At 45.2% G+C, this 71936-nt stretch overlaps 1 protein-coding gene across 1 annotated transcript; it reads right to left on the reverse strand.

Moving 5' to 3' along the window:
* Positions 1-4009: 4009 nt before the first annotated feature.
* PTCHD1 (patched domain containing 1) lies at positions 4010-37334 on the reverse strand. The gene is made up of 3 exons (XM_086608922.1): positions 36906-37334; positions 23393-24053; positions 4010-5664 (listed from the first exon to the last, which is right to left on the reverse strand). The coding sequence occupies exons 1-3, from the start codon at positions 37332-37334 to the stop codon at positions 4010-4012; spliced, it is 2745 nt and encodes a 914-aa protein (XP_086465048.1).
* Positions 37335-71936: the final 34602 nt, after the last annotated feature.

The following is a 71936-nucleotide window of genomic DNA, read 5'->3' on the forward strand; positions in this document are numbered from 1 at the left end:
CTTCATTTTTGTTCCCTCCAATTAGAGTACTTTTAAACTGAAAATGAACTTGTGCTAAGACAATGTTAGGAATTATGTTACAAGAAAAGTGAACTGATCTTGATGGTCATATGTACTTAGGTTGGTTCTTTTTCCCCATGCTTACCCCATAGTAAAAATATACTGTACACCATACCTTACTGTATGGAAATTTTAATATTTGTAGAAGATATATGTGCTCAGTGAGCCACAGTCCTATATAGTCTTGTTAGCTTTAGTTAAAATTTTTGCTGTTGTCAGTGCCTGACAGCGTATAATACTCTGTTACTCAATGAATTTATACAAAAATTGGGTCATCTGTATTGCAGACAAAACCACAGTGATATCTGGGCTAAAAAGCCACTTAAGAGTATAACAAAAAACTGCTTAAGCCTAGGTAGTCTTCCAAAACGGAGGTTTACCAGCAAGGGTAGAACCTTATGCACAGTTAGCCCCTGGGAGTGCTTTGGACTGAGAACAGAGCACAGCATCTGCACCTATTGATCAATTGGCACAGTGAGGACCAATTGACTTTGGTGAAGATAACTGCTCCAGAGAAAAAAGTCAAAAGGGAGGAAGGCCAAAGTGGGTTAGCATAGTCGGAAACCTTGAGAACATGCTGTTTCTGGTTCATGTTGAGGTATTCAAGCTACCTGTAGAGAAGGACTATTTGGTGTATCTCTTGGACACATCAAGATTCAAGCAGAAATCTCACAGACCCAGATTGAGTACGCTTCAGACATTTTCATGGCTTTACCTCGTCAAGCCTGTAAGTGGGGAGTGGAGTGGTGGCTTGAGGTGAAACACAGTGAGAAATGTACCTAAGTCATTTTTGGCTCATTTCAGGTTTCTGAGGGGGTGGAGAGGCTTCAGAGACTGTCTCTTGGCTGGCCTGTCCTTCCCTGTGCAGAGAGGGGCATGGCTCCTCTTCAACTTCCCAGTCCTGGGCGGCCAGAGGAGTTACTACTTACTGGTGGGGTAACACTGCACTGGGGGGAACTGCTAGGGGAGGAACCTGCCCTTAAAGAGATTTTGAAGAATGAGCTGGATAAACACCCTTCAGAAACAATTTAAATGTTGTTGGCTCTGCCTTGAGGCTGCAGGACTTCTCACCCTGTCTTCTGTGGACATCGAAGCACAAACTGTGGCACTTTGCCATAGGAGTGCCTCCATATCCGTTTTCTGGCAGGTTTGGGGATAGAGGAACAATTTTATCACTGGTTTTATCACCTTCCTTGAAGATCTCTGAAGGCCTCACATGCTGAGATTTAATGAGAGATCTGTGAAACTACAAGCTCGTCTTTGGACATCTCTTTAAAGACGCTCCCATCTATGCATTTCAATTAGATGTGAAGAGGTTTATGGTAGCCATCCTTGCCTGTGGTGTTTGCAAGTGACGGCATCAGGGACAGCAGAGGTGTAAAGTCAGTGTTTGCCATGTATTCCTCTCTGTAGCGTACAAACAACCTCTTTCACACATCTCCCATTTCCAGGTGCCCCATAAGCCAGTAGATTGCTGCTGCCAAAAGCGATTCGTGATTCCTCTGTAACTCTCGACTAATTTGCTCATGCCCTCAGAAGTTCAAAAGCCACTGCAGCTGCCTGTTGAACAGCTGGGAGACAGGGTGATTGTTACTTAAATGACATCATGACTGCCACAGAAAATCTACAGTGAAAGTATGTTTAAGGAATGATTTTTGGCTGGAAAACATAGCCCCAAGCCTGAGTCTAAAGAAAACAGGGGAAACAGATCTGTCCCCTCACCTCCCATTCATTTGTCTGTCTTCAAGGTGTCCGCCCTATTTCTGCCAAGGCTGAAGTTGTTGTTACAGCTTCCCAGCTGCTACCGCAGCAAATGTTGTTTGTTCAAGCGAAGTGCCTGTACGTTCCTGGACATGACTTCCTTTTCTTCTGGTCAGAGAAGGGATTTAACCAGGGGAAAGTAAACGTTGCCAGCTGCGCTGCCGACTCATTTTGCTAGTCAGTATGTAGCATTTTGCTTCAGGGCAAAGTATCTACTGATCTTATTTTCTGCTAGAGAGGAAGCTTCAGAAGTATTTCTTTGCTTGAAAATTAATATTCACTAGGCAGCATTTGTGGGTTTTGCACAGGACATTTTGGGGGGGGGGGGTCACTGGGATTGGATGCTAAAAGAGAAGTTTCATGCAACGCAGCATACCCTGGGTTTGTGACCACAGACGTGCCAATCACCGTACGGGTAATGGAGGCAACCTCCCAAGGCACACTGCTCCCACGGCTCCAAGCCCCATGGCTCCTGCAATACCCCTTTGTCCTCCAGGTACTGGGATGGAGGTGGACACTGTGCCAACTGCTGAAAACTTTTAAAGTACTCTTACTTTCCGGACGAGCTGTGAAAAGGAGTCCGGTAGCAACACATTCACCTTGCATGACAAAAGCCATATATAGTCCATATATACATGAGACCACCCGACACACCAGCCAGCTTCCTGCAACTGGGTTTTTGCAAACAACGTGTAGTCATAACACTCTCAGAAAAACCTACAGAATTGGCTTACGTATCCCCACTGGGGTTCAATCGCATGATAAAACCTTACAGTAACGAGCCTGTCGCTCTTTAGGGTGGAGGGGGTGGAGGAGGAAAGAGATGCTTCTTTATCTGCATTACTCCACATCACAGATGCTGACAGAATTATTGATTTAGAACTCAGAGCTCCAAAAAGACTCAGTAATGTAATCTTTTTAAGTTTTTTTTTTTCTTTTTTTCTTCCCTCAGGTGTGATGTTTTCAATAGGCTCCTTAGACATGGGCTCTTTGGGGACGTTGTTAAAGTTGCTGCTGCTAAACCGCAGTCCCAACCTTTGGTTTGTTCCATACAACTCTCATGGTCTACTGTTTCTTGGAAGAGCCCATAGCTGCGAGGCCTATTGCTTTACAGGTACTCCAGGAAGACTGAGGGATTAAGTTATACATTACGTAAAACTACCCACTAATCTTCTTAGTGTGCATTACCAGTGAATGGCCTGAAACGGGCTCTCACTAAAAGAGCCCTAACATTCACTTTCTTGATGACAGTTTAGTATTCGAGGTTTGTGTCATGGATTCTGGTGCTGAAATATTCAGTACACCGTCTTCTGTCTGCTGCTAGGTCCACTCCCACGTGTTAGTAGAGTGCTTACAAAATTACAGTTGGTAAAGCAGATTACGTGTTTAACTAGTAGCAAGACATGTGTAAAATAGAATTATATATTTTCCAGAGTGACCGAGTCACTGGGATTTTTTTGTTCTTTTTTTGTTTTTATAAGAAAAAAACAGCTATAAAACTATGATTAAAAATGTTACAAGGGACGATTTACATTTTAAAATGATATTTTTAGAAAAAAAAAGTGATTTATAACATAAAAGTGTTTGGAAAGCGTTTGGTTGCTGTGTACTGCCTTCTCTCCCAGTACAGTTTGCTATCTGTTATACAGTCTTGCATAAATGTTTAGATTAGGGAAGAAAAGAAAAATTAAATGTGATGGCTAAGACCTATAAGAGCTGACTCACTGGCTTGAGTTATTGCTGTGCAGAAAGTTTGTAAAGCCTTTACATCCAGAGAACATTTAGTGCTACTTCAGCCTTGACAGTTGACCTTTCAATCTGATTGGGTTTAGCCACAATAATTGCAGCATCTGCAGCACAGGCGATGCAGACGGCTGCTTAGGAACCCAACTTCTCTCATTAGATCTTACTTCATGCGTCTCAAATTCAACCTCTCTTTGCATGTGTGTGCAAATTCGCCTGTAATACCTGTTACAGGAGATGAGCAAGGTACAATCCCCCAGCTCTTTTAAAAAATTTATTTTTAATTTCTCTCATCATGTTGAATATTCCTGAATTTAGATTAGAGAGGGGAGGAAAAAACCTCCAAACCCCTTCCTCTCCCCAGGTATTTAGTCAGTACTCATTCCTTTCTTTTTTTTTTTTCCCCTCAGTAAGACCTAGTGTAAAAAAGCAACAAACAAACAAGTTAGACTGTTGTAATTTGGTCAACCACTCGGGTGCTATCCATATCCACCATTTCAACACACTCTATTTCCTCACGGTTTTCAGGATTCTTCTTCTCTTTCCTCTTCTTCTTGGACGGTGGCAGGAAAGTCAGTATCACAGGTAAAATGGCAAAGCAGTGAAAGAAGGTGACTAATGCTATTAAAAACAAGCACCTGAACAGTGTACGGGTCAGATTTGAAGGCACAGCTGCAAGAGGAATCAGACCAACGATATAGCAGAGGTAGCTCTGCAAAATAGCTACCCCATGTACTTCCAGGGCATTTTTTACCCATTTAGTTCTTGTGAACTCTTTGCCCAGGACAAAGGTTGATAACAGTGGAGCACAGTTGTCAATTGTATAATTAATTCCGTAAATTAAGCACAACACAGAAATACAATCTAGTTCCACTTTCCACAAGGTCATAAAACCTATAACTCCAAACTCAACTGAGGCAACAGTTAGAGTGAGCCAGACATTGATCAGAGAGTCTGCCACCAGGAATGCAGAGAAGAAGAGCAGAAATAAAGCACTAATGCAGGAGTTTTGTAAGGGGGCTCCCACCGAAGAGGCGTAACGATCCATATACACAAACGATGGATTGAAAACAATGAATTTCACCTTGGAGGTGAGAGAGAGCTTCCGCAGGGTCTCCAGGAGGTCATAAAGTTCTTCCCTCTTGGTCTCCATTGTCTTGGCCACCAAGAACATCCTGGAGGCCACGACATCGACTTCGTTGTTGTATTTCTTGGAAAAGATGATATCCTCTGAAAAATGGGCAAACTGAGGGGCCTTCAGGAAGGAGTTCCTCAACATATCAGTGAAGTTTTTCTTGGGCAATCCAGTAGATATGTTGAGTTTCCTCAGGTAATTTAAGTAGCTTTCAAACCAAGATATCCTCACAAAGCCCTTGGTATACTCCAGCACGTCCTCCTGGACACTGGTGTTCCAGTACTCGATCGACTCGTAGATGTAGAACCCAATCACCGGGCTATAGTTACTGAAATACTTCTGCTGGGCAGTCGTATACTCAATGGTCCGTGTCGCGGTTGCTACGATGTTGCTCAGGTCTGACCCTTCACTGACCTGCAGGTAGCCCATTAAGGCAAAGGAAATATAAACAAGGTAAAAGAGAACTACAAAAGGCTTCACGTAAGTGTTTGTTATCCAGTCACAATAATAGCGTTTAAGGAACCACACCAAAAGATGACTCTCGTAAGTGTTCGTTTCCTCTGAATCTGCCGTGTCCTCGCTGAATTTGGCTGTCAGAAGAAACCTATACCATGCAGGCTTCTCTTGCAATACCTCTGGCTTTGGTACCTTTCTGCAGAAGATACTATGCTGGTAGTTGTTTTCGATGTAGCCAGTAAACACCAGGCTGGAACCATAAAAGGAGAGTACATAGAGGTAGTTGAAGAAAATTGCAATACAGGAATTGCAGCAGAAAATCCTGGCTGCTTCAATGTTAGTGAAGGGGCTGGCACCTATTCCAAAAGTGACCAGGTACATGGCAGTGGTGAGAGAAAACGAGAGCATGGAGTCTGCAAATACGGCTGCAGTCCTCTCTTTAACGTGTTGGTCTTCTCTAGTTTTTCTCCAGGAGGACAACATTTCAAAAGTCCCATACAACCCATGACCTACAACAGAGAACAAAGCAAGTGTTTAAAGTACTTGAATCAACACGTGGAAAAATGTAACGTGGACATGCTAAAAGGCTCAAAGGAGACAACAGCTTGTCCTTATCGATGCTTGAAGTAAACGTCCTGCAGAAGAGAGAAATTATTACGGCGGTCTAAGCCGCAGGAGCACATTTGCTACCTGACTAGCAAACCTTACTTCCAGAGCTTGAGGAGAGTTCTGCATCGCTGGCACAAGGCTGACGGGTTAAAGACAAAGGATTTCTTTCTGGTTGGCTGTTTCGTTTCATTATTTCGGAGTGCCTATGATGGAAGATGCTTTGAAATTAGTTTTTCCTGGTGATGGGATCTGACCTGTGGTGAAAACAAAGAAATATGACCTTGAAGTGCCTATGCTGGAAGCAGAGCATTGGTTGGCTGCTTTGTAGAACATCTGTAAAAAAATGAAACCTTCATATAAGGCGAACATTGTCAAGTAAATCAGTCATCGATTTCTCCGCTCCCTATACAAATTTTCCATCAGGAAAAAGAAATCCTAGAAATGAAACAAACGAAAAAAAGCATAAATAAATTTTAGAGAGGTGGAATAGTAGAACTGATATGGAACTACTTAAGGCATTGGCCTTCTTACTTTGACATGTTTAAGGGCTTGTAAAACCAAATACAGCTCTATTTTTCTTGGCACTTCCTACATTTTGTATGTATTTAATTAACTCTTAAAGTGGATATAGCATTCATGAAAGGAGATAAAGACCCGCAGACCTAAAATCCTGTGTTTAAGCCCCAAGTTCAGGTAAATCAGGAAAAGTGCATGGTTTTATCTTAATCCCTGGTTGGCCATCGTCCTCTTAACGATTTTGTTTTTGTGACTGATAACCAAGGCGCATTTGGAGGACACAGACCTCTGCTCTCTCATAGTGGACCTGAGCTGGGAACGCAGCCATCAACCACCTGTCTGATGAGAGCGGCTGAGATAAAAGTAGGTTGATGTTTTACACAGAGACGAACGTAAAAACAGAGTCTTTGTATCACACCTAAAATATAAGACTTTAATATTTTCTCATATTAATTCGTATTATGTTCATCTTTACTTAATAGACCCTTTCCATCTAATCCCACCCTCTTTGCTGCCTTTTGATTACTTCTCCTCCTTATTCTTTTGCTGTTTATGCTGTCACTCTGTCTACCTCTCTGGTATGCTCTTGCATTATCTCTAGAAATTCCCCAAAGCCAGTCCACCGTGTTTTGCTCTTACCCTTTCCCTCATAATGTTAGATAAAATGATCAGTGCTGAATTAGCTGCCGATGACACTGAAGTGCAATCACTGGATATTTGAAGCCGATGCTCCAGTCAGGCAGGTCAAGGTAATTCAGAGATCTTTGTTAGGATTTCAGGCTGGCTGCAGAGTAGCAAAACTGCTGTATCAGCTCTCTTGTATCCACTGGTAGATAACTGTAACTTTTGCCACAAGGGCTATGAATATCCGTCAAGAAACCCCCAAACAAACAAGGTATTCTGAAGAACCAGAAAACCAGAAAACCAGAAAATATATTAGGGGGGTGGAACTAGATGATCTTCAAGGTCCTTTTTAACCCAAACCATTCTATGATTCTATGATCTTGTTTATTCTTAAATGCCTCATGTAGGCTAAATACTTAATTAACTCGACAAAATAGCCCTTTTGTGATCAGTACCTTTGACTGTAGGGGCAGCTGTAGTTGATTCACTCCATGCTTCCTGCACGGAATATCTTATCTACGTTTTAATGGATGGCAGAGCTGATCACTCTGTTAATGCTGAAAAGAATAGGTATTTTATAAAGAATTTGTTTTATTTATTTTATAAATGGGGTATTTTATAAAGAATTTAAAATACAGACCTCATGAGATAACAGGACAGCTGGTGTACCTCCTTATCACTGTCACCTAGTATTTACAGTAACAAAGTCCATGCTCTCAAGTGTATCAGATATCTTACCTACATTGTTATTTGGAGCCACGGCATGCACCATGACTGTCCGATTCGTAGCAGTATGATGCTTCTGATTTTGGTGTGGCGTTTGGTATTCATCTTAATTTCCCCAAACAATGTTTTACAGCTGCTTTCAGAGGCCAGGTCAAGACTGTCAATTTGATAACTAGCACTGTGCCCCCTCTTAAAGCTAATGGGGAATACTGGAACTCCCCAGACGTAAAATCAAGCAAAAAGCACAATCAGTGACTGGCACCCTGTTGCTAATTATGCTTCAAATAGTTACGTTCTAAGCTCAGTAGGGAAAGCTATTAAGCTTGCTTTCAGAGTGTTCTTTGTAAAGACAGACTGACCTTTATTTAAATGTAACTGATCACTTGCCAAAAGGGAGTGAGAGGTTTAATCCATTTATGGCTCCCATAAGTCCTGCAGACAGGCTCGTCTGCAAATTTCACATGGCATCATATGCATTAGCTTTGAGTGAGCAAAACAGTATAAAATGAGGTCATTGAATATTACAAATTACTTCCATCGTGAGCTTTAGCTACAGTAAGTTTTTGTAAAAAAACATTTCAGCATTAATAAGATCTTGCCTAAAAATACTCAAACAGCTGCATTGATTTGGAAAGCCTTTGACTTTGCAATGAATAAAAGGATTTAGAGCTAATTAAATATGATGCTGAGCATGACTTCTTAACAGGTATAAGTTTTCAGATAATGTCCGGTAACCTGACTCCTGATACCACATTTTTTCTTTAAGTGGGAAAAATAAAAACACAATTTGCTCTTACTCAATCTTTGAGACTACCCTAAAATGGATTCTGATTTAGAGAACTGCTCAGGTAAATGTATGGAGAAGCGTCACTGCATGTGCTCCACAAAGCCAACAGGAAAACATTTAGTTTTCTATTTTAGGATAGGTTCCTTTTGTTATTTGCTACACAACTCTGTGCCAGGAATTGGTATTTTCCTTCAATTGAATGATTCACGATTCCTCTGTCCATTTGTTTAATAGCTACAAAATCCTCATCTACCTTTAGGAAGACAAGCCTAAATGACAAACTTGCACACTTTTCGCATCAGTGGCACTACTGACCTGATCCAGTATCCTCTGAGAAAATGATTAAGCCCAAGCTCATGCACAAATTAGGCATGGCAGTCCAAAGATTAGCCTTATTTAGCCAGAATGTGATTTACCTAACCTAATTTACTCCTCTAAATACTAACTACAAGCACAAGTTGGGTGACAATCTCCAATACTGTCCAACTCGCTGACATTTGTGTAAGTCTAACCCATAGAGATTCGGGCAGATAGCTCCATGGAAGCACTTTGTGAGAATTTCTTTCACTATTCTGTCATTTCAGATTTTCCATTTTTCCATCCATAACTGATTTGCACTGCTTACCTCTAGTTCTCTTGCTGGTGCTATGTCTTCCCTATATAATATTAATGAGAAGGCAAACTTTTCCTTGCAAATAAACCCTGTAATTGCTTTAACTGATTTTCCTTTTTTACTAGAGATTTAGCCACAAATCTGCAATGATTTAGAGCAATTTGTTCATTACTCACAGACGCTGAGTCAATAATAAATATGAACTCAAGCAGCTAATGGGCTACTGGAGATCTTTTCCTGTTGACATTTGCTATCACGACTCACTGGTTGTGCCCTACAGTCAAGCTGTACAATCATGAACTAAGGAGCGCATGGAAAGACAGGATTTTTTTAAGGAAAAGAGGTTCTGAATGGGCAAAGGGAAATGCTAGAGGAACAGGTGAAAGCTGTTGGAGAAAACGGGGATCAAAATATTTTTTTCCTTATTCTCTTTTTCTATTACTTTGCATTGCAGGAGATACTCTGACCACACGGCTTGGATGACTGAGAACCAAAATTCTGGTATTTGCCACCTAAGAAGATGAAGAAGATGGTCACTGTTACCTACTGTTTCTGAGGAGCTTAAATTTTTTAGGGGCTTAGGCGGGCTATCTTTAATTTTAGAAGCTAATAACAATACCAGCAGTAAAACCAATAAATTATGCCTAGCTTAAATACAGTGCTTTTATAAGTAGCCTAAAAATGCTATAAAAAGTTTCATTACCCTCCTTCAGGATCGAGTCTTGCAATTACACACGTTCTGCAAAACCAACGTAGAGCATGCACGAGAGAAAAAAAGCACTTGTCGGAAGTTGTGAAAACTAAGGCAAAATTTTCTGTTGCTTCCTATTATCGAATTATTTACCTCATTTAAAATGTTACTTATGTGCAGGCACTGCAACTGTTCTTTTTAGTACCATTTTAAAATCTCAAAAAGGAAACACGTCCTTTTCCCCGCTAAGTGGGTGTTCAAGCAAGAGGCCCTTACGAATGGACTTCGGCAGCCTGGGCTTAAACTTGGCTCTGCTCCTGCCTGGCAAATGGCGAGGCCGAAGCAGAGAGGGGTGAAGGGATCTAAACCAGCCCCAGAGCCTGTGGGAGGGCAGCCAAGTGACCTCCCAGGCACTGGAGTCACAGACCAGCTCTCATTTGCTTGGCTTAATTGCTTCCCTAAAACAAAGGCTGCTGCCCACTTTTATTGCTTAAAGATTAAGGGATCCGTTCAATTTTGCACTAGAATCATGCAAGGCTTTGATCTTTCCGGGATACGATGAGGTTTAGATACTTAAACGACTTCTTCAGTACGAGAAAGTTAGAGGAATGACTGAGAACAAGGTTTCAGTTCCTCTTCTTGCCGTTTTACACATCTATGAAAGCAGAGAAGAACAGCACACTGTGGTGCTCGTTTTTTTTTGTTCTTACTGTTTTGAAGCTTGTGTGCGCTTCGTATGTTTGATATTTGAGCACAATCTCTCCGAATGAAGTCTCACTTACAGGTTGCGAAGTTCCAGCCTCTGTGTGGAAGGTCACGTTTCAGGGGTAATCAATTTTATTCATCTCATTTTAATGCAGTGGCACACGAAACGCTAATAATGATTGATCTCCACCTTAGCGAGGCTGAATGCTGCAACAGTACGTATGTTGCCCATTAACTGCCAGAATTAATACTAATAAAGCACCAAACGGTCTTCCTAAGGGGGCAGGCTCCTCTGGCCGCAAAGCTGGGTTAAGGGGTGTTTTCCCCTTCTCAGGCACTGCTTCCTCTCCCCTACCAAAATTTGCTGCTCCCTCATTGCTACTAATTCACCTGTTTCTAGTCTAAATTGGACTAAAGGAATGGTTTGGATTAGAAACATCAGCAACATTTTTTTTTTTGAGGGTTACTTGTTAATCTGAAATATTTTACTGACACTGATGGCACAGAAGACTGGCTGAAATTGGGAACGAGTCATGGTAGGATGTATGGGAGCCTTGTAAACTGGGTAGGCAGAAATATGAAGCGGAAGCATGCTCTGACAGAGTTACTGAGGTTAAGTCTGGATTTTGATTTAAGGTTTTTGCTTGTATTGTGATGGCTGCATCCCTGTAACACTATCCATTCAGTGGGATGAATGCTGTCTCACTCAGGTTGATTTAAGCCTGAAATCATCCCACTGAATACGAGCACTTGTCTGCAAGAGAAATTTAGCGTGCTGTGAAAAAGTATGTGAATTTACAGAGGACTGGCTACGTTGCACCAGCTTTCTTTGTGGAAATCTGTGAAGGACAGCTTGATTCACATTCAAAGTGCAGTGAAATATCATCCGCAGAGACAAACACCAGATGAATTAATATGAAACACCCAGGATGTCATAAATTCATATCCCAGCTTGCTGCCAATGCAGGCAAGGTCTCAAGAACTGCACTAGTGCAAAATTAGTACATGGGAGATGAGAATCATACTGCAGGAATTGCCCTTTCCAAAACGGTACCTGAAATAACATATGATATAATGAAGGTGCAATGAAATTTCCTAGCTGACAGTATTAAAAATAACAATGTACACTGCTCAACTCTGGGATTGCTTTCCGAAGTAATGTCAACAAAGAGGCTGAGATAATTTCCCCCTGCTGACTTATTTTTTCCAGCCAGATCAGTGAGCTCATCAGCTCCCATCTTCTGCAAAGCCAAGTGAAACTGCTAATCCGGACTCCCTTTGTCACAGGAGTTGCAACCAACCAGTTGTTGACTAAATATGTGACGTGCCTCATGGGGCATCTCCCAGCAGGCACAATTTTAACTTGGAACATATAGCAGATTCAAAGCACTACTGAATATGCAGGCAGAGCATGAGCACTTGCATCCAGTTGAAGCAAACATCTGGCTTCATACCCTGTTCTCACTAAAATAATAAAATACCGCAGCTAACCAAGATCCTCCAGTATGCAGACAGAATCAGCACCAAGCCTAACTCATACGACAGTTCTCACAATTTAGTTCATCACAATTTAGTGGCACAGGTTGAGCCAAACAGTTAGATCATGGTTAGCATCCTGTTAGCTGTTAATTTGTTAGCTAACGAATTGTGGGTTACTCTAACGATGTCTACCTTTGTGGTCCATAAATGGTGCTGCAGTGCTACAGTTTTGCTGTGTGAAGGTCAGACCTCAAAGAGGGTGCACAGCGTCAGACATCCCACCACACAAGACTCGCCCATCCCAAACTTTTCTGCCGAGCAAAGAAAACGCACTGCAAATCCTACTTGCTTTTCCTATGCTTGCCTGAGTGTTTTGGGGCACCCAGTTCTCAATGTGGAGTAAAATCCTATAGGATACTAACATCCTATAAGGTAGTCATCTGATCAGCTGTGTTTCCAGGCAGCAGTGCTTGTCTCGGGAGAACTGTGGTGCGGGCACTGAGGGCTGCAGATGGTTCAGCAGGCCTTAAACGCGTCCTCATTTGCAAAGTGAGTGAAGTCCCAGCCACCCAAGTACAGTCTGACTTCATTTCACACCTCCAAGCACAGGTTCAAAGGGGAAGTGAGTGTGAAGGCAACATGCAGGATTAAGAAGAACACATGAAGAGTGACACAGGATGAGATGTATGGGTATAAGCATGGGCTGTACATACTGCAACACCTTCTTTACCTCCTGTCACACAGACCCTACGTGTCTGTATTCTAACCGTACTACAGGTATGAAAACAAACCTCAAAAATATGATGACGATGCTGTTGGGTTCAGTATTTGCAACTATTCCTTTAAAGACTACTAAATTTTACATGTGTATCGATAAGGTGTACTCTCGCTGCAGATGTTAACATCTGACTTGGGATATTCCCAAAAGAGAAACATACTGGAATTAGATATATTAGTCTGTTAGGTACCCGCAGATCAATCTCTGGGATTGCTTTACACCTGAGTATTAGCCATTCACTCTCAATTGTCAGGCTGATCTCTCCAACCCACTTACAACGGCACTGGCCATCTGGTCAGAAAGCCCCAGTCATGGCTATGTATTCCTCAACTTACGACTAGGCTCAAAACCATGAGCATCTTGGGACGTTCACACCACATAAAAATCTGTCTCGGTCTCTGGAGAGAGAGTTGACTTTTGTGCTGTATCTACTTTGCAACAAAATAAGACAAATCAAAATTTTTAATCATATCCTCCCAGTATTTGCTGCATTCCATAGTGGTGGGCAGTTGTACGAGTCCACAAGAGCACACTGCTGAAGAGGAAGCGTTCCCGTACAACATATCGCATGGGCTGGAGCACGTAGAGAAGAAACCTTCAACTGGTGCTCAGCATAGCTTCATGCTATGAGACCACGATGTTATTTTTAGTCCTAGATCCTGCAGAAAGGCTCTCTGGGCCGTTAAGCCTGTGCTCAAATTGCTCAGGGCACAGACAGGGAAACAGGGTGCACCTGAAATCCCATATGAGGTTTATGGCTCATTTGGGCCTGGGGTAGCACCGCCAAGCACAGCTTAAAAGGGGGCTATTCTCCTCATAAGGATCATATGGATTTGCTGCACCGGAGTATTTTTGATCCCAGTCTGCTGACAACAAACATCTGCCATAATAACCTACCTTTTCTATGTTTCTAAAATTAACTTTTGGAAAAGTAGCATAGGATTAGGTCTCTGTTCTCGTGTGAAACAGTCTGCTCTGGTCAGGCGTAGCCCTTTCCGAGATATATTAAAAAGTTCGCATTTTCAGAAGGAAGGCACTGACAAAACCACATCACTCTCATGCTCAACCACTCTCACTCTCACCCGAAATGGTCGGGACACAGTCAGTGATGCTTGGGGTACGTGATGCATCCCAATTATCAACTTCCCAGTACTACCTTTTATTGTGGCAAACAAGCAACAATGAGCCAATGTTTTAGAAAACAGTACAAATCACAAGCTAATTTTAAAAGCATGATCTACGTATTACTATTGAAATGAAAATAGTTCCACATATAACCCTCTAGCTCTGAAGAACACACACATACATATACACAACACACATGCAGACATTCCTCTCACTGTTTTACCTATATAAGGGGAAAAGAAACAAAGAGAAGGAGAAGTATTTTAAATAAGTAGAATTAAATAATGCCTCAGTATACACACTGCTAGTCTTCACCACAATCCCCAATCAGCAACGGCAGGAACACAGTTCGCCACTTTTTATTTTTGGAGTATGTGTATTTTAAAGCTATTTGTTATAAAAAAGCCATCTCACTTAATATTGCATTTTCAAATTATGTTTTTTAAACCATACCAAATTCAAGTCAAATGAATAGCCTCTTATTATAATGATTATATGGGTAATTCAGCAAGTACTTGGTTAATCTTGAATAGTCTCATTGATTTCAATAGAGTAAAAATTACTAATTTAGGCTTTGAGAAAATGCTGGTTTTTTGTTTGGATCACTCTTTTTTAGTATTAAACCAACGTTGTATTTGAGGTTTTGTTGTTATAGCGATAGCAAGAATGTCAGATAAACACATTTTAAAAACAGAAACACATTTCAGAGAAAAAGTGGCTCTTTCAATTTGAGAAGGACAGAGAAGCAAAGCGAGTTACGGTTCAAAATCTACTTTTATATATAAAGTGAATATTCAATTCCACTTAACAGTCAGTAAAGGCTTGTTTTGGCATTTAAATATCAGGCTGTCAACTCTGTTTAAACATGTGACTCGTTTTCCTCTGTTTTCGTGAAAGACCTGGTGAAAGTTAAAAGTCATATTTCGTTCAGCACAACAGAAGGAGCCGAGCGTTAGCGAAATCTGCTTTTAGGTGTTGGAATATTTATGTCTGCACGACACGTTCATCTCCCCACTACCCAGACCTTGTGCAGATCTGAACTGAATGCGTTTGAGCCCAAGCTGGGCCATTGGTGCAAGCCTGCAGTCCTGGGCAAACAGCAAGGGAACATCTAACTTCTGCTGACCTTCACAGGGCTTCCCTCCCGGGAGCCCCGGCTCCTCCCAAGAATGCCTCTTCGTCAGCTCTAACTCGGAAACATCAGGAAATCCCCATGGAAGCACAGCACCCTGTCTAAGCCTTTATTTGAAGAGAAAGGGAGAATGGCTTAGTTTTGCAGCGATGTTTGTCATTACTCTTACTCATAATATATAGATTAACAATACGTGAAACACAATGTTCAAGAAGTTGCAAAACTTCAGTTAAAGCATATAAGACCTATTATTTTTACTGATCAATAAAAAAAAAAAAAAAGAAAAATCATTGCAGGTTTAGAACTCAGCTTGGGCTTTCCACCAAGCATCCAGACTTAATTTATTTCAATTTAACTTAATCCATCTCTGCCAGTGTCCTCTTCCAGAATGCAGAGGTCTTATGATCTGAAAATGGTAGGCCCCCTCCCTGCCACACAGGCCTCTCGGCTACTGCTTATTTGGGAGATGTCATTTATTAGAAGTACAAAATGGGCACCGTCTCTCTCACAGAAAGACCTAAAACGAAAAGTCACATCAGTTCCTGCTGACCTTCCCCAGGTCTTCATTGACCATCTGAGTCCAGTATGAAAAGTATGCCACGAACTTTCAGATGGATTTCGTACATGTATATATAGAGATAGTAGAAGGTTTCTTTTCTCTAACCTGTGAACTTTCAATACATTTTCATATATATGGAAGTTTCTCTTGAGGGACTTCACCACTTGAAGAAAATCAGGATGTCAGAGCCAAACTCCCGACACCTTTGACTGTTTGAGACTTCTCTGACAAGCCTCTCCGTTAAACGGTGGCACGCACTGACTTCTCAGTAGTTAAAAGTACGCAGGCAGTAAAAGCATAACATCTTTCTGCTACTCTTTGGATAAATGTACACTCATTAAATGCACTGCATCAACTGTAACACACTTTTATGAAATAAGTGTACACTGGAGCACCACCAGTCAAGAGGCAATGCCTGATCTTACTCTATGATTGTGCAGCACTTGGTTTCAATATTAAACTGTTCTCTGGACTGACCTCCTACAGATACAGCTCCTCTTTTCCAAAAAGCATTATATTTACTGAGTCATTGACACTCTTCTGAAGCCAAGAAGCATGCATGCATGCAAGGATTTCACCAGGGTTTGTGGTGGCGAGGGGTGAAGGCGGATGCATGTTGGCTGTTCACCATCACACGTGGCCAGCTGAAAAGCTCTATTTACTGTTTTTGCACTGCATGGGAAAGGGCTGGTACAAGTGTCCAAAATACTCCACCATCATTTGTATTTTAAGCCGATTTCCCTCCCGCGTCTTAGTGCCTTCTTGGTCTTTGGTTTCCTCAAGGGGTGTGGGGCACCAGATCCTTCAGGAGAAGAACTGGAGAGGAGACCAGCAGGTGGAGGAGGTGGTTAATCACCTCGCCTTTGGGTGGAAAACACTGACTTTGGTGAGAGGACTCACTGGTACATCAAGAGAGGAGGGGTGGCCTGGGGGCCTACTCCTGCTCTTCCCTGGGAGGAACGGACATGCTGGGTGATGCCTGAGGGACAGCAGAAGATACATGGCTGCTCAGAGAGCTCAGGAAGAGATTGAGGGACTGAGGAGAGACGGAGAGGAAAAAGGATTGACTGAGAAAATGACACGCCTGGGATTCTGCTCAGGGTAGATAAACCAGTTAATTTTATGTACTTCTTAAAAGGGGAATGAAAGGTACAAAACACAAAATGTTTTAGGAGTATAACTGAGCTGCACAGGGTTGAACTGGGAAAGCTGAGCAGATGGAGTGACAAAAAACCAAGCATACTTCCAGGGCACTCTTAGAGTCCTTTGGCAGGGTGAAAAAAGCAAAGGATGAATGGTGAAATGACTGGGAAATCTGAAGTGGCTGAGATACAGCTGCAGGGTATGGTGGGGACCTGTTTGGGAGACAAGGAAGTTACTGGAGTTACAGGGAAAAGGGTAGGAGCAATGGACACAGCTGTGGCTGAGAAGAGGGGAAGATGGGAGAGAAGAGAAATTAAAAAAGTCCCCAAATTGGCAGAGAGGACACATTGGCAGGAGTGAGGAAAACAGGAGAAAAGATGAAGGAAGCTCAGGGAGAGGAAAAGATGCCGAGAGCTGTGCAGGCATCAGGAAGGAGATGCCATGGCCTGGAGCAGGGAGATGGGTGAGACCTGCTGGAGGAAGCTGCTGGAGACTGCAAATGAGATGGATGGGATAGGAGAAAGGGGCAGCAGGCTGGGGCAGTCAGTTGAGGGAGGACACACTTCTTCCTAGCACGAAGAGACAGGAAGAGTGGCAACTGGACAGGGACAGCGAGAAAGTTTAGCTCGGGGAATAAAACCAAGAAAGACTCAGTAAGCTTCATGCTTCTATTAACTGACAACAGTGAAATCAGTGGAAAAGTACTATACAAAGTCAAACATTTGTGTGTGTGTCACCTCTGTGCGTGGACTAAAGGGCGCCGAGGAGACCTGCGCAGGGGCTGATTCTCTCTCTTTGAAACTCTCTGTATGTAACCAATGTTGGCACTTCAGCTTTATCGAATATAGCAAACACTTGGGTGCTTCATAGGGAGGATAATGAATGCTTGCAGAGTGTATAAATCTGGCATATGTTGCAATTCCCTCCCAACATGTTCTTCCAGAAAACCAAAGGAGGAGGCGGGCCAGGTGCCTTGTCGGCACTGAGCTGCAGCGTATGCTGGCATGTGCTGGCCCCAGCACCCTCGTCCTCCCAGGCTGTTTGTTAGCTGCCCTGCTTGGTCCGACTACCTGTTGCCTTCACGGTCCCTAACCTTCAACAATCCTCTTGCTTGCCCTCCCGTGCTTTTCACTCCCCTCACTGAACACACTGTCCTCCCCTCTTCTGTTTCCTACCCTTTTCCTTCTGACTTTTCCCAAATGTCGCTGACCCCAGACTCGGTCATTGCTGCTCCAACTTTTTGCATCCATAAAGTCCCTGTACAGGTATCTCAGCTCACTCCTCTGCCGGCTCTGCCCCAGGCAAGCCACATGGAAGGCGCGCATCCAAAAAACTGGTGTTTCTGAGAAGCAATGGGCACTTCTCTGCATCTCAGAGGTGCTCCTACAAGCCCTGCTACCTCCAGGTACCTCCCAAGGCATTCTGCACCTCTTCTGCCTCTGTGCTGCCTCCTGCCAGACGCAGCCCTGTGAGGTCTCCTTCTCCCCCTTGACTTTCCCCCCACTCACGACTGAACCTCAGGAGAACCCTGCATGCTTCCTGCCTGACACTTCCACCTGCTCCTTCCCAGTCATTCCTCCCTGGAGCTGCTCTGTTGCCCATTTTCCCCTTCCCTCTTCCCAGAAAGGGCGTGGGAACGTGATGGAACACAGGGTGGGACGTGATGGAAGGACAGAGGGAGGTGTTAAGAAGGGGTATTTGCATTTGTCCCTGTTTCGCTGAGTTTCACTCACGGCTGGCTATCGTTTCTGTTTACAGCAAGCTGCAAGCTCAAGCTGCTCTCGTAACTGCTAACCGGTATTCCCCTGCCAGCATCGTGGGCTAAATATAAGCCCGTGGAGCCGGCCCTGCGTCCCTGCCTGTATCTGGCAGCGCCTGGCATTCCACTGCGATTCTGCAGAGCCAATGCTTTGCACAAACTGGGCAGCTGAAGAGAACCGCCTCTCCCCAAATCAGCTGTAGGAGTTTCTAGAGGAATAGGAAAACAGATTGCTAGTTTTCTCTTCAGTGCAAAGGGCAATATTGCAATTTTCTTTCGAATCTCTTAAGTTAAATGCGGCGCTCCGCCTCTGGGAGGTAAAAAAAGTCACGGCAAAAATTTGTTCAGCCGGCTTGTTGTCCAACAGTTTGTTTGGTAACACTGTTTTTTTTTTGAGGAAACTGGTATTTTTAAAGGATTGGCAGTTATTAAACAGCATTTAACGTGTAAGGGAAACTTATGATGAATACATTAGCATCTGAGCCAGACCAAACATCTGTAGTTTTTAGTGGAGCAGGCAATAGGAAATCAGAATTTTAACTCTGCTTTCCAGCTCACGCTGTAAATCAGCTATTTTAAGTTGAGCCGAATTGAAGAATTTAGTTTTTCGGTTCTTAGGGTCAAAACTGAATAGCCTTAATCCAGCAAAGTATTCCACACGAACGAGGCATGTGAGTAATCTTGTCCTTAAATTACTTGTTTACACACTGATAAATGCAGATGATGGTTTTAAAAAACCACGGAGGCATATGCTACTTCAAAACATGCCCAGATGAACGGTGGGAGCCTGCCAAGTTTCACAGGTTTTAGGCTTCACTTTCACATTACAAGCACCTGTATAAATCCAGAGGTCAAGAAGAAAAGTTCCCAGTTTGACTTGACGAGACATCCCCAGAGGAGAGAGCGGCTGCAGCCAGCTCGCCCCCAGCGCGGCCCCTCTGCGGGGGTGCGGACCAGCTCCAGGCACAGCCTCCCCTCATCCTCATCCTCACAGCTGCACCTCTGGTGACCAAAAGGGACCTCTGCTATTTTGGTACCTGCTGGGGAAGGAGGTCTCTGGCAACATCTGCCCTGGCTTCGATTTTTGTCATTCTGTTAGCAACCAGTGAGGGCTAAAAAGAAACCTGCCACACCATAAAAATCTACACGGTAGAGACATACTCAGGCTGCGTAGTCCTCGTGAGCTGAGTTACAGTAACCTGCCTTAATTAAAAAGTAAAATAAATGAGAATAAACTACCGTGAAGGTGATTAAACCCAAAGCACAAAGTGTTTAAACCAGTATGTCAGATTTAACAGGTGGAGTAGGCAAAAGATGTTCCTGCCTACACTTACACAGTCTGAGCCTGGGAGTGCAACTTGGTAAGCCATGGTAATTCAATAACTTAAAATTGTCCTATTGATGCAAAAGCTAAGGATTCAACACCTACAGAGGCTGGTACCCTTCACTATAGCTTGTTTGGTCTTGGAAATGGCTGATGAAGAAGGGATGTCACAGAAAAGAGTATTAATGAGATCGACTATTACAGAGCATGGAGTTGAACAGAGTACTTTATAGAATCATAGAATCATAGAATGGTTTGGGTTGGAAGAGACTTTAAAGATCATCTGGTTCCAACTCCCCTGCCATGGGCAGGGACACCTCCCACTAGACCACGTTGTTCAAAGCCATTTCAGTTCAAAGCCATTGCCCTTTGTCCTATCACTACACACCCTTGTAAAAAGTCCCTCTCCAACTTTCTTGCAGGCATATTTTTGCAGACCTATTGCCTAAATTATTAGAATGGGCTTGTGACTGGACAAACTACTTAAACTATTCAGAAAGTAACTCTTGAAAATACAAAAAAAGTCGATAATTGCAAAACATTGCTGACCAACTTCAGTTAAAGCATCTTGGAAGAGCAGTGATGGTCTCAAGATGAACTTAACAAAGAGAAGAAATGGCGTGAGAGAAACAAGCAAGGACAAGGGCAAACTTCTGCATGTTGGTTGGAATAACCGATTGTGCAAACAGGGTAGAAATTGACACAAAGGATCTGTGAATTACCATGCATCACCAACCAAATGCCAACAATTTCATGCTGCTGAGAAAAAAAAGAACGTCATATGGGGATGTATGAACAGGAGTGCCATATGCAAGATGTGTGAAATCGTCCTCCTACTCGCTGCTGAAAGCCTCAGCCTGAATCCTGCACCTGGATTTAGGCATGGAACTCCATGGAAGATGTGGAGCGGCCAGCAGCAAGGAGATTGCTGGAAGTCTGGTAAGCATAGTCTGAGGAGGCCTGGGATGAAAGGGAAGAGGACTGGGCGCAAATATGCAAAGAAAAAAGAAAATAAATTGTTTTTCCAGATGCAGTGGATAAATAAGGATAGCTGAGTTGTGAAAGGGAGATTCGGGTTAGATATGATGCAAATGTCGTAGTGGTAGCACAGTGAAACACAGGGGAAGCGGCCCAAGGAGGAGATAAAGTGCAGGGCGAGAAGTATCTGTTAGGAAAGACGTCATCTTGTCCTGTAGCAGAGGGCAGATGATGTCTGGAGAGTGTCCCCCCCCGCTGGCTCTGCGATGCTGACGAAAAGTTAAAAATCCTCCGCTGCTATAAACTGGGGAAACTTCATGAATGATTTATAGTAGTAAAGGGGCTTTGCCTGAAATGTGTCCAGTGTAATAGTTTTTTCTATCTAATATTTGCTTTTAGCCATGAGATTATGAGTAATAGCTACGGGGCTACACTGCTAGCCAGAAATCCTTTAGCTTTCTAAAGGTCAGTTAATCTGTGATCTAATCTGATGGTCACCGAAATTAAGTGGAAGTAGTTCAGCCGGCTATAATAGAGGGTGGTTTGTGTCTCCAGCTTTCAGTTACCTCGAGTTAAAGCATCCCTTATAAGCAAAACAACATACAGGAATGAAATAAATTTTGAAACACATGCTGAATCTTTCTGTTGTACTGCAGGGAAAAAAGCAAACCCTACCTTTCTAGCTGTCTGCTGGTTTAAAACAGTTCTCATTAAAAACTCCAGAATGTCTTTAGTGCCTTCTGTTCACCTGTTGATATTCCTGTCCCTCGGGAGATTTTATGCAGGTGGGGAAGCAAGCAAGATTCACACAGATTTGGCTGCTCTGTCTTGACTTGTTCACAGTGAGAGTTGAGCTGTGTATTTGAAACTTACTCCTTTAAAGAGTGGAATACTTCAACCAAGACAGACCAAAAAACCCCAGGAAAAAAAAAAGAGGAAAAGAAAAGCAGAGTTGGCTATACAGCTCGGCAGTTAAAGGAGCACTAAAATAGAAGTGTGAAACTCTTCATAGTTATCTGTAAGACTTTGAGGATTTCAAGTCTCAGCCTAGTCACTATTACTGAATTAAAGATCTGAAAGGTTGTCTCAGTAAGCAGATACTTTGATCCCTAAATAGAGCTAATATTTCATATTTTTGAGTTGCTTTCCTCTGGTACTTTTGTTTTATATGGCTGGACTTTAGACTGCTTTCCTATTATTCTTGCGACACACCTGGAAATCCCTTTCTATGTAATATTATACGTAATATACACTACTTAGCTGGAGGAACTGAATTTTATAACACATGCACAGGCATAAAAACCCACAAAAGAAACCAAAGATTCAGGTCAGAAAGCAAGCCTTCTTTTGACTCTGACATTCTCATGTTGCATTTCCTCTAGAATATGACACAGTCTAATTTTCATGGATGTCACCTGAAAATGAGAGCCGATGTAATGTAGCTGGATTCTCTTTTGTCACTGAATATATTCTGCACATTAACTGGCAGCGCGATGCACCGAAGCACAGTCTTTAATTAAGGTGCAACAATACCACAGCTACAGCACAGGTATGGCACAGGAACCTGGTGCTCGATACAAAAATAGCCGTGTTGAAATCTGTCCTATCACTACACAATGTGACTAAGTCAGTGGAGACACTCTTACACTTGAAACCTGAAGTATTGCTGAGCACTGATTTTCAGCTGGGGAAGCTGCGATTCAAATCAATGCATGTATTATTCTCCACAAATGAATAATGGTGCCAACGAGGACGTATTAAACACCCACAGCGCATAAAGCTTTTCACACTGGTTATACACCAAACACAAACAAAGAGGCTGCGAGCTCTCCAGAGCTCTCGTTTCGTCTCCTGTGAAGCCCTCCTGCCTGCTCCGATATGATACATGGCATCCCCGCAGCATCCCCACAGACACCCTGGCGCCAAGAGGAGAGGGCACTGATTTTGGGTCGGCACCAAGCTGACCGCCCTTCTCTCCTCCTCTTTCCTACCCTCTAGGAAAACAAAACAGAACGAAACCACCCCATACCCCACAGTGAGCGAAGGTGGGATGAAAACCGGGGAGATGAAGATGCCTCCGCCAGCAGTGGAGCCAGGGAGCCACCGATGCCACTTTCACTGTAGCCCTCTGCCACCAAACCGGTCGGCTCTGTCCCTGACCAGGGGAGGCGAAGCTATCCACCCCCTGGCTCTGGAACTCTCCCTGCGCTCGCTCAGCCAACACACGGGCTTCAGGAGAAACGCAACCCAGAACCGACCACTGCCCTGACCCCACAGCTGGGCACCCACCGAGCCAGGGCAGCGCAGTTCTGCTCGCGCCCTCCCAGCGCCCAACGCTCTGTTGTGGCACAGGGACTTCGGCAAAGGCTTCCCTCCGACGCTGGCCACCAAAACCAGAACTGAATGTCCACAGAAAAGTGGCAGCCAGGACCCCTCTCTGCACAAGGCACGGCTCTCGCGCATCCTTCTTCCTCCCTGCCGCGCGGGTGCCGTGTACCATGTCCGGGCGCAACTTTAACGTGCCGGCGTGGTACAAACAGCTCAGGCAAAGGGTCTGCATGGATTTGGCGTGGGGCGGCGTCGGAGGGAGGAGGCAGTGGGAGCCATGCAGCGATGCTTCTCCGCTTGCTGGGAAACGCGTCAGGGAGGCACAAACACACACAAGAGAGAGGAGAGAGGAGATAGTTACCTAACATGACGAAGGGGATTCCCAGGAAGGTGGAATTGTATTTCCCGCCGGTGAGATTGATGATCCCAGCGGCAGTCAGGGTGGCAAGGGTCACGGTCAGCAATCCCAGCAGGCCAAGCCAGGGTTTGCTGCGGACACAATCCTGCATGGAGCAGCAGAGAATGGCCAAGGTGACCACAAGGACCAAGCTTGTGATCAGGTAGCGTTCTGACACCCTGCTTGTCTTCTGGAAATCCTCCTTCAGCGAAGAAGAAGTGAAAGGGTACATTTTCACTTTCCTGTTGGATTTCTGGAAAAGTTCAACAGTGTCACAAAAAATGGATTCCCACTTTTCTGCCACCATGTCATTCAAGGAGTTGATTGCCTGCAAGTAGTAGGTGAGCTGAATGGCTTCTGCAGACTTCACCCGGTCTTTGCTGTGCACAGTAACCCCACCAAGCTGATGCCCATTATACACTTCCCTGCCATCCTTTAAGTGAGTAATCGGGTAAGTGATTGCAAAATTAGTTCGATTAGAAGAACGAGCGGCCTTTAATTCCTCCAGTACATGCACTATGTCGTCCACTATGCATGTCTTGTCATTGTTCAGGATACATATATGGGCAAACGTGTAATTGAAACCAGGTCTTTGAACTTGGATCCTGGTCACAGCAGAGTGCAACTACAAGGGAAAGAGAAATCACACACGTTATTCATCAGTTCATCTTGCACAGTAGCAGCCAGAACAACAGCGGCTCCTCACCTCCGTTCCTTTCCTATTTGAACTAAGCAACAACAGAAGTTCTGGTGACTGCAGTATTAATAGCACACTTGTAGCAATAAAAGGAAACATGCATTAAAATAGCAGTATTATTCCCCTACATCCTTTGCTGGTAACTTGGGTGTGTTGTGACTTGCATCTGTGCCATGCACATCTCTAAATAAGGAGCCTCGAAAGGCCCCGACCTGGGCGAACACAGAAGGGACAGTCACAGCCTGACTATGTCTGGGACCACTGTCATGCCTGGGATTGCTAAATGACTCTCGACAGATAAATTTCAGGTGCAGAAGGCAGAAGAGCAATGTGACTGAGGGTGCCAGCCATGCGGGATGTGCCGGCAGCCAGCAGCAGCAGGGGACTAGCGCTCCCTCGGAGCAAAGGACAGGCCACAGCTGCACGTCCCAAGCGTAGAGATTGCTGGCATAGCAGGAATAAGATAGCTGGCATTAATTAATTTGCCCTCTTTTCCCCTCCCTCTTTCCCCCATCAAATCCTCAGCAAGCGTGAGAGTGGGAAGCAACAGCAGAGACTGACACTGGTTTTCTCTCTGCAAGCGATTCTGTTAATCAGGGAAGGTTTTAATTTTAGGGCCCGTAGGTTATTACTGCTTATCGTTTGGTCTAGTGGCTTTCCGTGCAGCCTCCTTTGTAAGTCGTTTTGCATCCTTCTGAAATTTGCCGTGCCTGAGCTCCCGCACAAAATGCATTCAGTTCTTTTTGAGCATCAGAAGGGCAGAAAAATTACCCTCTCTTCTTGAAAAAACACAGAAAACTTTTGCAAACTTTTATGAATGAGTTTTAGTCAACACAGGAGAAGCAAGAAAGCTATAATGCCCGTCATCATAGATAGCCACCAAGTTCAGAAAGGGGCTCCCTCTCTTTCCCATCTGGCATGGGGGTTACCTGACATCCCAAATACGGAAGGTCCCTGCACGCCGCTGAGCATGTGCTTTGTGCATGGCTCGGTGAGAGACGTGATTCCTCGAGGCATCAGCGGGGACAAGGCAGAGGGGCACGTGCCCCTTGCGTTGCCTGTTCCCAAGGACCCCGTGGACGCGATAGTCCCCACGGCCCCATGGCGTGGGTGGCCATGTTTGCTGATGTGCTGGGAGCAAATCATCAGATCCACTCTGAGGAACTGCGTGGATTTATCCTTCGGTCCCTTTTACACCGAGGGAAACGGTTGTGGGAGCATCGCAAAGGTGCGGCAACACAACCAGGGCTGATAAAAGAGGAGACGCCCTCCTTCACCTGCAACATGGGGAGACCACAGCTCTTACAGGGAGCTGGAGAGCCAAGTTAAGAATGACTGTAATTTCTTTCCCTTAAAGCGGGTTAGTTATTTTCTGCCTTCAGATTTTGAGCATGACAACGAAAACTGGCTATGGGGAGATGATTCCTTTTTTTTCTACTTGCATATGCTGTTTTCCACTGCAATCCAAAGAGGGCAGGAGGCTCCTATGCCCAGTAAAGAGGGATTAGGTGATATTTAAGGGAACTAGTTCCTTCTGAAGACAAACACTGATTAAAAAACCAGAAGATATGGGACACGAGAACAGTAGAGCTTATATACTTATCTGGCAGTGATGGACAAAATGTCTAATAACATGGCTAAAATCCTGCGTCTGTTGAAGTTAAATAGTCATAGTGACTTTTGTGTGGTATTTCAGACCTATTTGCAGAAAAAAATCCCATTTATATGATACTATGAATCTGATTGTTTTGTGATTACATTCCATAATCTGTGATAGGTATAAATTTAGTTACACTGCCTCCATTCCTCAGGATGATACGACATCATACAGGGAAAGATTACAAAATTCCTATATTCTCAATTTGTTTCTCTAGCAGCTTGGGGGTGTGTTTTTCCACATTTGAGTAGTTTTTATTTTCGATAGAACAACAGTTAAATATGGCCATTAGAAAGACAGGTTTGGGAAATGAACTGAACTAACAAATCTTTTCACAGTACTAGGAGAACACAATACCTGGCCATGGTGAGACGCAAAATTCTCCATCGTGGTAGGAGAACAAGTAACTGTCTGTGCAACTGATTAGAGGCTTTTGCACAACCCTCTTCTAAAACAAAACAAATTACAAGATTTGCAGCAACATGCCAAAAAAATGAGCCTGTATGGGAAATTATTACTGTCTCTCCAGTTCTTTTCTGCAAAGCTCTGCTGTGCTGTGCTGTGCTCTTTTAGGATACAAATTCAAATGTATGTCATTACAGTTCAGGTAAAATGCCCTGATTTACCAAATCAAAGACAGGTATCTGATTTTAAATTTTTTACAATGGCAGCTCCTGTATGGTTTTCTTTGACAACGGTTGTAAAATCAGATGTCATATAAAGAAGCGCAGCTGAGGACAACCAGGAGGAATAGAAGGAATTCCCTGCCTGTATTAGATTCACAATACAACTTCTTCAGAGAGGATCCATGGAGTGACACAACGCAGAAGAAACTAAACTGTCATGCAACTTTTATCAAACAGTGTGTGTTGCTATTTGCCTACCCTGACTCACTGCTGCGTTTGCTTCCTTCTACATCTGAAGCACTTTCTTTTAATATTTAGGTTATAAAATAACCTCATCTGTCACAGTTGTTACTTCATCTTTAGCAAAAGGCTAGAAGCTAAATGTCAGCCCTAAGTTACTCATTTCTTCTTGGAAACGATCATCTCAGACTCAGGAGTCCGTTCTGCGGCAGCAGCCCGGTGCTTCCTTCAATGCCATGCTGGGCTGGACCGGGTGCTGCATGGTGGGGGGACCTGGCCCTCGCACCTCCCAGCGATGGGGCTTCAGGGAGGAGAGGGAAGCAGGCAGCCAGCTCTGCGTCCTGGTGCATCCCGGCAGCCGAGCAGCCCCCAGAGCCTGCCGCAAGCTTGTGCAGGATGGAGCAGCTCTGAGATGGACTCCGAGCTCTGCCAGTGGCCACGCCATTCACTCTCAGAGTAGAGGTAAACAGCCAAAGAGGAGGAAGACCTCCCACTCTCTCCATCCCTTCGAAATACACCAGGCAATGGCCCAGCGCGTCCGAGGATTCAGCTTAGACTTTCATCCTCGGGATGAATGCATCGCTTTACCTGTGCTTCACTTTTTCAGACCAGATCCTAGAAAACACAAACTTCTGTCGCCTGAGTGCAGGGCAGGGCTGTGCAGCAGTGTGGCTGCAGGCTGCCTCTCCCTTTGCTTGCCCGTGGCCGCCTCTCCCTCTCTTTCCCGGGCTGCCTCCTCCCCGCCGAGAGCTGCAGTCCCACAGCACTCTCCACTCTGCCGCCACGCTAGGGGCTTGTTGGCAGTTGACCAGCTTCCACAGAAAATAGAAGGTCCACGAGGTTACAAGGGCATGTCCTAGGAATTCAAGGGATTACACGGTCTGCAATTTGACTTGCCTATGGTACATGCCAGGAGGCCCCCAGGAAACTTTGGTTTGTGAACAGGAGACGGTAAAGGCTGTTGTGCGATGGGGACAACATTGGTGCATGCTAATGCATAATGCATATTGCATTCCTCAGTGCAGCAAATTTTAACAGCGAGTAATCATATTCTGAATGAACCTGGCACCTAGTACCGGGACAAATGACTGACCACCTGATTCTCATTTATCCCACTGTTTTCTTATCCGGACCGATCCTATCAGGAGAAAGGAAGATTTAAAGGAATAACGAAAGCTGAATGAAAGGATTTTCTTGAAGGGAGACATGCACTGCTTGCTCATCGCTTGCAGCTTTTTCAGCTAGCTAACAGTGCAAGGAACCAAAAAGCAGTTTGCTGCTGAGATGCCAGAGCACTGCAGCATGAGCGCTGCGCAGCGTCGCCTCAGCTCCCTCGCCACGGTGGCACGCTGTTCTTGAAAGCACTCAGGCATGAAAGAGTAACTTCCACCTCTACCTTTCCTTGTGGTTTAAACAGCGACCATCACTTGCAATTCCCCTCTCCTTTCCAAAAACAGTGTTTACATCCGTCCCATTCCACACCAGAGATTTCTAGAAGTTTTCTCTTCCTCCAGCCTTCAGCCATTCGCCTTTGGTAACATCTTGGTCTGAGTCTTTGTTTACTCTAAGTCCCATGCTCACTCAAGTTATTTACGTTAGACAGAGCAAAGATGGCTTCAACTGGGAGACAAATCCCCTTCTGCAAACACCTCCAGGCGAGGGCTGTACGGGTCTCACATCTCCACACCAAGCTGCATTTCAGCCTGTGGCATAGCTGACAGATGAGAGGTGGTGAAATCGTACTGCCCGTGGGCCCGGGATGCAATGCCAGGAGGCAAAACCCAAAATCTCTTCATTTATCCTGGGCTAAGCCATTTGCTCCAGGGCCTCAGAGCGCCACGGCTGCAAAGATTTCTTCAAGCTGTTTTTGGCTGCCGGTCCTCCTACCTCTGCCATCGGCACAGGAAAGCAGGTGCCGGGATCCAGAGCTCCCCTCTAGGCTCTCGTTGGCTGCCTTGGGATGGCCAAGCCCCGCACCGCACTCTGCGAGACGGCTCTTCCCCGTACGGAGCTTGGCACAACTTTCAGCAGCGGCAGCAAAGCTGAAACTGAAGGCAAAGGGGTTGTACTTAGAGAAGTATATTCAGGACAGAAAGGAAAGCTTGATTTTGTTCTTACATCCATACAAAAGATGCAGGGAGTCACAAGAAGAGGTGAAGAAAACCTCTAGCCCCTTTGCTTTGTTGAGAAGTCCTTTTTTTAATTCCAAAGCAAGAGGTATTACCAGAATTTTGTCAATTTCATCAGGTAACAAAAAAGTCTGCAGCCTCCCTGCGAAGCAAACAGATCCCATCCCAGCAGGGAGGGGTTAGAAACTGCTGATTCATTTGCAAAATGGTCCAATCCCTGAAATCCTTTAAGCCCACATTACATAAGCTGCTACCCCGACCAAAGCTACGGGAACAGGGGACGAGGTACGAGGACGCAGCGACGGCCGCTGGTGTCCCACACAGGTCTCGCCTCGCTGTTGGTACAGCTTTGCTCCCAGGGAAACTCCACGGCGAGAGCGACAGCAACATGCAACGGGACGTTGCGCTCTTGCTAAGCTCCTACTCCCAGCTAATGGAAAGACATCCTGACTCCCACGGGAGCTGCATCGGAGTCGCAGTCACCATTTTTAACACTAAGGATGTGTACAACTACCATCTGCTTATTGTATATACCGCAAAAAACGTGTTTGGTTTTGCAGCTGAGCAGTGACACGGAGTGTTTTACAGGGGATGTTACCCATCATAAGGACTTGGCCGTGCTTTGTCACTTGACACAGAGCTGATGAACGGCCAACCAGACAAAACTAGCCAGATACACGGATGTCCTCCAGTACTGCGAGTGATCTGGCACATAGAGAGACATGTTTTACTCACAGGAGTAAGATCTTGGCAACGCCATATTACTTTCTTTTGTTGTTGTTGCTATTCTTTGACTCTATTTAGTCTTTTGGTCTACATCTAATGGTTCAAATTAAAAACGAGCTTCACTCTAGTCAATGTTGCCAACTCTTAAAATTTTTTACTGTCATTTTCACCAAGTCTGGTTTTTCTCTGAGGCCTGGAGCCTGAAGTATTGTGACTTTTTTTAAAAAAAAAAATCTCAGCTTTCATTAAAAAAACATATAAAAAAGTCTGATCTCATGGTTATGGAGGAAAGCCTGAGAAGGCTCAAAAATAAAGTGAAGAATGAACTCATTACAATTACTGCTTAAAATCTCATTGCTGTTTTGGGTTCAAGACTGGAAAACTAGAAAACAGGATGAAGACAATGATTTTAAATATAGGCTTCATTTTCATGTGAAGCTGGTCTACTCTTCTGGTAATTTTTATAGGTAACTTGTGCCAAGGCAAACGAAGAGGAGAAAAAGCCTTTAATGGATAGCTATAAATTTCTCCACTTTTTCTATGATCTCAGTAATCTCTGGCATTTCATATCTTTGCAGAGTGCTTTTTTTATTCACTTCAAGAGATGGCCTCAGTCAAAATGTAAAAGGGTTATGAGAGGGAAAAGACTTGCACATCTCCCGGCTTAATTCACGAAAGAAAACACTGTGGGCTCTGCGGACATGGGCAGAATTAAACCATTAAGAGCGTATTTTCACCAGAAGAAGGTGCAGAGAGCGAAGGCAAGGTAGCTTCCGAGCGGGGCTGTGTCCTGCTGTCAGTCTGAGACCACGAGTCCAGGGCAGAAGTTCAAAGGGGGCTGGTGGGCAGCAGCCTCCTGACCAAGCCAGCTTGGCCGAGGGATGGAGAGCGTGCGCATGGCTGGTGGAGGAAGACAGCAGATCCAAACGGCTCAGGATAAACATGAGAAGTTGCAGCTGGAGATCGTGCAGTGAGGAACGCTACGGGTAGCTGGGCTTTTTTTCTAGCAGTCCTACCATCAGGTTTCCTGAAGAGACACTAAGATACTAATTAGGCAAGCTATGTATTTTTGCAACTAATATTTTCAGCTGTCCAAAATATAGTGAATTATATTTTCTCCAAACAATTTTCATGTAAATAAAATCTAAAAATTGTTCAAACTACAAGCCATCAACTGAGGGACTACTATTAGTGCTCGAAGTGGCAGATGTGCGTGCATTTACATTTCCATCTGCCTTCTTGGTAGCTACAGAAAAGTGCTAGATATGATTTTTCTTTTCTAATCTGAAGTGGAGCAGCTTTTCTAATCAATGCAGTCTTAATTCTAACCATTGCCCTGGCAATTCTGCCTGAATTTGTCCCACCAAGAGAAGTCCACTCCTGTTTTTGGGCTGACCGCTGCTGGAGGACTGGACACTTCTGTGCAGCCTGGCGCATGGCTCTGACATCGATTTTTCAGGATGGGGAAAAAAGATGAAAACATCGCTCCTGCAGCTGATCTCGCATCAGCTCTACAATGGCCTTCTCCATGTGCCTCAGACTTCTCCATGCACACCCCTCCGTCCTTACAGCACTTCTCAGCAAGCTGGAGACACAGTGCAGCCTTTTAGGAAAGGCTCCTCCAGCCGAAGCGTGACCAAGGGTCCCTTCCTTGCTGCAGAAAACCTCCATAGCTGCCACTTTGCAGTCCATGGTGCTCATCAACAACTCGGCTCCTCCTTCTCCATTCCAACAGGAGAGAGAGAGGGGGGTGTTCTGTCCTAAACCCCAACTTAAAGACGGAATCCAGTCACAGCTTTCGAGAAGCCCAAATGTGGTCACTCGGGAGCCCTGGCAGCTCTCCTTGGGCCATGCGGCACCACCTGGAGCACCAGTGGCCCTGACCTCCAACGCCTGCTCCACCTGCTCGCTGCGCTTTCCCGGAGGGGTGACGTGCCCCGTTACACATGTCTAGCCACGTACGGAGAAAACCTGTCCCCCGTGCGCTCTGTTAGACCAGAGACGAGACCTGACCTTCAGAGGCAGGAGAGGTGACGCGACGCGGAGTGGTGGGCGTCCCCAGTGTGGGCTGCCTGGCTGGCAGCAGCTCGGGCTGTGGCGTCGCAGGGCAGCATCACACCACAGGGCAAGGCGAGGGGAGAGTGGAGGGACCCCATCCCTGCTGGGGTGGCCAGCACGGCTGGAGCAGAGCAGCGGGGTGGCGGGGACATGCATAACGTGGTCGCCCTCCTGGGCACAGGCAACTTCAGGACTTCTGCTCCAGCCCCTGGCCAGCACGGCGGAAGAGATCAAACGCTCTCGCCCGCAGGAACCATGCCAGGGACGTGCTGCTGCTGACATTGGGAGCTCAGGGGGGTTTCTGCGTGCGCTTCCACGCTGTCCTTGCAGCGTGCTATTTATCTTCCCTCTTTCCCGCCTGTGCCCAGATCTTACCTGTGTATCTTAATTCTCATCTGTTTTCGCATAAGATACATTTTAGCCCTGCAACATTGTGCTGCTATGACAACAGGCTTGCACTTCTGCTGCTTTCACACCCTTGTTTTTCTTGTATTAGGACTCTTCCCCTCATCTTACAGCCTTGCTCTAAAGACATGACTTCATCCTTTTTTTTTTTTTTTTTTAAACAGAATTCACTATTTGTTCTGTTGACTGTTTCCCTAGAAGTGTTTTTAGTGCTAAAGCTCCCTAGAGAAGGTGGAAATCTACTATATCCATTGCTAGATGCACAGCTGACTGCCTGTACCCAGACATTTGGAAGTAGCCAAAGTTTTAAAATCAAGGGTACCTTGCATTAGCCAGGATGGCAACAGACCCAGCTTTTGGCTCCACTGAACAACCAGAACCCACCTCCACCGACTTTGAAATTAATGGCTTAAGCGTGTCATGTTTGTACAGCAAAGCAATTGGAAATACCACTGACAAGGGAACATAAATACGGTTATTTCCTTCACGAGATTCCTCACATGTAGAAAATCAGTGAGGAAATCCAGGAAGACTGTAGACAGCGCATACAGGCACACACGTTAACAGGGACATAATAATTACGGAGCAGAGAGAGAGGAAATGAAACCCCAAAAAGTATGAGGTCTACAAAATTTAGAAGTTAAACTCTTTTGTTCTGCAGTAATCAGAAATTATGCAGTTCTTAAGTAAACGCGTCCTTAAACAGAAATACCTACTTTTACTACTTGCTTGCATGTTCAAACTGATTTTTGATCAGTTATCTAGAGCTACTGATGGCCAGTTTATATGAGAGGGTCAATGAATAAGAACTGCTTGAAAATACGTAGTTAGGAGGTTTCTTTAAAAAAAATAAACCCTCATCTACAGATTTTCATAGAGGAAAATTGCAAATGCAGTCCCCTTCAGTAAGGCATGTTACATTTCATTCCCTTTTCATCTTTCCATCTTGTCATCTTAAGTAGAGTTTTTGCCAAAAAATATTAGTACTGTGTTATTGTTATAAACACAATAACGTAAGTGGAAGAGAGGATATTCTTCTATAAAAAAAGGAAACCTTTTGTTTAAAAAAAAAAAATAGTATAACGCAGTTAACTCACTATAACTATAGAGGAATGAACAGCCTCAAAAGGATGGGTGTCTCACATTCTGGCTAAATCAGAATCTGTTTTCTGAGGTTCAAAAATCTGGCTAGGTCTGTATTTCCAGTGAGTCTGGATTCCTTCAACCTACCAAGTTTCTAGCTGCAAGTGGAAACACCACCAAGAAATGGTAGGAAGCTGCTCTAACATTTTTAGGTGAGATGCCAGGCTTAGATGATTTGTATAGACTTTACATAATCATCTGAACTTCTGCACGATGGTCCACACAAAACACCCCAATTATTGTTGTTTCTCCAAGCATTTCTGAGAAATACAGGGGTAAAAGCACACTTTCTTCAGTTAGGTGTTTCTACTTCCTCTCGAAAAAATGAAATCTTGAGGAAAAAAGGTCCTGCATACTGACAGCACAGGGTGCCAGTGCCCTGTGCTCAGCTACAGAGCAGGTACAGCAGCAAGTAAAATTTCATTATTACCCTCCCACAGTGCCTCAGTTGCAGGATGCATCTCTTGCATATCTGAGACTCTACCAAGGCTTTTTGTTGGATCATCTATTCAAGGCCAGAGATTCAGGATATGTTTAGGCTTCATCCTTTCTTCTGTGAATGACTACGCTAGCTGGAAACACAACATTGGATGGCAGGCCCAGAACGCTTTAAGCATTTATGGGGACTTATGAGAACTATGGATGGAGATATACACAATAATAATAATAAAAAAAAAAAGAGTACTCGGCATCATCTCCAGGTCAAAACTATTATACAAGGCAGCCACACGCCTCCCTGCTAACGAGCAGGAGAGACCTTGTGTGGAGCAGCTTGTACGTTCAGCAAGACCTGCCACTGTCATGTGAGCAGCCAGCGTTGCGCTGGCAGATGCACGCTGTCAGCGGGGAGTCCTACAGCAGCTCCTGCTCTGGAAGTGCCGCTTGAGATCTGGGCCCGAGACAGTCGTCAGGCTGAGCCCTTCCCTAAATCTCTTCCTAGCCAGCCAACGGCGGGGTATTGTGCGGCAGCAGTGACAGCGAGTTTCTTGGGCAGATAACATGCCCATAAGGAATTGCACTAAGCCAACCAGAGTATTTTAGAGATGCCACCGAAGAAGTTATTTCATTAACTAATTAATTGATTAGGATGTTAGAGTGATTAACTTTTGACAGTACCAACTATGTTTCCATTTCAACTGCTCAGACCCCAAAATTTTGCATTCCTTTACTAAGGGGACAATAATGGAAGCTGACTTCTTCCTCCGCCGAAACCAGAGAAAATCTTCTCCTTCCTTTGCCACGCAACTAGGGTATCTGTACCAGCGCAGGGGTCATTCCCTTCCCTCCTCAGCTGATGAGGTGGGATATGGCAGGTAAGGAAACTGAGAAGAGGTGCTGCAAGAGCAGCCCTGGGTCTCCCATCCTCCTGCTAGTCGGTGGAGATGCTGCAACAACTATACGGGAGGAGCCAGTGACCAACCTGATGCCACTTCTAAAGCAAAACCTCTCCCTTGGGGAGGTCATCCTTCTCCAGAAAATGAAAGATGAGCAAATGCTGCCAATAAAGGTTCTCTGCCCTGACCGTGCAGCCTACGTGGCAGCATCTTCAGGAATGCAGGTGGCATTACTTCATGGTTTCACCCAAGACACTTATTTACGGGCACAGCACTTTGAGTTGGTTGGCTCCGGACGGGCTGGGGAGGTAACTTTAGATGCCTTTGCTCTCTTCTCCCCTCCATGCAACTGGATATACACATATAGGAAAACCTTGGTGGCCACCTTTCCCCTTCTCCTTCCCTTGGTGAGTCCGGTTGACACAAACGATGTAGCCCTGCATCACCACGGACATAAGAACACTGGGAGCTGGGAGCCCTCCTTCTTGCTTTGCTGTGCTTTGACCCATGGGGCCGTCCACAGGGTTGGACAGGCAGCTGCCCGAGCCTGGCTCTGTCCACAAACAGAAGAATAATTAGGACAAAGGATGTAATCTATTCTGCACAATACATACTGGAATTAATTAGATAAGTAAAGAGTTGGAAATAATGCATCAAATGTGCATGACAATGTCAGACTAACAGTAAGAGTAAACAGTCAAATGGCAATGGTGCTCATTATCTCACTAAATGAAAAATAATCATTTTGTTGGCAAATTCTGTCTGTTAAAAATGAGGCTGCGTTAAATACTGACAGAACTTTCTAAGTTATAGCTCTTTCGCTGATGTGATAAATCTTATGCAGAAGTTTGCTTGCGGAAAGATTCTGAGTACCATTTATTTGTGTGTCACTATGCTATTGATAAAACTACAGATCTCTAGAGAAAGCAGTACAGAGGAAAAAAAAATCCATTATCATTATTATCCTATGACTGAGTAAATGTGCACATACTGGATGCGAATGCAATTCATGGTACAAGAAAATGAAGGAATGAAAATCGCCTCTCTGGAGTTTTCTCGTTCGCCAGTAACATTCCTGTTACTGTACTTGGTGAGTCAATGCTCATTAGATCTGTTTGCTGATTACCATTGGGTAATATGTCAACAGCAAAAAAAGGAAAACATAAAATACTGAGTGGCTCTGTACTATAGTTCTGTACGTGGCTACAGTGGAAATAAAATATAAATAAATCCACTGCAACAGTTATTTCCTTGTTTAGTAAGGAGTGAGGTCTCCCCAAAGTCTCTTACAAAAGGTATTTGCATCTAGTTTCTCCTTTTAGAAGAGCCGCTCCCCGAAGCTATTAAAAAGAATTAACATTTGCTTTTGTATGGGCTGACAGTTTGACATTCAGAGGAAAAAAAAAAAAAAAAAGAAAAGGCAAAGCTGAATCTCCAGGGTTTCCACAAGGCAACAGCGAAAGCGTGCAGGATTGAGCTAGCCACACCTCTGGTTATTCACAAACGTTCCTTTCCTTTTTCTTTGGCCAACTTGACCCTCCTAACGTACAGTTTTTGCGTCTATCCTCCCTGTTTTTCCTTCCGATATTGTTCAAACCCATCGAGGTGTAAAACAGAGTACCAGCTTCAAGAAACGCAGTTTTCCGACATGTTATGACACACAGTACGGTGAGATGTCCTGTTAGATTGTGACTCGCATGCTCCGTGCCGCTCAAGTGACAGGCAAAGATGCTGCCCGCTCTAACTTGAACCGGCAGCACCGGCTGCACCGTGCCTGCAACCTACCGCTCCGCTGGGCGCTCCTTCAGCTACGAAACCAGCGTTTGCCGTGATGGTGGGCTGAGAGCGGAGGGGAAAAAAAAAAAAAACCAACCTACTCTACTACCGGCTAAAAATAATCAGCTGAGTTATGTCATTTGCCTTCCTGAGCCGTGAGAAGGAGGTTTTGCGCTACCCCTCTCCGGGTAGAAGTGCAGTCCGGGCAGAGCAGCAGCCCCCGAAAGCGTTCTCGGCAGCTTGGCACCTAACTGTTTTTGAAGTTTGAGTTTATCAAGCCCCGAGCCACCTCAACTCGGGAGCACGACTGCAAGGCGAGGGCAGGGGCACCGAAAAATGACTTAAGCAACCAGCCTGCCTTTCTCGCTCGCCCAAAGCAAATAAAACCAAAACAGGGGAAAAAAATAAATTAAAAATAAAAAGGCGGAGGGAAGACAGCGGAGCCCGGAGGCGCTGGCAAGGAGCGCGGTGCCGGCTCCCCGCGGCGGGCAGGCGGGCATCCCAACTGTTGCAGGGAGGTGACCGGGTGGCTGCGGTGGCAGCGCCTGTGGCGGGCGGGCGGGCCGGGGCCGGGGCCGGCATGCAGGGGTGGGTCCCGGCGGGCAGGTGCGGGGAGCGGGGCGGGATGCGCGGCGCCGGGCCAGGCGGGGTGGCGGTGCCCGGGGCCGGGGAGCCGCCGCGGTTACCTTGAGGATGAGATCGGTGTGGTGCTGGTCCAGCATGTTGGCCTTGCGGAAGGAGGTGATGATCACCCTGCCGTACCTCCCCGGCGTCTGCAGGTCGGAGTAGAGCCGGTGCTTGGAGCGGTTCACCGGGAAAAGGCTGTCCACCAGGTTCCTCTCGATCTTGGCCAGGCTGTGCGTGGGGGCCAGGAGGTGCTCCACGCTCTCCTCCACCTGGTAGCGGCTGAAGCTGGCGCCCAGCAGGATGGAGATGAGCACGGGCGCTGAGGCGAAGAACACCGGGTGGCTGGCGACGAAGTGGCCGAGCCGGGAGAAGGACGTCCCCAGCCCCCTGTGCAAGACCTGCCGCAACATCCTAGTGCGGAGGGCGCGCAGGAGGGCGAGCGCCGCGCCGGGGCCCCCGCAGCTCCCCCACGGCCCCCGCAAGACCATGGGGCAGCCCCGCCGGGCGCCGCCTCCCCGCCGGCCGCAGCTGCGGGGGGCCGGGGGCCGCCGCCGCCACGCGTGTGCGTGTGTGTGTGTGCGTGTGTGTGTGTGTGCGCGTCTGCCCGCCTGTGTGCGTGCGCGGGGCGGCTCGGGCGCTCGTCCTCCTGCAACGCTGCCGAGCTCCAGAGGAGTTTCCCCGCGCCTCGTTGCTTCACTTGCCAACCCGCCGCCCCTCGCCGCGGCCGCGGAGCGGCGACGCGGACCGCCGAGGGGGGCAGCCCCGCCGCCGCCGCCGCCGCGGCCCCTCGCCGCGGGAAGGGGAAGGGGCAGGCGCCGCTCGCCGCTCCCCGCCCCCACCGCGGAGTTTGCGCGGGAGCGGGGCTGCCCGCAGACTGCTGACTAATCCCCCGGCCGCGGCAGGCGGGGCGGGCGCGGAAAGCTCTCCGCGGCGCCCCCGCCGCCGCCGCCCTCCGCCCAGGGGCGCGGGGCCACGCCGGGCGGCGCCTAGCACGGGGCGGCGGGGCGCAGCGCCGCGCCTCCCGCCGGGGCCGCCCCGCGGGCCGCGCTCGGGACGCCGCGGCACGCCCCGCCCCGCCTGCCTACCGGCCGGCTCCGCCCGCCGCCGCCAGCGGCACCGCCGCACCGCCACATCCCCGCCCCGCCTGGGCCGCCGCCCCCGGGACGGCCGGCTAGCGCAGGCTGCCCGCGGCCCCGACGGGCGGGCGGCGGGGGGCGCGGAGCGGCCGCTCTCCGCGGAAGGGGGAGTTGGGTGTGTTTCGTGGGCGGCTTTGGCTTGGGGACCCGCCGCCAGAAACGTCTGGGCGCTTCCCCCGGCGGCGGGGGCAGGCTCGTCCCGGGGTGTCCGACGGCGCGCCCCGCGCTCCCGCCGCGCACCTACCGCGGCGGCGCCGCCAGCGCGGCACAGCCCGCCGGCCTCGCGCGGCCCGAGTGGGCATGTGCGGCGCCTCCCGCACATGCCCATTAGGGAAGCCGGGCGCCGGCGGCGAGGCTGCCCCTGCTCGCCTCGTCGTCCCCGGCCGCCCGGTATCATCCCCGGAGCCGCACCGAGCTGCCCCGGCAGCGCTCCGCGCGGGGAGCCCCGGCTGCCCGCCCGCCGGCCTCGCCGCTGCTGCCTGGACCGTGCCGTGCCGTGCCGTGCCGTGCCGTGCCGGGCGCTTCCCAAGCCCAAGCCGGCAACGCGGCGGTGCCTGCCCGGCAGGCTGTGGCTGAGCAGCGCTGCCCACCTGTGCGTAGCTACAGCCCGTTCGCCCGGGGTGCGATCCCGGGGGGACGGCCTCGTTTGTAGCCAGAAATTATAACTGAATAACGGAATCGAGCAGAAATGCTCGTGTTGGTGGTGTCAGCTGTGGCTATCGGCGTTTTCGGGCACACCGACTCCTACCGCTGTCGGCTGGCCGGAGCTGTGATTTCTCAAACCGGAGGTGTTGGTATTCGGAGTCCGGTTACTACCCCGGCCGGCGGTTTTACAAATGGGCGAAAAGGAAGTTTCTGTTTGACAGCTGTTACACCTGTTGTTTCATGAAACGGCAGCAGCTCCCTGTTTTGGTTGTTGATAGACTGACAGTCGTCCTTCCTTTTACATTTCGGTAGTGTCTGACCTAAGCTAATGTTTTGTCACGGACGCTTCATGCACAAAACCTCCTTGACATCATTCCTGTCTCCTCACTCACGGCTGGGTCGCACAGCTTGAATGCTAAACTCTTCCCGTGTTTCACCGCTTCTCATGTGGCGAGTGAGGGAACGGCTTGATGGAGCAGTGCTGAGTTATGGCCGGTAAGGTCTCCGTGTCCCCTGGTTCTTCTGGGGTTTGTGCCCAAGCCCAGGAAATGCTCCCAGCAGTACTCTGCCTGTGGGGCTGGCAGGACTGCATCTAGAGTGCCCAAGCCAGGGGTGCTGGAGTTTGTAATACAATTGTACCCCTGCTCTGTTCCGCTCCCATGGACGTGGGTCCCTGTTGCTTGTATCAGTTTAAGAAAAAAAGTTAATTGGAATATAATTTGAAGAAAACCTCAAAAATGGAAATAGAAGCAGAAGCGCAGATGTGGGAGAGGATTGGGCCCAAGTTGGGGTGAAGTTTGGTGTCAGGTCAGACCCCAGAGCCCAGGTCTCTTGTCGCCCAGTCCAGTGCTCGCCCCTCACCGCCCATTTCCAGTGGTACAGAGACCGTAGCATAGGCTTAGTCACGTCGCTGTGTAGTAGGGGAAACATCAGGATGTGCCTAGTGCTTTATATTGTTAGCAACAAGTAAAGTGCTTTTGTCATTGCTGCTGACAGTATCATCTGTGCTGATACTTCTCTTTTTTTTTTTTTTTTTTGGTCTCCATTAAACATATTTTATCATTATTAAAGATGAAGGGGATTATTAATTGTTTCAGTAACTATCTAGCAGCTGATTCACAGTTCTCCGCAGTACCTCGGGTAAACTAGTGTGAGGACCTGACATCCAGCCCAGTTCTCAGCACATCAACATTAGGGAAGCTATAGGTGACCCCAGGAAGAACGTACCCATTTTGTGGGGACGGAGAGGAAAACCAATGTACCGGCAGTTCTGCTGGATGTTCCTCTGTCTCCCCAGACCGGAGTCTGTTTTATTGCCTGTTGCAACTGGCGTCAGACTGCACTCTTAACTGCGGTGGAAATGATACCTTTCTAAAGGCAGTCATGGGTTTTCACCCCACAAAATTCTACCTCCCCTTGACCTAGGGAATTGCCCTGCCTTTGCCTGTGGGGTTGTCCATAGGGGAGGGACATATTACTGCGTGTGCCGTAACCGCCCTGAGTGAGACTGTTAGAACACCGCGAGTGTCCTGAGGGTGTTACCAAACCAGAGGGGAAACTCCTAACTCTGCAGACAGCGAAATCACCTTGTTACTGACCGCCACTGCTCTGGCACTCCAAAAATTGCCATCAAAACATGTTCTGTGGTAACACGGCTGTCGGGAGTGGAGCAGCTGGAGGCCTCCCACCGTGCTCTGTGGGGTGGGCTTGCCAAAATTGAGCTCTTGCCTCTGTTGTAGGGGAAAGCTCCGGTGACTGGAGCTCTTGCTGGTAACACGTGCTGGGCAGTGCACACTAACCTGCTAAGCATTAACCAGCTCCTGCCTGTCTTTTGGAGGAAATGGAAGGGTAGGATTTCTGTCACGTACGTGTGCTACTCTGCTACAGCTCTGAATGGCGCTTTACAAAATAGATAATGATGTCTCATTGCTCTAGAGAGTTTCCAAACTAAATTAAGAAGAGAACGATGGGAAGAGATGACCATACAACGAGGTGCAGATGCTGGGAAAAGCGATAATGAGGAGGAGGAAGAGGACAATATGATTATGTCCTTTCAAAGAAGACGCCTCAGGGCGGCTACTTTTGGGGATGGAGTGTAAAAGGGAGATGGGGAAAACGTGACTCATAAAGATGGCATCTGCACAAGGTTCAAGTCTGTTCTCAAGAGCAGGCCTGTCCACTGTGAAACACTTGTTGACTCTCAGACCTGTGGCAAAGAGACTGCCTCAACCCACACTCAGGACCTCTCGAGGCCGAATGGGTCTGGTGGCTTAGCATAAGGCCATGCTGCCATTCCCAGTGCCTGAAAGGTCTGGACAGGTCAAGCATCCCACAGCCCTGGCCACAGGGCTGTAGCTCTTTGCAAGCACAAGGAGGATGCTTTGAACATCCAGAAAAGAGCATCTCTCTATGCATCTGCTCAAACTTTGTTAACGACGGCAAGTTTTAAAACTAATGTGAGAGGAAGAAGTGGACAAGGTTTTATTTAAATTAACCACTTCCTCCTACCTCCCCAAAAGGGATCCAATGAAAGAAAAAGCTGAGAAAAGTGTTGGAGGAGAGGATTCCTGATGAGTAACTTCAGATGAGTGAAGAGGGCCTAGGGGAAAGGAAAGGTGGCAGGAGCAGCTGGGATGGCTGTGGGAGGTATGCAGAGAATCAGGGTTTTTGCGTTGTTTAGTTAGGCATGAGGAATCAGAGAAGATATTTTAGGAGTGCGTGCAGGGGATTTAGTGCTGCGAATGGGGAATGATTTTTGCAACAGAGCGCTGAGCAACGTGTGATGCAGGTTCCAGCTGGAGCTTGGAGAGAATGAGGTTACCCACAGTGAGGAGATGGCTAACAAAGACTTTTTGTATTTTTATTTTTTTTTAAAGGGAACTAAAGAGAAAATTTTCGAGGAGAGTTTAGTAATTATGGCTAGATGCTCAAGGAATGCAAAACCCTTTTCACTGAAATTCTCTGGGTTATGCTTACTTATACCTGCTGAAAGTCTGGCTGGTGATGTGCAAAGACATTGTGCTTTGTGCCAAGGGATCTTAATGACATGTAGCCAGCCCAGGATGGCTGGGGAGAGCAGTAGCTCTCATTGCATCACCCGACTGAGCTCTGCTCTGTATTTCTTGGCCTTAGGTCTGGGACCTGGGCCAATGCCAATTAAATTGGTGAGGGCACAGACAAGGTTAACGATAAAGTTAATCTCCCATTGCTGATTGGTGAGGGAACCTCACAACTTGTAGCTTATGTCTGTTTGCAGTTAACAGAAAAGCAAAGCAGAAGGAGGCCTCCTCCTTATTGCCAGCCTGGGTCCCATCACAGTAGGAAAATTACCCAAAAGTATCACTCTTTTCACTGATACATGCAACACTTCTCCCACAAGGGTGGCAATTTGCTTATACTGAAAAGGGCTTTCTGGAACCGACAACAGGAAATTGTAAGCTTATCTCAGTGCAGTTAATAGTTTATATTTAATCAATGAAACTGTTCACCTTTCTCTTTTCATCTCCTCAGTCCCACCTTTTTCTGGCTGACACCACCAAAGAGTGGGGCATCACAGGCATGAACAGCATGACCACAGTTTGAGAACCTTAAAACTGAGGTGATTTTTTTAACTTTGCAGCCAGAGAAAGCAGAAATGAAATAGAGGAACAAAGCAGAATTTTTAGCATGTGTGATCTCTGTCAGAACAAGTCCTTTAGGACATGAAGGATGGCGCTATCTTAACCCAACATACAAACAATGAACCGATACCCTGCCATGGGACGGCCACGCATTTTGCAGCCTGCATCCACAGATTTCATTGCCAGAACTCAAGATGGCTGATTTCTTACCTCCTGAAACAGGCTACTGACAAAATCACTCGTGTTGAAATTTTTCCTTCAGCATGTGTAAGCCCCTAGCGTTCACCAAACGGAATGGAAGAGAGAGGTAAAGATGAAGAACAAAGCTACAGCTGTGTACGCACTTTGGCATGGCACTCCCCAGTGCCCTGATGTTCTGCCACCCGTGACAGGCCACACATAACCTAATTGGACTTGCTAATGCAGATTTTGGTAGAAGTCACAGGAACTGGAATCTCTTTTTGCATCAGCTAATAGGAAGGAAATCTTCCCTTCTGCTCCTGCATGACAACATCTCCTTTTTGCAGCCTGTCCTGTAAAATGCAGATACGTAAATTCTCCTTGCTGGCCTGTTCTTCCTACAGAGATAGAGAAAAAGAATGTAAATCACCAAGAAATACTTTGACAGCTGGCACCTGATTCTTTCCCGAGTGCCCTGATGGTCGCTCTTCGGCAGCTCTTTGCTGATTCATGAGGACTGCTAACAGAAAGTGTGTGTGACTTATCTTTTACACAGCGTAATAAAAAGGGGGAAGTGCCCTGTGTGGCTGGAGCTGCAGTTCTGTGGTCTGTGTCTGAGATGCTCCATTAGCCTGCTGCTGGCAGTGATGACACAAGAACTGGAGATCCCCGATTATACCATTAACATGAACAGATTGAAAAAACAAACTGGAATGTAACAGGGAGCTCATACTTTTTTTTTTTTTTTTTTTTTTTCCCTCTGCTTGTATGAAAACTCAGTGGAGAGGAAGGATGGTTCTGTTCCTTCGCGTATTGGCATAGGCTACACAAAACCACAGCTCTGCTTTTATTAGGGTTCTCCCACATTATGTTAGATCTAGATTTACTTCTAAAGCTGAAGCCTTTGAACCATCACTCTCTGGCTATATTTTTGGCTAAGCCATCTGATGTTTGTGATTGACCAGATTATTAATCATGGCCTCTCCCATGTTTATTTTAAAACAGGGACTGCTGACACTTCTGTCAGCCTTAGGGAAGGGTCTTTCCTTTGCCGTAAACAATAATGGCCTGAAAAAAGTCCTTCCTTGCAGAAAGATAGATTAAGTTCTTATTTTGAAATGCAGTTTAAATGGTCTTGATGTACTGAAATGTTACAGCTAATATAAGCAGACGAGTCAATTTACAGCTTTCATACTACATTTTAAGAAACAAAACAAGCAGACAAGACAGCACAATAAATCTGCCTGGTGTCCCAGTCTGGTTGTTAATTGAATGCAGTTGTATCAGATAACTGGATGACACAGCTTCCTAAAAAAATAGGAAATGCACAAATTTTGTCAAGACTGTGATTTTGTCCAAAGAAGCAGAGGAGAGACTTAAACAATATATTCTTGGGGAAAAAAGTCTGTGAGCCAACGAAGAAGCATAGCTGTGGATGTGCTATGTTGTGTACACAATACAAAGTTCATATTAGAATAACCCTGATGATATTAGAAAAGCAATTACATTATTCAGGATTCGAGGGAGCAAAAGAAAAAAGAAGTATAATTTGTGGATAAATTATTTTAGAAAAATGGGAACTTATAATTTAACTATCACAGTGATGTGTATAAAATGTATGGCTTCTTTGCTTTGAGAGTAAAGCACTACTTTAAGAGGCAAACAAGTTTTAGTATAAAACAAAACATTAACTGGAAGTTTAGTAAATATGTCTGGAGACAGTAGGATTTTGGCAGACTGTAACTCCTAGAATAGTGTGAATGTTTTTTTTCAGTTTATGTGTCTTCATACAAAACTGGGCAAAACAAGTTAAGTTGCAAGGGAAAGCAGAAGAAAACACATGGAGCTATTGAAATAGGTTAGCATCTGATTTCAAATTTAGGAATAAATGCATACATATGCATACATGTATACATATATGTGTATGCACACACACAGGTACACCATCTATATATATGCCACATATGCAAATGCTGACACTTCTGTCAGCCTTAGGGAAGGGTCTTTCCTTTGCCGTAAACAATAATGGCCTGAAAAAAGTCCTTCCTTGCAGAAAGATAGATTAAGTTCTTATTTTGAAATGCAGTTTAAGTGGTCTGGCCCAGAAAACCAACTGTATCCTGGGCTGCATCAAAAGGAGTGTGGCCAGCAGGTCGAGGGAAGTGATTCTGCCCCTCTACTCAGCTCTCTGGAGACCCCACCTGGAATACTGTGTTCAGCTCTGGAGTCCCCAGCACAAGAAGGACATGGAGCTGCTGGAGCAGGTCCAGAGGAGGGCCACGAAGATGATCTGAGGGCTGGAGCACCTCTGCTATGAAGACAGGCTGAGAGAGTTGGGGCTGTTCAGCCTGGAGAAGAGAAGGCTCCGGGGTGATCTTATAGCAGCCTTCCGGTACCTAAAGGGGACCTACAGGAAAGCTGGAGAGGGACTTTTTGCAAGGGCATATAGTGATAGGACAAGGGGCAATGGCTTTAAACTGAAAGAGGGGAGATTTAGATTGGATATAAGGAAGAAATTTTTCACTTAGAGGGTGGTGAGGCAGTGGAACAGGTTGCCCAGAGAAGTTGTGGATGCCCCATCCCTGGAAGTGTTCAAGGCCAGGTTGGATGAGGCTTTGGGCAACCTGGTGTAGTGGAGGGTTTCCCTGCCCATGGCAGGGGGTTTGGAACTAGATGATCTTTGAGGTCCCTTCCAACCCAAACCATTCTATGATTCTATGATTCTATGATTCTATGATTCTATGATTCTGTGATTTTCTGTATACGTACATAGACAGGCTTAAATGAAAGGGACATTTAAGTCAAACATGAGTAAAACTTTCTAACGGTAACATCTTTCTAATAGTAATAGCACTAGGGTCACCTGGGAAGGATGTAGGCTTTCCAGTAGTGGAGAAGTTTAAAAGCAAGCTGGATAAATGTGTCAGGCACGGTGTAAGTATTGCCAATCCCACCCTGGGGCAGAAAAAAGGACTAGGTGTCCTTGAGGTCTCTGTCAGCCGGCACTATCTCCTGCGGCTCTAGGATATAGCCAAAGGATAGGTTAGGTGTTACACATCTACATCTGATGAAGTATGAGAAAAATAGCCTGTGATTTGCAGATGCAGAAACACTTACTACTGAGAAGAGAGGACAGCTCCTCCCTAGCTTGCCTACAAGAACAGCAATCAGGGGCTTGGTGGTAGTCCCTGGCACAGCTGCCAAACTGTATAGATAGGGCTGATCAGCCTTACTGCTTCACATTCTGACTTATGTCCCCTTTATAGCCTTTGGCTAGGCTTTGTGTCTCCAAAGATGTTGGTAAAGACAATTATCTAAATATAAATTACAGATGCACAGCTTTGGGACAGCACACTCTGACTCAGAATTGTCTTCATACTGCTCTGTCACGTTCTTCCACCTGCATCTAGATTGCATATTGAGTCATATTGACACTGTAGTTGGCTATAAAGTAAGAGACCTTCAGTAAAGGACATTAAAAGAAAAAATCTTGTTTTTTCTCCATTCTTTCAGAATGTGTGTATAACCTGGTATCAGATTGGCTAGATTTTAGACAATATCAGAGAGGTTTTGTGTCATTTACAGCATGCAACACAGGCGATGGACCAAGGACTGAAAGCTGCAGGAATCAGGTTCTACCACTGCTGTAAAGTCACAGTATTACTGTTAATCTACCCTTGCCTTAGTTTCCCCATCTTGAAAACTGGGATGAGAAAGGTCATCTGCCTCTTGCAGAGTGGAATGAGCATAATCAGCAATTTAACAGCACTTAGGGAATACAGAATGATATACTGAGTTGTAGAGTATTCAGACCAGAGAACCCTTATTTGTTAGATCATTCTTAACATTATGCTTTGTTAAGCTTTATTGGTTGTTATTAAATGTCAAGAGGAGCCAAGTAATACAATGAAAAGTAAAGAGGAAGGAGTTTTAATTGCTCCTCAACCAGCCCATTTTCAGCTTCCCACAAAAACATGGATCCCATATGGCCATTGTGACAGCCCTGCCCCAGTGCTTTTTCAACATTCACCAGGCAATTGCACCAGGTACGTGCTTGGCAAGAGTTTGGATGTACCTCTGTGCTGTTTCTCTGCTGTGCCTTGAGCTGCTGCTGTCCTTTCTGTCTGTCACAAATTTGTGTTTCCCCTGCATTGCTGTAAGTACCCATGAATGAAGTCAGGGACTGGCTACAATCAGGAGAAAGTTGTAGAAGAGGACCAATTAAGACCTTTAAGTAGCAAAGCAAGCAAACAAACCAAAACAGCCACATTATTTTAAACCAGGGAATTTGCCATTCGTACATCTCTTACATTACATGTGATCACTAAAAACGTACCACAGCCATATTTGAATAGCCCTTAAAAATGTCCCATTACTTGCTTACCCTGTGTTGCCATGTAATGAATATGCAGGACAGTAGCTGAAGATTTCTTTGAGGACTGTGTTTAGCATTAAGACAACAGTCTGCCTGGTTTTATTTTTAAGCACTAAAAATTTCTCATGACAAAGCACGGAATGTACAGTGCTGGAAGAAACCCACTGCAGTAAGCCACAGGTGCACGTTTTACGAGCAGGTGAAACGCTTGCAGCATTTGATAGAGAGCACTTATTCTTAAGGTGTACGTTTTCAGTTCAGAAGCCTTAGATATTTAAGCAGGTGTGCATTCAAAGAAAGAAAACATCAGATTCCTTTTTCTCTTACATGCTTTTCATAAGAGTGGCTTGATTTTCCGACTGTTCCTGATGTTGAGGATAAAAACAGAAGCAGGGAATTATCCTACTGTACGATGTACATTTGATCTTTATAGGGTTTTTGGGTTTGCTTTCTGTGAAAGCTGCATTCCAAACAGTGTTTTCTGCTCATGAATATAGAATTATATTCTTACTGTAAATGTAACGTGTTATTTTACATTTTAATCGAAGAGCTGGTGTTCTACCCGGGTAAGTGCCCATCAGCATTAGATGACACACAATTAAAGCAGAGTGTCAAAACTTAATTTTCTAAGGCAAATGTTTAAAATCGCATGTGTGCCTATTTTTGGATCAAAAGCCCTTATCAAGCCTTACACCGGCTTTCCTAGCAAATACGAACATGCAGACCATGGCAGTATGAATCATCAGCTTGCCTCTGATCAGAATTCAGGGTATATTCTAGTTTGTGTATAATACTAATTGAGTTTGGCTTTGCACCTGAAAGCACACACTTTATTTTGACTGCATGGGAATATCATACAAGGAAAGACTGGTTTATATTTCAGTGAAACTTACTGTACATTTGAGGAAATCATTAAGACTATTTTTTTTTTCTCAAGGCTGCTGCAAGCTTACATTCTGGTTCATGGGAGATGAATGTTATTCCTAAGACTAAAAACAGTATCTCGTTATTCTGTAATATTTATGTCACAGTGGTTCTTAGAGCCTCCTCTTGCTGTTCCTGTAAAATTCTTCCTAAATTCACTAAATCATAATAATCTCAAAAGTCACTATTTGCACATGCTTAGCAGATGGTTCCTAAGAGATGGCTGCTTAAACCACACTCTATTTAGCATGCTCAGTTTGGGGCTTTGTAATTGCTTTTTTTGGAAGCCAGGGGATGCTCTGGTCCCTGGCAATTCTGCTAAATTCAGGGAGATTGTTTTCCTGTTGTGGGTTTTTTTTTTTTTTTAATGCATCCTCCTCTGATATCATGGAAGGTAAACTAGTCTGACTGGAATGGAGAGGAAGAGAAGAGCATGGAGATAGAGAAATCTTAGGAAGCTGATGGGAAATAATGGTGAAGAGGGGAACTGGGACCAGCAGGTGGAATATAACAGTAAGAGAGCGGATCTCAGGCTTGGGGAACACGTTACTTGTAGGAGTGGAAAACGAACAGGGAGATGTGTCTGTAAACACTACCATACATCCCCCCTCTTTATATTCCTGTGTCTCTTCTGTCGCCAGAGGAGAGTAGTGACAATCACAGTAAAGGGATTATTTCATCCTCCCTTGGAAAGTTTCCCCCTTGGCTTGTGAGGTCAAAGCCTGTATATTAAGAGTTCAGGTCTGCCAGTGGGTCCTCTGAGACTACACTGCATGCAGGAATTCATGTGGGGGAGGGGGAAGCTATTTGCTTTAAAATAATCCCCTTCCCCCTTCCAGAATTTATACACAGGTATATATTTGAAGAGCATTCAGGTTGCAGAGTCAAGCACCGAAATGTTCAGATACACCTAATTTGAGATGCCAATACGACCTTAATTTGGCCTCAGCATGCACACACGTTTTACTTACATGGTAACACATTAGCTTTTTTTTAGGAGAAAGCCCTTCCTTTTTGAGGTGTCTAGGATCAATTAGGGAAGGAGTCAGAGTTGCACATGGAATGAGTCTGTTCCCTGGAGGCCAGACCTGGTCATTTGCTATAGGTGCTGGAAGGAAGGTGTGACTGGAAAGAAGAGGAAAGAGGAAAAGAAGAGGAAAAGTTCGTGGAGTTACATAGCTGTATACCCTCCTGCAAATTAGATTTGGTTCTTGCTTCTCACTGCTACATCAGACTGTCTGTGGACTCCGATACTTGAGAGCTGGGAAGCATGGTTTTGTTCAGGTAACGGTATGGGAGGAAAGGGCTTAAGTAGGGATGAGCTGCAGTACGGTGGAGGAACTCAGCCTTGGCTTCTGAAATTTGTTATCTGTCTTCTTGTCAGGGCCAGGAGATCCTCTGAGTGAAAGAGAAAATCAAGATAAGTGACACTAATCCCTGGGTCACTGATCTGTAGCCAGAGGTCCAGGTGACTTGGAATGGTCAGAGGTGAAATGGACAGAGGTGAAACTGGCTGCAGCTCAAGGGAGGAGGAAAAGGAGCGGGATATGAAGAATGGCCAGGCTTTGGCACAATCAAGCTCACAGATGTGAGAAAAAAGGTAACAAGAAAGGGAAACCTTCAGTAAGGTGGAGCTCAGGGTCGAGAGAGACTGCTAAGCTCCACTGTCTCTTGGTAAAGCTCCGTAATTTCTTCCCACCTGCCATTACTGAGGCTCTGCTGCTTACAGCAGCCATCGGGGATGGCCACCATCCCCCCGGTGCATCAGCCGCCACGGGGATGGTCACCAGCGCCCCCGTTCCCCCGTCCCCCCGGTGCATCAACCATCACAGGCTGTAAAGACAGAGGATTGCCTGAGGGAAAAAAAAGAGTCAATTAGTTGTTGCAAAGAAAACAGCGCCTTCCATTTACACCAGCTGCGACTTTGTGGATTCCCCTCGCCTCCAGCGCTTCAGCGCTTGGAGCGAGTCTACGGAGGAGCTCGCTGGCTCCCACCGCTTCCGCCGCCCTGGGCCTCCGCGGGCCGTGTCCGCTGTCCCCACAGACAGCGGGGAGCCCTGCGCCTTTCCCTTCAGGGGGCACATAAAACGGCAGGGAGGGGTGCCGGGGATGGGAGGCTCCAGCGGCTCCCGCCCCGCCGAGGGAGCCGCGGAGGGCGGCGGGGCGGCGGCAGCCACGGGGCGGCGGTGTTGCGCAGCGCTCCCGCGGGCGCACCGGGCGCACCGCGGGCTCCCGGGCCGGCGCTGGTGGTGTCTTGGCCACCCGCCTGCCCGCCTCGCCCCGCCGGTGCACCGCACCGCTGAGAAGCCGGCGCCTGGAGGCCTCGCGGGGCCGAGACGCCATTTCGTGGCCGCGGGGGCGGGTGGCGTCTCCGGTAGCGACCCGGCCCCGCGGCGTGGGCCAGGCGTGAGCGCCTTCCTCCTGGCTGCCGCTGTCGGCCCCCGCTTTGCATTCACGGGCGTGGAAGTTGTTCCCGACGCAGGCGGCGCGGAGGAGCGCTGGCCGCCGGGCGATGCCTTCCTGCTTGCCCGGGGCCGCCGGGGATCGGCAGGGGACAAGCGTGGCCTCCGCGGTGGGCTGCGGCGCCAGCACGGCCTCGGGACTTCTTGTGTCGTTTTGGGAAAACGAGTCAAAATCTTCGGATGCTTCAGCTCGTTAACTGAAAAAGCAACTGGCGTTGCTGGCGTGAGGCTGTGTGAAGCATATGGGTGTTACCCAGCCAGCATATCAAAACCGAAGTAATATAGTATTTCTGCCCAAAAGAAATGGTCAGGTTCTAGTCTTTGTGTTTGGTTTTTTCTTGTTTTTTCTTTTTTTTTCCCCCCACCTTCTAGGTACACGTGGATACTGCTGCAGAGAAGAAAGGCAAATCCAATGCCATGGAAAAGCAAGACTGAAGGTATAAACAGCTAGGGACAGCCCTGGTATGGCACTGAAGTGTCGGAACTCAAGGCATTTCTGAGCAGCAGCAGCAGCAGCAGCAGCAGACGAGTGTCTCTGAGCAAGTGTCAGAGTGTCTTGGCAACAGTACAAGATGTCTGCAACTTTCCTTCACTTATGCAGAAAACACGTCATGTAGGCAGTGCAGTGGTGCGTGAACACAGCAGTGTAGGCTTGGTTTCGAAATATTTGCATCCAAAGCAAAGGCTTGTTTGGTTGGTGTAGGGAGACTGAGAATTCTGTGACAGAGGCTATGGCATTTCTCTCTCTCTGGCCATTAATTGGTTGTTACGAATCTGCAGTGCAGTCATGTGCCCCCCCTTTCCTCTCCTTCAAATTATTTATTCTAATAGTAATATTAGTTTTAAGTGGCGTAGAACATGAACTAGTTTCTTTGGTAACCAAGTCGGTTACACACCCACACAAAGTTAGAATCTGCTAGGTGCAGACATTTTCCTTTTTAGAAAAGATGTGGGTTTTGAAAACCGCAGCAGTAGGGCAGCAGTGTGTGTTCTCAGGGAGTCATTCCAGAAAAAGTTCCATATACCATATGCAGATTTATGTCTAAGTCCTGATCTTTGGTTTATACACACATATGGAACCTGAATATATTACCTATATATTGATTTCTTCAGTGACTTCAGGATTATATACTTCTTTCTCGTCCCAATATTTAATCCTTCCCACTGTCCCCCTCACTCCTCCTCACTTGTAGAGAATAGGTGGCTGTGAAAGAGCACGCAGTAGGAATATAGCACAGGTGAATAAGCTTGCAAATACATGCTGCATCGTTTCTTACTTTATTTGATGTAAGTAGAAATTTGCACTGTTCCTTAACCTGGCCCCTGAAATTATGAAGAACTGCAGCGGCTTTTGTAGATAGCCTCTTCTTAAGAGATTTAAATGTAACAGCAGCCTTTGTGTTCTTGGTAGTTTTTTGAAAGCAAATAGGTACATGCAGGATTAAAATTAATTTGTGAATATGAATTCTAACAATTAATATGACTAATAATCCCTGTCATGTTGTCTTGATCATGATCAGTAGTTTAGTCTGTAGCAGAAGTAGAAGCTTGGAGACTTTTCTTGCACTTTTACTAGTGACATGTCAAATCCCCACAAAATTAAAACATGTAAATTTTTAAACATACTTCCCTTGTTCCTGTGTATGAGGCAAGATGGCACTAGTACCTGAGAACTGAAAGGTAGCCATAAGCAGAGGCTGAGCCTGACAAGGCCATTTAATTTTTCTTGTCTGAATGCAGTGTTAAAGAGGAAACAAACAATAGATAGGGAAGAGTGAATTAGAAGGTTTTACTTTCTTTCCTTTCCTGTTCTGAATCATCAGTCATAAAACAGAATAACAGGTATGTTTTTAGTTAAATATGGGTTTTACGCTAATGTGATGCCGTTTAACTGCAGTTCTTCCGGAGTGGGAAAAGCCTGACACAAATAAAGAGAGCACCTGAAAGTACTCTTATGCAGTACTTGTTATTTCGTAACACCCCTTCCTGCGCTACAACAAAGTACATAACATGCTGTGCAATTCTGCACTAGAAAGCTGGAAATGTTGCGTTTCCTAGTTTACAGGAGCCTGATGAAGATTGATCAGGATGATGTGCAGTAAGCACTTTTTATAGTACTGCATAGTTAAAATTTAATCCATTCTAAATAAAAGGCAATGAACACATTAGCTGGAAGAAAAGCCTGACTTGAAGAAAACAGACACGTATGGCTATCCTCCTTTGGGTCACTTATGTCATCCTATGGCCGCATCACTTTCTTAAGCCTGCAGGGAACGTTTCCCTCTGGGCTTCTGCACATTCTGCTGTCTCCTCCTGGTGCCAGACACAGTCCTTTCTGCAGCATCTTTCTCAGGCGCTTCCCGTCTCTCATTGCCATAGAGACAGCGTGTGCCTATTAGAGACGCCGCGGAGGTGTGCTCTCTCGAACCCGGGGACGGCTGGAGAAGGCAGACCACAAGCAGACCTGTAGGCTTAAGGTGCCGTGTAGAGGATTTTGTGGCCAGGTCTTGATCTGTTTCAGTATGGAAGGGCAACAGGCTTCAGAAATCCTTAGCAGGTGAAGTGAGCTCATAGGGTGCAGCCAAAAGCCTTAAGAAACTCATTCCCCGTGCCCTGGGTTATCTGAACCGTAGCCTAACACTATTTCTGTTAAAGATGATGCACAGCATTGTTTCATATTCTCAGTAATAACCAAAGTGCTGTGTAGAGCTGGAAGGCTGGGCTTGTAACACAAGAGCTAAGCAAGGACTCAACTCAGCCTTGATTCCCCCCTCTGGCCCAGTGTTTCCCTGTGGTCCCGATCAAATTGCCTTCCTCAGTTTCTTCTCTTTGGAATACGGGTGTTATTTTCTTTTCCCCCTTTGTAAGGTAAGTGGGAGCCTATGGCCATCATCCAACTTAATCTCCATGCACATACACGCCATCCAGTCACTTCCATATTTGCTCCAGAAGAGGTCTGTTGCAGCCCCTGAGCAGTTCAGCAAGCTTGAGCACCTTTGGTGCCTTGCCATGGGCACGTAGTCTCCTGCCTCCAGTTTGGAGAGGCAGGCTCTAGGCAAGGTGCCCCAAAGCACAGTCTATCACCAAGTGTCCTAAGTCCTCCTTGTATTTAAGTGATGTTGGCACTGTGGGTCTAAACTGCAGTTGGAGCAACAGGAGCGTGGGTGCAAAATACATAGTGACAGTCTGTACTGGGTGGAAGCCTGTGCTCAATCCCAAACTTGAAGTAGCACCACTATTGCAATATGAGTGTATTTGGTTACTCTTATGGTGAGCAGCAGGTATAGGGCAGAACATTGCTTCTGCTGAGCTGATGCGTGCCCTCTCCCATGCTTGCAGGTGAGAGTAGTGGGAAAGAAACAGTAAGCAGAGTGAATCATGCCTTCCCCCTGCTTCTCCCAGCTGACAACTGCACTGGGGGAACTGGGGCAGCATGCTGCATCAGGGACAGACCCAGAACATGTGGCATGCCTGTGTGCAGGTGCCTTGTGAAAAGATCTTCTGTCCTGTGCTGGCCAAGCAGTGTCCCTTGCTGGTAAGACAAGGTTAACAAACATGCACACAGGCTAATAAAGCCTGACTCTCAATGGGGCTAATTAGCTTCTATACAGCAACACGGCAAAATGAGTGGCAGCTCTGCAGCTAAATCGCTGGGCATAGTCCCATGCAGAGCTGCTCGACTTTGCTTGTCTGCTTGGGAGAATCTCCTACTTGTGCAGCAGAGGTAAAACCACAAGGACAAGAGATGCAGCTGCCAGTAAGGAGTCAAGGTACAAAGGTGGTATCCATCATTGCTGTTGTTTCTATAATGATAGAAACAACCAAAAAAAAAAAAAATAGCAAAAACTATCGTTTACGGATACAGTTTTGTATTGATATTCAAACACTTTCAGCCTCAGTTAGCCCCATTTTCCTGCTCTTTCTTATTTATCTCTTCATGAAACACATCTTAGTCCACAGCAGCCCTTAAAAATGTGTAAGAGTATGTTAGCATGTGGGCTGCAGTAAGCACTACCGTTATGGACTGTGAAGAGAAACCAGCTTGTAAGAAAACTTGGTGTTAGCTGTGCAAAGAAGCTCAAGAGAACCTGTGCCTACAAGGGGAATGAGTATGCAAACTGCCGAGGGATGTCTGGGGTGTGAATAAGTTGCCCGTAAAAGGAGGTGATGGGGGACAGTTCCCCAGTTTTTATGCCCCTAGCTCTCTGTTGTGAATTAGCAACTGAAACTCCTCATGCGGCCCTCATTTAGAAAAGCTCCAGTGTGAACATTTATTAACTTCTGGGTTTGTGTGTACATGCTTACATTTGTTTGTTTACTCAAGCCACAGCTGTTGTCCCCACCTTGAATGGAAGGGATGGAGGACATGGCTCATCTACCTGCAGTGTGCGGAAACCCTTCTGCGTATCAGGTCTCTGGGTCAGGCCTGGCTTTCCTTCTATTTGGAGTCTCTCAGGGATTAGGTCACCAAACAACACCAGCTCTGAAGTAAGAGTGCCTAATGTCACAAAACCTTATAAGAGCTTTACATTGCTTTCATTGAAACTTGGATTAAGCCTGTAACAATGGCCTTCATGTGCTGCAAATACATTAACACCCTTCTCTGAGACCAGCTCCCATCATGCTGGTTCCTGTGGCACACGGGAATTATTGCCTACCAGAGACGTGTTAAGTGAAATGTCGTCAGGGGATTATCACCTCCCTTTCCTGCATGGCTTTGTTAAACTGAGCAGGAGAAGAGGAGCTCCCACCGCCCTGATAGGAAGCCTTGAGGAAAAACCCTGGTTTGTGCTTTGGTTTTAAGTTTTTTTTCCATAAGGAGGGAAGAAACATTGTTTTGCTGTATGTTTTTCTGGTATGAAGACCTGGCCTTCCCAACACTTCCAGCTGCTTTTGTGGAAGACACAGTGTGGCCCAGGAAGGTTCACCTAATGTGAGGCTATCCCTCTCCCCATTTCCCTGCATGCTCCAAACGTGTCTCCAATGGGGTTTTACATTTCTTACAAGAACCAACTGTAGGTTTACTTGCTTGTACCTTTTGAGTTCATTGTATTCCTTGTCTGCCAGCCTTTGCTGCCAGTGCAAGCCAAGATTTTTTGACCTTAGTGTCTTTTTCTTACTCTGGTCACTCTTATCTTCCCTAAGATTAATGTTCTGTAGTGTGAACTCTGGTTATTATTCACTGTGATTATTGCCTAATTGTGATTTATGCAAACTGGTGTCACCTCAGATGAGGTGTGTGTACTCCATGGCTTGTGTACCCATGCAGTCAATGGCAAGATGACAATTGTGTGACATGCTGATATTTTATGGTGTTAGATGGGTACATCCTGGAAAATATTTCAGTTGTGTAATGCTGTAGTACCAGGTGATTGTAAGACATTTTCTACAGCAAATATAATGCCAGGGACAAAGATACATGGATTTAGGCAGCAACAGATTAAAAACTAATTGTGGTGCAATGCTGATGCCAGTTTTAAAAGGTTAAACATTGAAAACAGCATGTGAGGTTTTTCAAGCTTCTGTCACAGCAGTCCTGTCTTGGCCAAGCTGAAGGGCTTGCCTCCTCTTGATTTTGCATTTTTCCATGTCCTCCCAAACACACAAGGCACAGAAGCAGAGGTGCAGCACCTGCCTGGGGAGGGCCCTGGGCAGGGCATGGGCTGAGCTGTCATTGCCCAGGGCTGGGGACAAGACTTCAAGACTGCACCACTCCTGTCTGCCAAATATGGTCCTTCTTGCCCTGAGAAAGTATTCTCTGATCTTTATGAGAGAAATAAAAATCATATGCAGGCAAATAGGAGTGAGGGAGGAGAGAAAAGGAGGTGGGGAAAGCAAGGATAACACCATTTCTCACTGTAGCATGAACGTACCGCAGGGTCCGTTTAATTGCAGCCTTTCCTCCTCCCTGTCTTTATCCTCCCGCCCCCTCTCCAGACAACTTGCGTGGGATTTGCAGCGAGGAGAAGGAGATGCTCGAGGAGTGAACTGAATATAAAGAAGCATGTGGAGCAAAACACAAGAGCTTAGGAAGAGGCACCAGGTGTAGGGACACAAACAGGCAGATGTCCTGGGACAGGTCAGCTGAAGGTGACTTTCATGTAGAACACAATCCAGACCTTTCCAGAATTGTGGCCAGGCATACTTTATTGAGGAACAAACATGGATATTTAGGTTGGAGGTGTTGGCAAAGCAGCAGTGGTGGGGGCTGCAGAAAAAGCCCATGTCACAGAGTCAGCAAGGAGGTGATGTGTGGGACCCACGTTGCTGAAGGTATAGCTGGGGAGTTTGAAGTTGGCATCCACAGGGTGGAGGAAATCGCCTCCTTGTTGAGTTGCAGAAGCAACACCTAGAAAAACTTTGATGTCTTGTAAGGCCTCCTGTGAGAGACTTTATTTTCTGTGACTCAGCTTCCATAACTGCTAAACAGAACAAGAGTGTATTTGTCAATGTCATGGGAGTCAGCGCATCAGTGCTGGAAAATTGCTGTGAGGTCTTTGGACGGACAGTACCATGAAAAGCACTTTAGTCAAAGGATCATCGTAAGAACACTTAGCCTGATGTCTTGCCATTTATGTTTTAAAACAAATATTTTTAATACCATGTTCTGCAGAATGAGCTAGCGTTGCTGTCAATTTAGAAGCGACTTGAAATGTCTTTTTCATTTTTTTGTGATTTAAAAAAATGCCTGCTTTGTTTTGCTTGCTGACTCCTTTTTTAAAAAAGGAATAAATTGTATTTCTTTTTTTTTAATTTTTAATTTTCTATTTGGGATATGTAAGACTAAAGCTAGATGAAAATTGGAGGGTTTTTTAAATAACATGAACTTTTTTCCAGGCAGGAAAAAACCATTGAATTAACAACATTTTGAAAAATAAATTCTGATAGGGAAACAATAAAATGGGCATATAAACCAGTTTCTGAATTACAGTTTTTCTAAATTTTGTAGGCTATTGAAAATGTTACTGTCATTATTTTGCCCCAATCAGAGCCAAAAATAGATCTTGCAAGCAGTGGGAGAAGGCTGTTTTGTAACAAGGGAGACAAGTCTGCTCTGGAAAACTGGCCTGACGAAAGGTAAGGCATGCACCTATATCTCACAGCAGGGAAATGCACCATTACAGTGAAATCCATCTGAACTGCTTCAAAAGATAAACATTTTGTGTCAAAATAAAATGTTTACATCTGAATAGGACTACCTGAAACAAGATACTTTTAAGAGTTTTTGTGGTTAGTGAAAACGAAGGGTAACATCAGCTATGCTCCTCCCCACCAGTGTTTTATTACGTGGGATTTGCACTATCGGCTGAAAAATCTTTCCAGTATAAAGTTTCTAGTCCAATTGTACGTAGGATGAATCCAAAATGCAGTGGGTGTAGTAACTGTCTCTTAACTCCTCCCATACTTTAACATATTTGTTAGTCGCTACTGAGATGAAGCGTGTTCTAAAATGTTAGCTGTCTGATAACAGGGAGAGATAATGTTCTGAGAAGCATTTTGCTAAATCAGTGACTTTGTATTTCAGTGAGAAGTGTTTTAATATGTTACCTTACTTGTTCTATAATTTGTTCAAATTAAGTTGGATTTGAATACTGTCTGGCTTGAAACAGCTGTCAAGTTAGGCATATGCAACGAGACGTGTGAGTTCAGATACATATGTATGTGACATACTGCTATATTTAAGAGAATTCTCTTAAATTTAAGACCCAGATTTTAGCCATCTGATATGATATAATGCACTAAAAAGATCTGAATTCTAATTCTAGCTCCATGTCGCTGAAAAACCAGAAGGAAAAAAATGATATGACACCTAGAGTACACCTATAATGATTTAATTTGCTGCAAGTCATCCATCAGCAAAATGATAACTAGCCAACCCTTTTGTCAACAGAGCACTATTAAATTTACCATTTAAGTTGGTAGGTAAACAAGAGAGTTAATGAACCAGAGACAAGTTGGTCATGATGGACAAGAAACAGGGATTCTGCACTTCCTTCTCCCTTGTTCATCCTTTCATACTTGTGCTATTTTGATTTGACATCGATTTTACTCCCGTTTCACACTTATCTTGCACTGCAGTAAATAATTACACGAAGAGGAAGATGATTGTGAATTAGGCTCGACATATTTCACAGGGCAAATTGCAGAAACCGTGGTTAGGACTCCTCAGGTGCTCACCCTGGTTTTGCAAATTACTTGCTATGTGACCTTGGACAATTAACCTTTCTGTGTTTCTGTTTATCTAACAGTACTACCTCCCAGGGTGTTATTAGGCTTAATTTATCAATCACTCAATATGCTCTTACAAAATATTTTGAAATCTCTACTGAAAGAGACCAGGTAAATGCAGAATAGCTTTTAGAAGGATAATTCACCTATTGAACTTGGTTTGTAGCTACTTTGGTTTCCTATGTTTTATCAACAGAATTTGATCCAAAATATTTAGTAAGTAGAGATGGAGAAAATCAGGAGAGGGTTATCAAGATGAAGGATGTTTAAAAAGATGAAAAATTTCAAGAAGTGGTTAGTGGGTCTCTTTAGGCGTGATATGACACCGAGTCTTTCAAACAAGCTGATATAAATTAATGTGTATTAATATGCATTACTCAGCAAAATATCCTCAATGTTTTTAGCTTGCAAGCCAACCATGAAAAAGCAGGAAGATTTTAAAAAAAGATCTGTAAATAAATCAAGTTAGAAAAGAATATTTCCAGGGTTTTTTTCTTATCTTTTAAATGAAAATTTCAGTCACCTCAGAGAGAAGCAGAATTTGCAAGGTACTTGTCTGAGCTCATGCATGTCTGTGACTATAAGGTTTAAGATTGCAAGTCCACACTTGAAGTAGACAGAAAAGCTTTTTTTTTTTTCCCAGAAATTTCTTCTTGGACATAAGAAATCGCTTTCATAGAATCAAATTTTCTAATGAAGATGATTGTTTTTGGTCAGAAAAATTCCTGTTTAGACTACTCTGTAAAAAATAATAAACTATAAACTCTATCTGAAGTTTCATCTGCTGGAGACAATCCTTTGCTCTCCTTATCCCAGTGCAGACTGGGAGGGTTTTGCGATGGCTGCTTCAAGGTTTACACCAGAGGAAATGAGAGCAGCTGGAAAACTAAGAGGTGCCAAGGGAAAACACAACAGAAACTGGAGCCACAATGAAAGTATGAAGCAAGGTGCAGGTGTAAATGCCAATTTTTCTGTTTACAGGATGAGTACCCCAGCATTAGTGGGGAGGAAGAGTGCAGAGTACTTTGCAGATAGCCTGTTGGATGCCTTCCATTGTAAGCAGATAACAAGGAAGGAGAAATGGATATGCAGCCATCAAGGAAGGTAGTCGTAGAAGTTGAAGGAGCTGCTATTTTACAATGAAGAAAGGCTTGGAGATGTATGTACGTAAAATGACTCAAGACATGATGTTAAGACTGCATATAGTTTCATTTACAAATCAGTCCTGCATGCTAAATAGCTGTGATAACATCATTTATTTCCTGATCAACAGGGCATTTTCCCCTCTTCTGAAGGCACAGCACCGAAAAACAAAAAAAAATCCCGTATTTTGCTTATTGCAATGTATATTCTAGGGTTTGGAGAACTTGCTTCTCCACAGAGGAGAATAGCTGGGAGCCCAGCTCGATGCCAGGCTCAGGCTGCTGACTTAGCTTTTCTTCAGTGAGCACTGCAGCCCTTTTGCCTCCTACTCCCATCCCGAGCTGCAAACTAATAAGGCTTTTTCTCCTGCAGGCTGCAAAGAAAGCAAGCAATTGAAAGAGTGCTGTTCCTAGGCTGAAATACTTGGGAAAGCCTGGCATATTATGGGACAGGAGGGTCATGGCAGTGCATAGATATCAGAGGATAATTAAACTGATGTGAGAGTGATTTTTGCAGTTTGCACACTCTTAAGCTGAACGCACATCTTTATCTTTACATAAATTCTGGAAGAACCCTTTTTTATTTGTCTTTAGCAGGAGCTTAATTTTGTCTGTTTTCAAGTGAATGTTTTCAAACCCAGCTGATGAAGTGACACAACAGGTCTGATTCTCCGCCTTTTTGTGCTCTGAGTGATCATTCCAGAGCGACCTTGACAGGCTGGAGAGGTGGGCCTGTGAGAACCTCATGAAGTTTAGCAAGGCCAATTGCATGTGGGTCGGGGCAATCCCAAGCACAAGTACAGGCTGGGCAGAGAATGGACTGAGAGCAGCCCTGAGGAAAAGGACTTGGGAGTGCTGGTGGATGAGAAGCTCAACATGAGCTGGCAATGTGCGCTGGCAGCCCAGAAAGCCAACCGTATCCTGGGCTGCATCCAAAGAAGCGTGGCCAGCAGGTCGAGGGAGGTGATTCTGCCCCTCTACTCTGCTCTCGTAAGAACCCCACCTGGAATATTGCATTCAGCTCTGGAGTCCCCAACACAAGAAGGACATGGAGCTGCTGGAGCGGGTCCAGAGGAGGGCCACGAAGATGATCTGAGGGCTGGAGCACCTCTGCTATGAAGACAGGCTGAGAGAGTTGGGGCTGTTCAGCTTGAAGAGGAGAAGGCTCCGGGGTGATCTATTTCAGCCTTCCAGTACTTAAATAAAGGGGGCCTACAGGAAAGCTGGAGAGGGACTTTTTACAAAGGCGTATAGTGATAGGACAAGGGACAATGGCTTTAAACTGAAAGAGGGGAGATTTAGATTGGATATAAGGAAGAAATTTTTCATTCAGAGGGTGGTGAGGCAGTGGAACAGGTTGCCCAGAGAAGCTGTGGATGCCCCATCCCTGGAAGTGTTCAAGGCCAGGTTGGATGAGGCTTTGGGCAACCTGGTGTAGTGGAGGGTTTCCCTGCCCATGGCAGGGGGTTTGGAACTAGATGATCTTTGAGGTCCCTTCCAACCCTAACCATTCTATGATTCTATGATTCGAGTTTGCAGAAAACATCCTTGTCTGTGCTGCCTAATCAGACCCCACCATTCATGTTTGTGGCAGCATTTCTGGCTTGGAGTATGGGCACCACCTTGTTTTTCATTCTGCAAGGCAAAGGAGACTCAGCCCAGGGGTTACAGCTATGTGGCTGCTCCCTCCTCAGTATGGCGTATCTTGATGTTTTTCGTCTTTTTCCCTTAAGCTGAGTGAAAAGTGGTTCAGCTCCATATGAACTTCTGTTCAACCATCACTAAGCCTGGTTTTAGATGGTACGAATTAAAGTCCCTCATGCTTTCTTTAGGGGTGCAAGTTTGTTAGTGACGGGCGCTGATAAAGAGATTTGACTGTCCTTATGAGTTAGAAGCTCCTGAGTGTTGTTGCTACTGCGCTGCCACATTCACCTTCTTAGAGCGCCTGGTATTATCATACCTGGGTGAATGATTACCGTATCTTGAGTGATTTGCAAATCTGGAGTGGTTGAACACAGACAATTTCTTTTATTATATGGCCATTCAATATAAGAGGTAACGGAGGCCTGAATTTCCACAGAATGAATGCAATTTTACGTCTATTAGCAGACTCAGAATGTGATAACTTTGCCAGTAGAGCAATGGTGTCTGGGAGCAGAGTGTCAGGCCTGGTGAGCCACCCTGCTCTCGTTAAGCAGCCTGTGCGCTGTTCCGGGATCCCTTACACAGGGTTAGTAACACTAGCACAGGCAAAGTTGCTCTCTTGCTGGCTAACACTCCACTTTCTATTCAGGACTTGGCTCATCATTATGCCAGTTTTTTTTTTGTCAGCCAAGAAGTTGTAAGAAGCAAAACCCTTTGAAAAACAAAAATTATTCATCAATAGTTTATACATCGGTTGTTGAATAAATTATTTGTGAGCATCACTGCACTTCTCTGTGTGGAAGAGTTATAAGTCCCTGGCTTTGCTTACTAAGTCCTGGCCAAGCTTTCCTTGGTCGTTTCCACTCTCTCTGGCATTTCCTTTTTCCATTGCTTTATTCATAAATTGGTTATTTTTATTGCTCTCTGCTCAGTAATAATGTGGTTCCTATCCTTCCTGCAAGAAGAAATTTCTTATTCTTTTTATTACATATAATCATTCTTTCCTTAATTTATAGCATGTCATGTATTATTCAGTGACATCTCTTGGCTCTGATTACAGGTTCTATATAATCTTACACACTTCAAAAATGATTGTTTAAATTACAATAAAATAATATCCAGCTCATTTATCTGGTGAATTTGTCTTTCATTTGCCATTATTGGGGCCAATGTTTTACACAAAAGAACTTTCTTCAGGAGCCTTGCAGAGAGGTGGAGCTAATGTGCTGGGATTCTTTCAGAAAGAGAAGGAAACAGCCCTGGGCAGCACTACCGGTCTTGGGGGAAGGACGTTGAGGTATGGAGAGAAACGGCACAGAATCTGTAAATCACTGGAGGCCTGAACCAGAGTGCGCTAAAGACGGTGGGAGCAATGTCAACTGATGGCAAATGGTGGTCTCAGCAGGTTTTTTAATTCTTCCAAAGCTTTCTAGTCCTCCTCACCACCTACGCACAGACTCAGCTCATCCTAAGAGACATGTGAACGCTGGGACCCTTGTGCCTCCATCCCTCTGCTGTCCTCTGGTGGCTTGAGCCGGCAAGAGCCAAGTGTGGTTTGGTTTGATTTGAGATGGGAAGAAGACTCGTACAGGAGACAGGGTCAATGGAAGGGACTTGCTTGAAAAGCTGCTCTTCCTTGACCCTTATGAAATTAATTTTCACGCTGTTTCTCAATTAAATCGTCTGTGCTGTGGTATTTTCCCATCAATCCAGATGCAAATTGCTTCTTTTAATAGTTAAGTGTTGTGGCAGTGTTATACAAACCCTGTTGGAAACCGGGCTTCTGTTGATTTTAGCAGTGGACAGACACAGAGGACAGCTTCCTTGCTCCTTTTAACTGCTAGTTTCAACCAAAACTTGCTGGTCTTTCTGTTTACCCTTTTCCTATGTACTTAGAATATCTCTAGTCCTCTGCTTGAGCTCAGCTACCTCCTTTCTGTCCGAGAGAGAATTTCTTGCTGTGCTGTTGAACAAACAATGAACTGCAGTGCAACTGTGCCTGGGCTAAACCCTGGAATAAAGCTGCTAGAAGTACCCAGGCTTTTCCCTTGCCTGGTGAAGACCCACTGACTCAAGGGAGGAGATCTCTGAGTGGGTTTTCAGGGTGCTGTTAGGACTGAGTGCAGTTGATGGGTGTTATGGATCTGATCTGACTAGCCCTTCAGCTCTCTGGTCTTTATGAAATAATCCAACATGACCTTATGAGTCACGTTATTTCCCAAAAAGATCCATTTTTTCTTGATCTTTCAGTCTACCTCTACCTCAGAAGAGGCTGCTGGATGCTTCTGTAACTGGTGCAGCAACTCTGGCCAGATCTGTGTTTGGCAGAAGCCATTTCATAGGGAAATCACTCCTTCACACCTCAGTCCTCGTCCCAGCCAGCTCCAAGTGCAGATGCCTTGAAGGGAACACAAATCCTGCCCAGGAATTTATTTTGTCTAACTTCATCATCTCAAGCTAGTGGTACATATAGCTCCTGAACAACTAGGCAGGCCAAATTAATATTAAGATTTTGTATCTGGGGTCCATTTCTAAACCATACTGTAAAAGCAGAACAGCACATACCAAGGAGTGGTCACGTCTCTTCCAGGGTTACTTCAATCTGCTACAAAGATAATGCTGCTGTGGGATTTCTGGCCAGAGGGCCAGATTTCAACTTCAGTTTTCTCACTTTTGAGGGAGAGGGAAGGTGCTGGGTATCATCTGTGCCTCCTCTGAGCGCCTCAAAGCCCCTTTTTGCGCTCACTGGGATTAGGTGCGGGGTCAGCTGCAGCGAGCAACTCCTTCCCAGCTAGCATTCCCAGGATGGAACAGAAACCACTTCTAACATGAAATCAGTTCCTATTAGTAAAATCGCTCACTGGAAGCTTTCATTTACACTCCCAATGCCAAGAAAAATAACTCGTTTCTTACCCCTGTCACAGAGACAGTTCCTACAAGCTCTATCTTCAAATAAAAGAGAGGGAGGTTTTTTGTTGTTGTTGCGTTTTGTTGACGATTCCTGACTGAAAACCCGCAGTACCCGCTCTTCTCTCTGGTTAGGATCCAGCACTGCAGAAACTCGTTTTCACTGTAGTTCAGCTGAAAACTTTAAAGACTGCGGACAGGAGTTGGAGCAGTCTCTGGGTGCTGATTCTTGTCAGGTTTATAGATGTATTCCTAAGCAAGTCGTTTCTGTTCTTTGCAGGATGTTGCTTCTATCTCTAAGGGCTAGATTATGTAAAAATAATGGCAGAAGCCTGCCTTAACCTGACAAAACCTGGGAATCTTGATTGTTCAACAAAATGCTGCCTTTTCAATCAGTCCTTCTCCCTAATTAGTGCTGCATGGTGGAGCTGATCTTTTAATAATAATGAAAAAAAAAGGAAGAGTAATTTGGTTGATGATTGATCGGAGAAAACCTGAATACATTATTAAAAGTACCAATCAGCTGTGTCTAGAGGGGGTTTAATAAAAACCATGCTTGACAAAAATCATGAGATGGATTTTTCTATATGAATCACTTGAGCAGCTCCCCCCTATAGGCATTTATATCTCATGTAGCCTGGTGTGGCTCGGGGGGAGAGGCTGCTCCCACCGGCTTTACTTCATGCACTAGCAAAAATTGCTGTGGAACTTAGCAGGCCTTACTGGAAAAAAAACATTTCTCTGGGATAATCTGAGTGTGCAGAACAGAGTGGGCCAAGTCAGGCATGAGCTGTGGTTTTACAACACTAGGAATGAACGCAAAGCTGAGTTGATACGCCTTAAGACAAAAACTGATTGTGACTAATAATTGAGTTTTGGTCTGACACTGTTCTTTTTTTTTGTTAGTTCCATTTTGAGGATTGGTACTAACTAGTCTGAAATTGTAGGCCTAAAATGTTATACTAGCTTGATGTGGGAAGTATTTCCGTGGGTTAAAATTCTTTTTACTGCAATACTAACTCAAGCAAATAGCATGATATGGTCCTTTGCTACTGACCTGCATTTGAGGAAATAGGCCTAATAAAACTCATACATTTATATCCTGCAGGCCTCAATATGGAAATACACAAGAAACCAGAAAAATAAATTCCTTTCATCTAGAAGAAAAAGACAAGAAAAATCAGAAAGGCTTTTCTCAGATGGTTAGATTGCTTCAGTCTTATAATATCTTAGGAAACACAACATTATTAAAAATCCTCTACAAAGGTATGACCTTATGCTTTCTTGTAGCTCCTCCTAGCATAGCTTCCCTTATTAGGAGGTATTAAAGGTTCCCTGAAAAACCCCACACCAAGCCTGTGAAGTCTCTCGCCCAGCTTTCATTGCTGTGACATGGCCTGGCCAGTTAGTGGTGGCAGCTGGGATGCTGGGAGCAAGGATCAAAAGGAAATGGATCTGAAGTGTGCTATTGGGAGTAGGTTTGCAATTAAAGATAGAAACTTTCCTATGCCCTTTCTTAGGGACAAAGGGCTGGTGGGCGTTGATTGCTGGCTATCCTTTTGCACTACTGTCTATGAGTTTGGAGGTATTGACTCCATGCAGCTTTAACTATTTCAGCACAAGTGAGGGGGTCAGATTCCCTACTGAGGACAGGCTCCTTCAGTGGGCAATCCAGCATGCCCAAATTAAACTCTGAATTACCCTCTGGGGGAGCTTACATCCCTCCATAGGCAGTATAAGGAGACTAGCCTCCTGTTTTGTGTGGCTGAGTTAGTTGATGTAAATACTGCCGTGGTACCGTGTATGTTATCTCACATCACAGCCGTGGTTCCTCTCAGTGTGAGCCAGGGCAGAAGCTAACTGATTGCAACCAGGCTTTAAAAAGAAATGTAATTAGATGTAAGTCACCATTTCAGAGCAGTTGTGCTGACAGCTAGGGGATTAATTCTCCTCTTACTTATTAAGTGTATGCTCCAGATTTTTGATATAATTTAAATTGAAGAGAATATTACATGACAGGCATCCCTTTAAACTTTTACAACTTCTTGGATCTCCTTCCAACGTTAATTGTAATCCCCGGCGATGAGCCTACCCATTTAATACAAACTCAGTGATGTGTTCTGCCTCTGGTGAAGTGGTTGCTGGGTGTGGGGAGTCGTTCTGCTGCTCCGGTCTGTGTATGCAGTCAAGGCTGCTTAAGGGACTCGCTCCTGTGGTGGCTTCTGTAAGCTCGCTAGGCACAAGGAAAAGAAAACCTCTCATTTTGTAAACTGCCTGGTCTTCCCCTTGGCTCTGCCCTGCTATTCCTGGCTCTTCCTTCCCCTCCACTTATTGTGGAATAAACTTGGGCGCTTCCTTGTCCACTGGGACTGTGCCCGCCCATCACCCGACACACGCTACAGACTGTACTTATGGACGGTAATAAAAAAAGACATCTCAACTATAACAAGTGAGTGTTAATGCAACATGCTGCTGAAGCCTTCAGGCATGGGTTTTCAAAGGGCTGGGCAAGCCTTAGAGACCCAGCAAACTCCTGTAAGCAGCTAATTTTCAGCAAAGCATGCTCTGTAGTGCTCATGGGACCAGGACAAGCTAGGCTAGAGAGGGGGCCAAGAACATGAGGTTTTTCATGGAGTGTTTTTGGAGTTGGAGCCTCTGCTTTTCTTGAAGATAGAACAACATAGGTGTTAGTTACCCTGCCGAGGGAGACTGGAGGGGTTTCAGGTGGCACTCAAGCTATGGACCTCAGTGAAGCACTGGAGGCTGGGAGATGCTAGTGGTGTCGGAGTGAGCATGGGTGAGCAGCCACCCCTCTGTGGGCAGAGCGATCTCTCCTGTGAGCGGCTCAGTGACCATTTCCCCAGCCAGGCAGCTGTCCCATGTTTGTAAATAGTCAAAAATGATAGTCGTGGTGCTAGCTGAGACAAGCATAATGAGGAACTTGAAGCAGGCAAGAGGACTGCATTAGGAAAAGAAGCCTTGGCTTTTTCCCTCAGCAAAGCACTCAGCTAGTTAATGCTGGTGTAGCTGAATCTGAGCTGTGTGACCCACCTCGATATTGTATTATTAATTCTATAACACCTGTGTTGCTATTCTGTACCACGAATGGGGATTTTAACTGTTTCATTAGCTCAGTTGGAATGGTACACAGAAACAGTTTAATTCTGTAGGATTAAACTGAGTCACAACACTCAAAGGAGCAAATTCCAGGATACTGGAACAAATTTGGACACCACCAGCCTCCTCACAGCACAGGCTTCGGCTCAGATCACTCTGACTAAATTACGCAGCAAAGGCACAGCTGAACGTGACTCATAGGGAATAGTGCGCTGACCTGAATACACATGCTGAGTGCATGCCGTGGGTGGGTAGCTTAAACGCTTTGTAAAGCCGTGTCTCTTAGTCCTGCTTTTCCCACCTCCTGATCCATGGTGAAAAATGACCTTTGATAATCTGAGTTTCCTCTTCGTCCTGCAAAAGCGATAGATACGCTGTCCCCACCCTCTCGACATCAGGGGCTCCTCTCTCACCGATTTGTGTAGAAGAGCTTCCGACAAATCCGGCGTGAGGCTTGCTGATGAGTAGTGGGAAGGATTTGCAGCTGGGAGAGATGTCGGAGGCGGCGTGAGGTGAGGGAGTGGGTTTGGGTGAAGTGATGGGCTGCCAGGGTGGATCTGCAGGGACTGCTACAGCTGGGCAGAGGCGCAGGCAGGTCCCTGTGCAGACGCACGTGCTGCCCTGGCTGAATGCTAGGTTTTGGTGTATGGTCTAAGGTAGTGCTCAAGGAAAGCACTTGGCAGTGCAAAAATAGAAATGCTGATAGGATTATAACACCTGTTAGTTTACAATGGAAAAAAGTTCATAATTCCTAATCCCTACCTTGAGCTAGAGAAAGGGCAAAAGTTGATGGAAATTCTTTTCTTCGCCTGCTCAGGTCTTAAGCAGCCAGGGTGGTTACAGCCTCACATGGCAATTCCCACAGACTGCGTTTGGGCACATGTTCCGCTACAGGCAAAACCTGCCTCTGTAAAGGGAATTCAGGGGAAAAGAGGAGCTTATGTTTTCTTGACACTAATGAGAAGGATCTGGCATTAAGTGAAAGTAATTGAAAATATTAGGGCAATGATAAAGGGCTGGCCTTGTTGCCAGAAAGACAGATTAGAGGGAGAGACATTTTTTGAGTCCAAGAATTATTCCAGAGGCAAGGAAGTTCATTCTCTCTAAATCCACAGGGATATATAATGGATCTACTTAAATTTTCATATTGCTACACAAAAACTTCCAGTCTTTGAAACAGTGAACCCATTTTTTTTTCCCCACTATGGAAAAATAAAGATGAAGATCCTGCTGGTCTGTTGGTAACTGTTCCATGGTCTGCAGCTGAGCTCTTGCTAAAGAAACTGAATCCATGAACATGTTACCATGACACTATAAGTTACTGCGTGCCAGCTGAAATGTGCTAACTGCAAGAGAAGATTGCACCAAGGGATGAAACATTCTATTTTTTCAGGTTTTTTTTCTTTCATGTGTTTTTGTGCTAAATCCTTACAGAGGATGACAGTGCTGTATGAACTATAATTCCTTGGTGTTCACCCGCACCAGCATTTCTGCTGTGTTGGGCCATTCAATTATATTGCATTGACTGAAAAATCCTTAATGTATGTAGGACTGCAGATAATTGGGTGTCTTAAGGCAAGGGCAGAACTATACAGCTGGAACTTCATCACTGTTTAAGTATGGAGTGTGTGTGTAGCAACAGGTCTGCTAGAACAGATACTTTAATTTAGAAAATATTTGTGCCTATGGAAATGATGTAGCTAATCTAAAGACATCATGTTCGTAACTGGTCTCTTCTTACAAATAGGAGATATTTAAACAGCTTTAGAATATAATATGCTTTGCACTTAGCTCAACTTCGAACTTTTGAGTCACTAAAAGTGCGTGACTGATTTTGACAAAAAGGATTAGAACGAAATAAGGAAAATACGCAAAATTCTGTACAGAAAAAATATTGACCTAACTCCAGCCTTTTTGGCATCAGTATTAAACCCCACACTGACTTCAGTGCAAGTGGAATTTAGATCATTATTGGTGATCATTTTGGAACAAAGAGACAAAATGAACATCAGTGAGTCACCAGGATGAGATGATGTTCACCCCAGCACCCTAGAGGAACGCAGGGATCAAGCAGCTGAGCGACTAGCTGTGGTGTAAAGCCTCTCTTGCCGGTCTCCTTGCTTTCTGCGGTTTGTGAGGAAGTAAATAGGATGCTGATTTTTAAATGGGCTAGGGAAAATCTGATGAGAGACAGACATTTATACCAAGCAGATCTGCTGAAACAGTAATGGAGTAGAATCCGTGGAAAGAAGGATGAATATTATGTATGGAGGAAGAGTTGCTAGGTCTTTTGTAGTGGGAAGGTGTGCCTTCTATTGATCTTCTTTTCATGTAGCTGTAGCAGACCTGGTTGATACCATCCACATAAATTTCCAAGTCTTTTGACAAAGTTTAGAATAGAACAGAATTTAGAATAGAATAGTTGAGTTGAAATAGATTTATGATGAGCATCCAGTCCAACTGCCTAACCACTTCAAGGCTGACCAAAAGTTAAAGCATGTTATCAAGGGCATTGTCCAAATGCCTTTCAACAATGACAGGCATGGGGCATTGAAGACCTCTCTAGGAAGCCTGTTCCAGTGTTTGACCACCCTCTTGGTAAAGAAACGCTTCCTAATGTCCAGGCTGAACTTCCCCTGACACAACGTTGAGCCATTCCCACAAGTCATATCACTGGATACTAGGGAGAAGAGATCCACACCTCCCTTTGTTGAGTTCCCCCAAAAAAGGTCCCTTTAGGAAACCAGCCAGTCAAGAATAAAAGAGAAGGCCCTTGTAAGGGTGAGTAGTTGTTTAAAAGACAGATAACATAGGGTAAAAATAGTCAGTTTTCCCAGGGGAGAAAGGTTGCTAGTAAAGGTCCAGAATGCTTTGGGCTGAGACTTGTCCAATTCAACCTGTAAGTTATGAATTCATTTATGAATAATCCTCTGTAAAATTGGGTGAATATAGATTATTGACAAACTTGTACTGATGATACTAAATTCTTCAGACTAGTAAAGATGGAAGATGATTGTTCAGAACTGCAGAAAGATATTGCATGGCTAGGGAAGTGGGCAGTAAAACAGGAAAAAATGAAATCTAATCTAAAATGGTGCACATTGGAAATCAACAGGCCTGACTTCACATGTAAGAATGATGGACTGAGCTGGCCGTTAGCACTCACCAGTCTATGGAGGTTACTGACTACATGGAAAACACCTCAGGCTCAGAAAGTCCCTGAGCTGCAAATTGGTGGAGGCTGGGGGAGTATTCAGGGTAAGTAGCTTATATGCCTCCCTGTTACACTCCACTTTAGATGCCTGCTTCTGGCTGCTGCTGAAGGCAGGATCATCGCTGCACTGTTAGTCAGAGACTGGACTGCTATATTCTTACTTTATTAGGCTATCAAAAATCTCTCTCTTTATAGAGTTCACTGTCTGAGCCACTGAGAAATACTTGTTAGTTTTGACAAAGAGTTCATAGGAAACAGAAAAAAATATTTCCAAATATACTGGCTAAATCTAAAACATTTAATGGATTTTATTCATGTGGGTTTAGAGAAAAAGATAAATAAGTTATGTTGAACCTGTGATACTTAGAAAAGTACCACTACTCCAAACAAGTTAATGCATCCTTAGGTCAAGATACATGAAACTGAGTTACTGGTTTATTCTAATCCAGCTGTGGAAACAAAAAGATCTCTTTTAAATTACTTCTTGGATTGTCCAGCATAATCTTTGCTTATATTTTTCCTCTTCTATAATTTTAGAGGTATAGTCATGTACGAACATATATTCAGACTTAGTGGTTTTGGAGGAAAAAATATTCTTATTTTAAGGGAAAATACCATTCTGTATCTCAGCATCAAAAAAGGAAATGGTTTTTGCCTGCTATTATTTTTCATTTTGATGACAGAGAACACAGTTAAAATAGAAAAAAGAAATTTTAGAACCTGCATACTGCTTAAGACCCAGGAATTTCGGTATACGCAAATGAGAAATTCCGTATGCAAATGTCACCAGAAAATGCCTTGACAAAGTCTGCCAAAAATTTATGTGCATTTAAATCCTTCTATAGAGAGAATCATACAATCATAGAATTACGTAGGCTGAAAGGGACATTTGGAGATTGTCTGATCTCACCCCCGCCTGCTCAAAGAGGGCCAAATTCAAAGTGAAGACTAGGTTCCTCAGGGCCTCGTCCAGAGGAGTTTTGAATATCTCCAAGACTGGAGATCCCATGAGCTTTCTGGGCACTGGTTCCAGTGTCTGACCACTCTCACGGAGAAGTGTTCTCCATATGTCTAATTGCTGCAACTTGTGCCCATTGCCTCTTGTTCTTTCGCTGTGTACCTCTAAGAAAAGAAAAAGGGAAGTCTATAAGTCTTGGAAGAATGGGCAGGCATCCAGGGAGGAATACAGGGAGGAAGTTAGGGCATGTAGGGAGATAATAAGGGGGGCAAAAGCCCAACTGGAACTTAGACTAGCCTGCTCCGTAAAGGACAACAAAAAGTCCTTCTATAAATACATTAATAACAAAAGGAGGGCTAAAGATCACCTCCAGCCCCTACTGGACACAGGGGGTACGTTAGTCACTAGTGATGAGGGCAAGGCTGAGGTCCTTAATGCCTTCTTTGCCTCAGTCTTTAATAATAAGGTTAGTAGTTCCCAGGTGAGCTGGCCTATGGTGTCTGAGTGCGGGGAGGGAGAGCAAATCGAAGCTCCTGT

This window comes from Tauraco erythrolophus, chromosome 1 (genome assembly GCF_009769465.1).
Source record: "Tauraco erythrolophus isolate bTauEry1 chromosome 1, bTauEry1.pri, whole genome shotgun sequence".
Taxonomy (NCBI): Eukaryota; Metazoa; Chordata; class Aves; order Musophagiformes; family Musophagidae; genus Tauraco; species Tauraco erythrolophus.

Coding starts and splice junctions, on each gene's coding strand:
- PTCHD1 (XM_086608922.1), bottom strand. CDS start 37,334: ATGGTCTTGCGGGGGCCGTGGGGGAGCTGCGGGGGCCCCGGCGCGGCG. Junction 24,054..36,905: donor ACACCGATCTCATCCTCAAG/GTAACCGCGGCG, acceptor TTTCCCTTGTAG/TTGCACTCTGCTGTGACCAG. Junction 5,665..23,392: donor AATCCCCTTCGTCATGTTAG/GTAACTATCTCC, acceptor TCTCTGTTGTAG/GTCATGGGTTGTATGGGACT.